The 72,089-nt window shown below is 41.6% G+C and overlaps 1 protein-coding gene across 1 annotated transcript; it reads left to right on the plus strand.

The window, feature by feature from the left end:
- The first annotated feature begins 22,571 nt into the window (after positions 1 to 22,571).
- On the plus strand, positions 22,572 to 45,058 carry OPRM1 (opioid receptor mu 1). The gene is made up of 2 exons (XM_040350897.1): positions 22,572 to 23,019; positions 41,172 to 45,058. The coding sequence occupies exons 1-2, from the start codon at positions 22,599 to 22,601 to the stop codon at positions 41,696 to 41,698; spliced, it is 948 nt and encodes a 315-aa protein (XP_040206831.1). The 5' UTR covers positions 22,572 to 22,598; the 3' UTR covers positions 41,699 to 45,058.
- Positions 45,059 to 72,089: the final 27,031 nt, after the last annotated feature.

Raw genomic sequence — 72,089 nt, forward strand, 5'->3', positions numbered from 1 at the left:
GCACCATCATTTTTGGCGATATCCCAAGCGCATGGAATTTTAAGACATGGAATGTTTGGTATCTTTTTATGCAATGCAACCTTTTCTTTTAAATTTTTATTTCCAATATTTTTTATTGAATTTTTTTTTTTTCCAAACAACTTACAAGCATCTGATGAGATAGATATTACATAGGGCATTGGGTACAGCAAGGACAACTCCAAGTAATTCTTATATACATATAATCATAGAATGCTCAGTCGAGAGTTGGGACATGAGGTCGCCACTCGCCCCCCCCCCTCGCGATCCTTCTCGGTGGTCGCTCCAGGAAGTACAACCAGCAACTCGCCCTTCCCCCGCATGGAGATATGTCCCTTTTTGTGGTTATAATACTTATGACATTGGTACCTTACCCCATCTTGTGCATATGTGGTAGTTGGATGTAGGATGAGCACAGAGGACCAATGTGACTGGGCGTCTTAATGTACAAGTGCTATCCTTAGAAACATATTAAAACAAAATAGAAAAAACAAACTAAAACAAAACAAGATTCTCCCGCATTCAGGTCCAGGGTGACGTGTGCTTATAGACCATGACAGTATCAAGTGTTTCAGATTAACATCACAACGTATAACATTGTTCGGGTCCCTTTATATACATGCCCCTCCCTCAAACCAGTTCAACCATTCTTTCCAATCTCGGGATATTTTATCATAGTTACCCATGGCCGATGAGTGAAGTATTTCATATGTGCCGTGGGTATGTATGATATGTATAATTTCTGTGATCGTGGGCACTTCTGTGGATTTCCAGTGTCTCAGGATAGCGAGACGTGTCGCCAAGATAATGTTCGAAACTATGGTCCTAAACACTGTCGGTACACTGTATAGGTCTAGCGAAAGTAGCGCCATAGCCGGCGATAACGTGCGATGTGCACCCGTCACTACAGCTATCAATCTCTCAGTCTGTTGCCAGACTCGGTACAGTTTGGGACATGACCACAAAATGTGGCAAAGTGACCCCTTTTCGCCACAGGCCCTCCAACAAAGTGGTGAGGTTCCAGGAAAAATTCTCGACAGTCTATATGGGGTAAGGTACCATCTTAGTGTGATTTTTTGTTGCATTTCTCTTAGGTTGGTACTTCTCGTAGATGCGTAGGTAAGTTTAAATGATCTTTCCCATTCCCCGGCTGTGCACTCTATCCCCAGCTCTCTTTCCCAGGCTATCATATGTTGAGACTTCTCACACACTAATTTACCTTGTAGGGTGTTGTATACAATAGATATTCCTCCTGTCAAGCCCTGGCAATCCCTGTAGAACCTCAAGATCCTCCTCGGTATACCAGTAAGCAAATTCGGGGTGGTTCTCCATAGGTGGTCTATTTGCATATAGGCATATTGGTCGGAGGATGTGAGATTATGTTCTGTCTGGAGTCTGGCAAATGACTTAATGTGGGACCCTTCCACTATGTCCTCTACACACTGAAGCCCCCTATCTATCCAAGTTGAGACTTTTAAGCTAGGTATTAGAAGTCCCAGTGCCGACAATGGAAGTTCCACTGGCGATACATCTCCCTCCCCTTTTGCGTCTCTAGACAAATACATCCATGCTCTTACCGAGGCCTGTATGGGTGGGGCTAATTTCGTGGTGAGTGAACCTGCCTTAGGGGCTGTCAGTAGGAAGTTCAATAAGTTCTTCTGTGGGACCTGAGTCTCTTCTAAGTGTTTCCATATAGCCTCGGAGTCTGGCAAAAACCATTGTTTAAGTTGAGTCAGTAGTGCAGCAAAATAATAATCCTGAATGTGAACGTGGCCTATCCCCCCCCCTTTTCTGTGTTTGATTAACTTACTAAATGCACATCTCGCCCTCCCCCCCTGCCATAAGTAGTTGTTAATCAGGGATTGCATAGATTTAAAATAGGAATTTGGTATGACTATGGGGAGCGTGCGAAACAGATACAACACTTGTGGGAGGATCTGCATTTTGAAGGCAGCCAGTCTGCCCAGCCATGACAGTTCCGTTTTCGCTAAGGCCTTTAATTTGGTATTTAGTGTTTCGAGAAAGGGTGTAAAGTTGGACTTCAAAAGGTCTTTGGTGCTGGGGGTCAGGGTGATGCCTAAATAGGCAATGCCCTCTTTTTTCCATACAAAGGGAACCTTCTTTCTAAGATAGCCCTCTTCCTCTGGTGGGATGCCCAGGTTTAGAATAAATGATTTAGACTCGTTTACTTTATAGTATGAGACTGTGTTAAATGCTTTTAAAGCCTTGTGTACCGCAGGTAAGGAGGTTTCTGCTTTTGACAGCATCAGGATAACGTCATCAGCAAAAAGGCTGATGACATGCTCCTTCCCCCCCGCTGTGATGCCTGAGATATCAGGCTGGCTACGTAAATAGGAAGCGAGTGGCTCCATCAAAAGATTAAAAATCAATGGCGAGAGGGGGCACCCCTGCCTTGTCCCATTAGATATGGTAAACGGGGTAGACAGGGCTCCTGCTACATACACCTGTGCGGAGGGAAGGGTATACAAAGCCATTATTGCCGAGTAGATGAATCCCCTGAACCCAAACTTATCCAATACCCTGGAGAGGAATTGCCAATGAATCCTATCGAACGCCTTCTCTGCATCCAGTGCCAGGAGCAGAGAAGGCGTTCCCCCATCAACAGCCGCATGCATCACGTTGATCAGACGGCGGGTGGCATCTGATGTCTGCCGCCCCCTAGTAAATCCCGATTGGTCCCTATCGATTAATTTGGGCAATATGTCTACTAATCTGTTCGCAAGTATTTTGGCGTATATCTTTATATCGTTGTTAAGCAGCGATATTGGCCTAAAATTTTGAGGGGTATCTGGTTCTTTTCCGGGTTTTGGTAGCGCCACTATCATAGCCCTCAACATCTCTGGGTGAATAAGAGACTCGGCAGCCACTGAGTTAAAGAGTTTCTCCAGATGTGGAACTAAGATATCTTGAAAGAATGTGTAATATTCTCCCGTAAAGCCATCTGGCCCCGGAGATTTATTGATGGGGAGATTTTTGATGACATTGCCCACCTCTGTGTCTGTAATGGGGGAATTTAACTCATCTAAGTGTTCAGGAGTGAGTCTTGGAAGGTCCACTTGTCGCAGGAATGAATCTATCAATGAGATGTTCGGTTGGGGAGTATTAGGGTCATCTTTAAGATTATACAGCATGCTGTAGTATCGGCTAAAGGCATCTGCTATCTCCTGGGGGTGGTAAAGTTTAGTCTTCGTCACTGGGTGAATAATAAAATGGATTTGCGCCTTTCGTCTTTGGCCCTTAATTTTGTTAGCTAGCATTTTGCCTGCTCTGTTGCCGCTAGTATAATATTGTAGTTTCAGTCTCCTTGAAGACTTCTCAAAGTCCTCTTGGAACAACAGGCGAAGTTCAGTACGAAGTTGTGACAGTCGGGCTGTATTATTGGGGGTCATTCTACTTTTGTTTTGCCTCTCAAGAGCCTCTATTTCCGAGATCAAATCGGTCATATGTGCCTGCCTCAATCTCTTACTCCTTGCCCCCTGCTGGATCAATATCCCTCTTGCATATGCCTTGTGGGCATTCCAAAGCACCCCCGGATCAGACACCGATGGGCAATTTAATGTGAAAAATTCTCTCAATTGGCCCTCAATCCTGGACCTGGTCGGACCATCCTGGAACAGCCTAGGGTTCGCTCTCCAAATACGTGTGCCTCCCTTGTTAGTGTTCTTACCAATAGACAATGTGATCGAGGCATGGTCCGACCAAGTGATGGTGTTAATATGGGCATCTGTGCAATCAAACAATAAGCATTTATCTACTAAGAACAGATCGATTCTACTATACGTCCTATGGCAATTGGAAAAAAAAGAAAAGTCTCTCTCCTCCGCATTGAGACACCTCCAGGAGTCGAATAGTTCATGAGCCCTCAGGGAGTCTCCCAAGGATACAGGAGTACGTTTGTGAACTGCTGTGGAATCTACAGAGGGGTCCGGGGTGATGTTGAAATCTCCACACAGTAGAACCTTACCCTTCTCCACAGCCTTTAATTTCTTCATAACTTTATTAAAGAAACGAATCTGTCCATGGTTTGGTGCATAAATGTTCCCTATTGTGTAGGCAGTGGAGTCAATGTCACAGGTCAGGATCAAAAAACGACCCTGAGGGTCAGTCACCAGTGAGTGCAGCTTAAAAGCTACTGAATCCCTTATAGCTATCATCACTCCTTTCTTTTTCACATCCGCATTGGCATAAAAGTAGTGTTGGAATTGGGGATGACTGCATTTAGGGGGAGAGGTCTGGGTGAAGTGAGTCTCCTGGACGCACAAGACGTCACAATGCTGGTGTATGGCTTCCTTCCACAATGAGCGTCTTTTCGCCGGGTGGTTAAGGCCCTTGGCGTTGATTGACATAAATTTTAACGCCATTTGGATGTGTGGTATGGTGAGGTGGAATCAGGTGAACATTTCTTACTCACTGTCAGAAGATTGACCGTCTTTGTTGGTATAGGCTGTAGACACTTTTGAGGCCATCGTTTCTTCCTGTGTCCAAATGATATGGACTCGTAGAGACGTCGGTTGGATCCGAATGGGGAGAAAAACAAGAACATAAATACAAAAGAAAAAAAACAGTCAACATAGGCGAATAGCCCAACTGATGGAAATTGAACAAGAGTGTGGTTCATGGCCACTCAGATAAACTAGGGTAGGAAAGTCCGAGCTGTAAGTAAAGTACGGACCGCACGGACTTCTCCCTTAGCAGGAGGATATAAAACAAGTCATGCCCATCCAAGCTATTTATGGGTGCGAGCATTCCTCGAAATTCACTTTGTGCCAATCCTGAGGCTGTGCAGAGCGTCCTGGGTTTACTGGGTCCTGAGTTTGAGGGTCAGGTGTAATCCCCCATGTTTTAAGGAAAGTCAGGCCCCTGGTCATGGAGTCAATCACATAGTCCGTACCTTCTTTAGTGACAATCAATTTCGTCGGGAAGCCCCACTTGTAGCTAAGGTTGTGGTTCCTGAGTGCTTTCGTTATTGTGTTTAAATTCCTGCGTTTTTGCAGCGTGAATTGCGACAAATCCGCATAGAATTGTAGACTGTCGTATGGTGCAGGGATTTTCCCTTTTGCCCTTGATGCTGCCATCAACTTTTCCTTGGTGGAGTAAAAATGAAATCTCATAATAACATCCCGGGGAATGTTCTCTGACAAGTATGAGGGTTTGGGTAGACGGTGGATTCTATCTATATTAAAGTCCAGTTCCTTCATGTCAGGGAGGGTGGCAGTCAGAAGTTGGGAGATATATTGGCGCAGATCAGCTTGTTGCACTGTTTCAGGGATCCCCCTTATCTTAACGTTGTTCCTCCTGCTTCTGTCTTCTAAATCTGCCATTTTCGTTTTAAGTGCTTCCAGTTCATCCTCCCTCATTAGCATCCACCAAGTCATTTATTGTGTCAGCAAACTCCCCCATTTTAACTTCCACATGCGTCACTCTTTCTGTAACTGATCCCAGTTCTCTGCTAAATTTATGGAGGCATGACACCATGCCCTGTTGCCCAATTTTGCCCTGTTGATCAGCATAACTTTAATACCTCCTGATTAGCTAATTGAAATGCACCCACCCCCTATCTCTGTCAGTATAAATGTAAGCATCCTTTAGGGGGAAGCATTAGCAGGGGGCTCATAGCGTCTGGGGCTCATTCTTCAAGTGGGGCGTTTCTATAAGTGGAATCACTTCGGCTCTGCACTTCAGCGATTGTACAAGGCGGGGAAGTATTAAATGACTTGTCTTTTATAATACAGGTATCACTTCTTTTTTTTTTTTTTTGGGAGGTTTTACTTTTCCTCCCCTTTCTAAAATGCACTGTCTACCACTGCTTCTGACAGCTGTGTCTTCTATCCTTAAACTGTCTTCCCTTCACCCCTCTCCGCCACCCCACACCTTGTATATATCACCCTCACTTCTGTCCTCTTCTTATTACTGCACTCACCAACTCATGCTAATTCTAAAACCAAATGCCCAATGCTCCAAATCGCTGGGGCATGTCCCCTCATATAAATCACATTCTCACATTACCTCCCTCACCCTTCTACTTCTCCTATCCTCTGGTGATGTCTCCCCAAACCCTGGCCCTCCATCTAACTGTGCTCAACGCACCCATTGCCCTACACCCTCTGGATGCAGTCGCAATCCACACAATCTAATTCCCATTTCCCTTCTTCCCAAGACCAGACTCCCTTTCTCTTGCGCCCTTTGGAATGCTCGCTCCATCTGTAACAAACTCACCCCCCTCCATGATCTCTTTATCGCTAACTCATTTAATCTTCTCGCCATTACTGAAACCTGGCTTCATGAATCCGACACCGCGTCTTCTGCTGCTCTATCTCACGGTGGTCTTCTTTGGACTCACTCCCCCAGACCCAGTGGACGCAAAGGAGGGGGTGTTGGAATCCTATTGGCCCCACATAGCACCTTTTAGGTGCTTCAGCCACCTCCCTCTATGTCACTCTCCTCATTTGAGGCGCATTGCATTCGTCTCTTCTCCCCAGTTTCTCTAAGGATAGCTGTCATCTACCGCCCCCCCGGTCCAGTATCCTCCTTTCTTGATGATTTCTCTGCCTGGCTACCCTACTTTCTCTCTTCTGAAATCCCCACAATCATTCTTGGCGACTTCAACATCCCTACTAATGCTAACACTCCTGCAACTTCCAAACTTCTCAGTCTAACCTCCTCTTTTGACCTGAAGCAATGGATACATGCTCCTACTCACTCTGAAGGCAATACTCTTGACCTTGTCTTTTCCCACCTATGCACTCTATGCAACCTCTCCAATTATCCTTACCCCCTCTCTGATCACTACCTTATTAATTTTACTCTCTCACTCTCCTCCACATCCTCTCCCCCCAAATGCCTAACAGTTACTCGTAGAAACCTGGACCATATCAACCCTTCTCTTCTATACTCTGAGACTGACCACCTCTATGACAAAATTGCACCCCTGTCCTGCACCGACCTAGCCACTTCAGTCTACAACACTTCACTTCTAGCATCACTGGACAGACTGGCCCCTCTCACTACACGCAGAATAAGGCCCCCGTCCCCTTCAACCCTGGCAAACAAATGATACTAGAAGTCTGAAAAAACATAGCCGTGCTCTCGAGCGCCTGTGGCGCAAGACTAAGTCCCAGGAAGACTTCGCCCAGTATAAATCTGCCCTCCAAATATACAATTCTAGCCTCTTCACTGCCAAGCAGACCTATTTTATCACCCTTATTAAAAACTTATCATCCCGTCCCCGTCAACTCTTCTCTACCTTCAACTCTCTCCTTCATCCTCCATTGCCTCCACCCACTAACTCACTCACCGCCCAGGAGATCGCCAATCACTTCAAGCGGAAGATTGATACAATTCGCAACGAGATCTCTACTGTTCAGATACCCTCCACGCCTCACGCCTCATGCCTACAGGTACAGTCATTACTTCCCTCTTTCAACCCCACCACTATAGACGAGGTCGCTAAATTACTTGCTAACGTCCATCTTACCACCTGTGCTCTGGATCCTGTTCCCTCGCAAATGCTACGTTCGCCCTCTGGCTCGATTCTGCACTCTCTAACCCACGTCTTCAATCTCTCCCTCTCTTCTGGCATCTTCCCTAACTCTTTGAAACATGCACTAGTCAGCCCCATACTTAAAAAGCCCTGACTGGACCCGTCCAATCTTGACAACCTACGCCCCATCTCCTTGCTCCCCTTTTTATCAAAACTCCTTGAACGTCTAGTCTACAACCAACTGAGCGTCCACCTTGCTAAAAATAATCTCCATGATCCCCTTCAGTCTGGATTTCGTCCTCAACATTCCACAGAAACTGCTCTCCTAAAACTAACAAACAATATACTAACAGCCAAAACTAAGGGACACTATTCTGTGCTCCTACTCCTGAACCTCTCTGCCGCCTTCGATACGGTTGACCACCCACTCCTCCTCAAAAAACTCCACAATTTTGGTCTACGTGACTGTACTCTTCGCTGGTTCTCCACCTACTTATCCAACCGCACCTTCAGCGTTGCTTACAACTCTACTTCCTCCTCTCCTCTTCCATTCTCTGTTGGGGTCCCCCAAGGTTCTGTTCTTGGACCTCTCCTATTTTCTATCTACACCTCCTCCCTGGGTCAGCTGATAGCCTCCCACGGCTTCCAATACCATCTTTACGCTGATGACACTCAAATCTATTTCTCTACCCCTCAACTCACTTCTTCATTCTCCTCACGTATCACTAATTTACTATCGGATATATCAGTTTGGATGTCAAACCACTTCCTCAAACTCAACCTATCCAAAACGGAACTTATAATTTTTCCTCCCCCACGTGCCTCTTCCCCTGATCTCTCTGTCAAAATTAATGGTACAACTATCTGCCCATCCCCACATGTCAAGGTCCTAGGAGTAGTCCTGGACTCTGAACTCTCCTTTAAGCCTCACGTTCAATCACTGTCCAAATCTTGCCGCCTCAACCTTCGCAACATCTCCAAAATACGCCCATTTTTAACCAATGACACCACAAAACTCTTAATTCACTCCCTGGTCATCTCTCGCCTCGATTACTGCAACTCCCTCCTCATTGGCTTACCGCTGCATACTCTATCCCCCCTTCAGTCTATCATGAACACTGCTGCCAGACTAATCCACCTTACCAACCGCTCTGTCTCTGCTACTCCTCTCTGTCAATCCCTCCACTGGCTTCCGCTCATCCAACGAATTAAATTCAAAATACTAACAATTACCTACAAAGCCATCCACAACACTGCCCCCAGCTACATCACTGACCTAGTTTCTAAATACCAACCTGTACGTTCTCTTCGTTCTTCTCAAGACCTCCTACTCTCTAGCTCTCTCATCACCTGCTCCCATGCTCGTCTCCAGGACTTTTCTAGAGCCTCTCCATGCCTATGGAACTCCTTACCCCAATCTATCCATCTATCTCCTTCTCTATCAGCTTTTAGAGGATCCCTGAAAACCCTTCTCTTCAGAGAAGCCTACCCTTCCCACACATAACTGTTTTTTCATTTGAGTCCATCTGATCATCCCTCACAGCTAACTACCCTTTGTTCCACTTGACCCTCCCTTCTAGATTGTAAGCTCTAACGAGCAGGGCCCTCTGATCCCTCCTGTATTGATTGTATTGTGACTGTACTGTCTTCCCTGATGTAAAGCGCTGCGCAAACTGTTGGCGCTATATAAATCCTGTATAATAATAATAATAATAATGTCAGTGTGTAATGAGCTTCTCAGGGAGGCCAGCATCTCCTTCAGGACCGTGTCCATTACAGGCTGATTGGCTGTGGGGAAGGCATCAATGGAGTCAGGGAGTTCCCTCGTGTCCTCCCTAGATTCCTCCCCAGAAATAGATAAAGCGCTCACCTCTTCATCCGTGGCATCCACTCTGAACCTGGACTTCTCTGGGCTTCCCGAAGAGGGTGTAGGTGGAGGAGATGTGGATGACCGAGGAGGATTGCTCCTTTTGTTATTATTCCTGCCGGCCGTGTGTGCCTGCGAGCGCGGGCCCGCCGTCGGCGTGGAAGTCGCTCCGGCGCCATGTTGCTTGGCCTCGAGGGGATAAAACTCCGTTAGTTTTTGGGGACGGTTCCCCGTTTTTTTTGGCTTGGTCATGTTCGCTCTGTCCGGAGCCTGTTCTGCTACAGTTCCGCCGTACAGGGTGATGATTTGGCCGCTCGGATGGGCTGATAATAGCCGTTGTCAGCCTGCTATCTCCGGAGCTCCGCTCTCAAGCGTCCATTGCGGTCCCCGGCTAGCTCCGCCCCCTCTTTCTTTTAAATTTTAACCCAAAAAATGGGTATTATATGGTGTGGTTTTGCACTAAAACGTATTTTATTATATTCTTTCTGGAAAAGTTGAATTTAATCTCCTTAGCGGTGATCCCGAGCGTGACTCGGGGTGTTTTTTCTATGCTACTATCGGTAACCCCGAGTCGCGCTCGGGGTAGCTGTGCAGAGCCTGCAGCAGCGCGGCTTACCTTCTCGCAGTGTCCACAGGCAGGGAGTTATTTACCTTGTCCCTGGATCCAGCGATGCATCCCCGCTGTGTGAACGAGCGCGTCCTCGCTCGATTCACAGTGTCCCTGTGTGCCGCCGATCTCCGTTCCCTGCGACGTTACGACGCACGGGGGCGGAGAACAGCGCCAAATTAAAAAAAGTAAACAAACACATTACATACAGTATACTGTAATCTTATAGATTACAGTACTGTATGTAAAAAATACACACACCCCTTGTCCCTAGTGGTCTGCCCAGTGCCCTACATGCACTTTTATATAATAAAAACTGTTCTTCCTGCCTGGAAACTGGAGATTGTCCATAGCAACCAGTTTTAGACCATCTAGAAAACAGCGATAGTAAATTATAATCACTTGCAGAATTGAGCGATAGTAATTTGTGGGAAAATTCGTCATAAAAAAATAAAAGTAATGACAGCGACAATTCTGCAACTGAGCAAATTTCAGTAATTTTGTTTTGATTACATTATTGAATCATATTTATTATAATTATATTATTATTTGTTATAATTATTTATTATATTATAATTTATAATTTTGTTTTTAAAAAAATGTCATACCCGGGATGCCTACTAGACTCTTGTTTGGACAGATTTAAGTGAATTATTCCTAAGAATTACAGGCCTACAGTATAAAACGCCAAATTTCCTTGCTAAATAATTGTACCGATTTTGGTACAAAATTCCAGACATAATCATACCGCCAGGGAGGTTAATAAACAATTGTGCAAATATCACGTAAAACCAAAATGTGCAACTTTCAACTTTTTTATTCTACATGGTCTCTGCTTTTAGAAAATATATAAATTTCTGGGGGTAATATTATTTCCAGAAATTAAGGTTTTTACATGTGACAAGTAAAAAAAATGCTCTGGAGCTGAACTGGTTAAATAAATGTTAACAAGTGAAAATACATTTTTTTCGAGCTTGCCACAGCTACTTCGTTGCATGTTATAATTTCTATTACTTCTCTATAATAAACATGAAAGCACAGTTTTACCCAGTTGCAGTCAATGACTGATTGAAGTATGAAGTTAATCAAAGCTCTAATAAGACCATGACATGTCAGATGCTTCAACCAAAGGTAGTCGTGACATCTCTTGACATGACCTTGTGTATCAATCTTCCAATTTGTACAGTGCAAGCATGTGCGTTATCCTGGGTTTTGACAGTTTATTATGTACTATATATATATATATATATATATATATATATATACATACACAGTATTTATATGTATATATATATGTATATACACATATGTATATATATATTGTCAGGCTCAGGGATGTAAACAGGCTTCTGGGAGACAATTCATTAACTTTAAATCCAGTTTATTTTTCACCAAACATATTTTATAGGGCTGTGGAAATTAAAGATTAATTCCTCGATTAATCAGTCATTTTTTTGATCGATCAAAATTCTTTTGATCAGTACTAGTGGTGCAACGAATCGTAAATGATCCCTGATCCGAACGGGTCACCATATGCGGATCGGCACACCACGTGATCCGCGGAGCTCCGCTGCTGCCTCGGTCATAGGAAAGGCTGCGGCTTCGGCCTAGCTCCCGGAGCGGTGGCCATTTTGGTCATCACCCGGCCTCAACTGCTCGTGTTTGGCCAGCTTCTCTGGTAAGACTAAACAAGCACTAATCTTCCTATACAGTGGGGAAGATGTGGGCCATATTACAGTGTGGAGATGTCTGTGGATATTACAGTGGGGGAGATGTCTGTGGATATTACAGTGGGGAGATGTCTGTGGATATTACAGTGGGGGATGTTGTGGATATGGATATTACAGTGGGGGAGATGTCTGTGGATATTACAGTGGGGGAGATTGTGGATATTACAGTGGGGGAGATGTCTGTGCATATTACAGTGTGGGAGATGTCTGTGCATATTACAGTGGGGGAGATTTTGGATATTACAGTGGAGGTGATTGTGGATCTTACCGTGGGGATGATTGTGCATATTACAGTGGGGGAGATTGTCTGTCGATATTACAGTGGGGAGATGTCTGTGGATATTACAGTGGGGGAGATGTCTGTGGATATTACAGTAGGGACTATATATGGCCTGATTCAAAAAATGTATGTGCGTTATAATTAATCGAAATTAGTCGATTAATCGATTAAAAGAAATTGATTAATCGAACACAAAATTTTTAATCAGTAACAGCCTTAATATTTTATAACTATATATATAAATAGATATAGATAGATAGATAGATAGATAGATAGATAGATAGATAGATAGATAGATAGATAGATAGATAGATAGATATGGTATATCAAGGTATTGGATGAATTATGCATCAGGGGCCATCCAGCAAAGATACTCCCACCCACGTTTTTTCCATGGGAAGCATTGCTAGTCTGTGATAGGTCACACCACAGCTGCAGCGTGTCTCTGGTCCCCATTAGCTGGCATAGTTCTTCAAAAGTATACAAAAGTATAAGAATTCAGATCTCTATACAGATAAACCCTGTAACATACAAGTCTCACTGACCCACCACTACACAAAATAAGCACAAATAGAAAAAGCATTTTAATTTAAAATAAATACTGCAAAAATAGATATATTTTTAGTAACAAGTCATTTAACTACCAGCCGCCGCAAGTTGTACTGCAGCAGGTTGGTTCTATTGTTTCTCTTCACTCCCTACCTGAAATTAATTGTATGTTTGTATATTTGAACATTGCTTGTTTTTCAGCTATACTCCCCTCGTATGCTAATGCATATACGCATATGGTTAAGCATCATCCATACTGTGCATTTATACAGTATATTTGGTTGTGTTTCATAGAATATTTCTTTGCCAGTTATAGAGATAACATCTCTATTAATGTTTCAAGGATATTTGAATGATTGTGTGTCAGGTTTACAATTCAATCATAAATATACAGTAGTACAAAATGTACTTTAGAAATTCACAAAAATTGATTGATTCAAAGTGTACAGTATATCAACCGAAGAACATAAATTGTATATATTGAAGCTTACCAGTCCCATATACCTTTTGTTTGTTTTCACCTACTGATCCTGCTAGTAACACACCTCCTGTCTTAAGGTGACAATCCTCCTTCACTGTATTGTATCTATGGAGGAGCACCATTATGGAATTACAGAAGAACTTCCCTTCGCCTTAGCAACACAGCATGGAGGATGGTGTTCTGTATGTAGCGCCCTGCTCCTGTTGATCAGGCGCTGCTTTAAATTTAGTGGGGTCTGAGCTGTTATTTGGCTCAGACAAGAGTGATTAAGGGCAATTTAGCCACTGTTCTAGCTGTGACTGTGCTGGGAGTATCCACCATTATTCGCCTGGGAGTGTCATTACCACCCCAGGCCAAGGGTGGCAGCATCAAGGTCAAGTTGCATTGGGTGTCCCCCTCGGCAGCGAAACAGTGGGAGTGGTTGCTCGCTGTGCATGGCGAGGTACTAAAGGGACAGACGCCATTAGGACGAGGTCGTCGGTCTGACGTCCCACGCGCCTTGTGGCCCACCTGGCCTGAGGTGCGTGTCCTGAATCCTGGTTCCGGTCTGGCTGGGGCCTGCTTTGCAAAGGTGATCCTGTGCTGTCCGTCCTGCGGAAGGAAGCCACATGATGAAGGAAGCCAGGGGAGGACCTATCCTGGAAGGGGCCATGCAAGAGTCTGGTACCGCACACCGAGAGGCTGGACAGTGTCACCCGTCGGACCTAAAAGTTCTACCAAAGCTAAGCTGGAGAGATCCAGGTGCTGAATCCTGTGGCAGAGGATTCTAGACCAAAGTGTCTCCTCATAAAGGAAGGTCTGTGGCAGAGACTGTACTTTACTTTGTGTGCCATCTTGGCTGCTAGGCCAGTGAGAGGGACCTACCCGGGTGAGCAATACCCACTCTGGCTAGAGTGGTGACGAGAACTGTTTGCTGGAAGTAGGAGTGTTTCCCTATTTGTGATTATGCACCTGAATCTACCTTTTCCACCCTTCATCCTTCTTTTCTAAAGTTCTGCAAAATAAATCCCAGAAAAAGAAGTGCATTGTGTGGACATTGAAATTCTTCAGACTCTCCTTTCACCCTGGACAGCGAGAATACAGAGGTAACGTGACACCCACAAATAACCAGCAGCTCCTCCGGGGGGTAATGCTACATGTACTGTAGTTCTTAAGGGTTTAATTGATTGTAACGGCTCCTATTTTGTTTCCTAAAATAAACAAGATGGTATACAGTACTTAGGTGCTCTGTGCAATGGTATTGCACAGAGCAGCCCCTTATCACTTCTTTTGTGATCCTCTGCTGTTTCTGTCTGCTCCTGTACTTCTCCATGTGCCCCCATAGCAAGTCATTTTCTTTGGATGCACACGTGTGGGCATGCTCCAAAACCATCCATACACACACACACACACACGTGGCTCTGCCATTCCACCTGCTCCCTTCCGGCAGGATTTGACTGACAACAGCTACAGATGGGCACAGAACTGGATTGAGAGAGGGCTCAGGTAAGTATTTAGGGAGATGGGGAAGGAACAGGTAGTGGGACATTTTTGTACCTTGATGCAGAGAATGCATTCATCCCAAAAATTATTAGGCTTTATAACCACTTAGGAAGGGTTGCTATCACAGTTTTTGATTTCAGTGCAGTATAAGAAGAGAGCACAGAAAGTAAGAAGCTCCCTGCATTGCTGGCAGGATCGACTGGTATTTTTTGCCCTTATTTAATAGGTAAAACAAAATGAGTTCAATGGTATATTTAATAGTCCAAAAGAGAGCAAATAGGATTTATTGATGGGGTTTATTTGCACTTTAACTTGGATTACCTGTCATTATGTAAGTGTATGGTTACATCGGTGGTGGGACATCCTGTACCTGTTGTGTATTTACAGAGTTTAAGATGCTTTTGCGATCATTCACAATGTATTGCAGGTGCATTTAATCTGCAGCTGACCTCCTTCTGACCTACACTTTAAATGATGCTTATGCTGCTTTTGCATTCTTATAGAAATATATGGGGAAAGAAACAGTGCTTAAGTAAACCAAATCCATGCATGCAGGCCCAAAATCCATTTACAACATTTAGGGAGGGAAAGTAAGGAGAGGTGGGTTGTTGGGCACACTGATCAGTTTTACTGCCAAAAGTGCAACCTGACACTCTTTTTAAAATCCATAGAGTACATACTAAATATATAATACACGAGTAATGTTCAGCAAAAGATCAGTCATTTCTAAATAAGCACTTAATATTTCACAGATTTTTCATGTTATGTTTTACAGATTTTTTTTTCAATTCATTGGAATAACTATTTCAACTTGAAACATTTTGTAACAAGAGGAATACTTGTTTTCTGATTTGTATAAAGTGATCATGGAACAACTAAGGAAGGACAGTTAGAAAAAAACTATGTAAAACAAAACCTTTTTATGTAAGTTAATTTTGAAGAACTTAAAAAAAAAAATGTACCATAGTTCGTTACATAGTTAGTCAGGCTGAAAAAAGACACAAGTCCATCCAGTTCAACCATAAAAAAAAAAAAAAAAATGATAATAATAACATACAATCCCATATACCCAACTCCACACCCACAGTTGATACAGAGGAAGGCAAAAAACCCCAACAAACAGGCGCGGTGCGTCTATAGAGGGCGCTGGAGCGCCGCCCCCTCTGGCTCTCGCACCGCCACTGATTACAATAACATAGATTCATGCATTGCATGAATCTATGATATTGTTGTCGGCCGCTGGTCTATTCAGATGGCTGGACCTTGAGCGCCAGCCACCTGAATAACGGCAGCTGGTTGGCTGTGCGGAAGTGCCTATCAGAGCCAGCGGCTTTCCGAGTACAGCCCTCAGCCTTCCGGATGCTTATCCAGGGGATGTACGGAGGGTGCGTTCCTTGGATAAGACTGACAGGCGTCTCAGCCAATCAGGTTCACCGGTTCTGGTTATCGGTAACCTGATTGGCTGAAGCGTCATCGAGGGCCGGAGAAGACATTGAGGGACGTGGAAGGAGGATGGCTGACTTCCAGAAAGGTAAGTGGCGGGGGGGAAGGGGCATTTTACAGGGCACAGCGGCTACAATAGGCACAGTGGTGACAATGGGCACAGTGGTGACAATTGGCACAGTGTCGACAATTGGCACAGTGGGAACAATGGGCACAGTGGCGATAATTTAAGAGCACAGTGACATCAATGGGCACAGTGGCGACAATGGGCACAGTGTCGACAATTAAAGGGCACAGTGGTGACAATTGGCACAGTGGCGACAATTGATGGCCACAGTGGCTGCGTTTGATGGCATGGCACAGTAGTGACAATTGATGGCACAGTGGCTGCGTTTGATGGCATGGCACAGTGGCTTTTTTTGATGGCATGGCATAGTGACTGCATTTGATGGCATGGAACAGTGGTGACAATTGATGGCACAGTGGCTGCGTTTGATGGCATGGCACAGTGGCTGCGTTTGATGGCATGGCACAGTGGTGCGAATTGATGGCACATTGGCTGCGTTTGATGGCATTGCACAGTGACTGCATTTAATGGCATGGCACAGTGGTGACAATTGATGGCACAGTGGCTGCATTTGATGGGCACATTGAGGCTGCATTTTTTTTTTCGTTTGCGCCCCCCCAAAAATGTTGAGCACCAGCCGCCACTGCCAGCAAAGCATGATCCAATTTGCTACAGCAGGGGAAAACATTCCTTCATGATCCCCCGAGAGGCAATCGGATATTCCCTGGATCAACTTTACCTATAAATGTTAGTACCCAGTTATATTATGTACATTTAGGAAAGAATCCAGGCCTTTCTTAAAGGAATTTACTGAGCTGGCCAGAACCACCTCTTCAGGGAGTCTATTCCACATTTTCACAGCTCTTACTGTGAAGAAACCTTTCCGTATTTGGAGGTTAAATATCTTTTCCTCTAGACGTAAAGAGTGCCCCCTTGTCCTTTGTGTTGATCGTAAAGTGAATAACTCAACACCAAGTTCACTATATGGACCCCTTATATATTTGTACATGTTGATCATATCCCCCCTTAATCTCCTCTTCTCAAGAGGGAACAAATTCAGTTCCTCTAATCTTTCCTCATAGCTGAGCTCCTCCATGCCTCTTATAAGTTTGGTTGCCCTTCTCTGCACTTTCTCCAATTTCCCGATATCCTTTTTAAGAACTGGTACCCAAAACTGAACTGCATATTCCAGATGAGTTCTTACTAATGATTTGTACAGGGGCAAAATTATATATCTCTCTCTGGAGTCCATACCTCTCTTAATACAAGAAAGGGCTTTGCTCGCTTTGGAAACAACAGCTGGGCATTGCATGCCATTATTGAGCTTATGATCTACCAAAACCCCCAGATCCTTTCTCCACTAGCATTGAAATTAAAGAATAAAGTATGGACTCTACACAACATTCAGCATTACTGTGGCAAGCATTTGATGATGCACAATTTCACTGCATTTTTCACTTAAAATGATCTTTGAGTATTGCAATTCAGGTATGGTTTTCTCAAGTTAACTCTTGATTTAGATTAAGCGTTATTATATCCAAAAACAAAAACAAAAAAATATTGCAGCTTGAACATGGTGGCTGCAAACATTTGCTTTTTTACCTTTATTTTGACCTGTTGATTTTGACAATAATGGCGCGTACACACGATCGGATATTCCGACAACAAAGCCATGGATTTTTTTTCTGATGGAATGTTGGCTCAAACTTGGGTGGCATACACACGATAACACAAATGTTGTCGGAAATTCTGAATGTCAAGAATGCGGTGATGTACAAAACGTACGACGAGCCGAGAAAAATGAAGTTCAATAGGCATGGCAGCTCTTCTGCTTGATTCCGAGCATGCATTGATTTGTGTGCGTCAGAATTGCATACACACTATCGGAATTTCTGACAAGAACTTTTGTTGTCGGAAAAATGTTGTTGGAGATTCCAATCGTGTGTATGCGGCATTAGTCTGTTCTTTTTTAACTTCCGTTATCAGACCAAGCTGTCCAGCAAAAGTGTCAGTTAGGGTGTTGAGACAAACCATTTAAAACTGGCAAGGCTGCTTAGAATGTTCAGCTTTTGTTCATATGTAATAAATAAACTGTTGCTGTAACTGCTGAAAAAGTGTTAGCTGGCACAAAAGAATCTAAAAAAAAGGAATATTTATTTTATGTTCATGTTTTACCACATACGTTTAACAGAATAAAATATTTTCACCAGTGAATAGAAACATTTTACAGTCTGTAGCAAGTATGATGTGATCTATATTTTAAAATGTTCTGTATAGAATGCAACTAAAACGGGTGGTGATGGATTACAAAAAGTTAACTTTTTCTTTCAAATGTCCATAATATGTTTGTGATCATACTGTGTGAGCTTAATATCTGATTTTTGATACAGAGAAGTCAAAATAATAACAGCATGATGGCACAGGTGGAAGATCACTAGGGGCAAAGCAGCAAACAGTAGGACATGCCTCATAATAGAATATCAGGTCTCAAAAGGACCACCTAAAGATGTAAAACTTGACAGGTACTAAATTAGCTTGAATATAAAATTACACGACAGCTGCTCATCTAGAGCTGTTAGCAGGGGCAGCCCCCTGCCCCCCCCCAGCCACATTATTCCCATAAATTCTCACTGTGAACAGCAGTTTCAGCACATGATTAAATCTTTAACAGCTGCTGCTTGACTATGACTCCATCTTCTGTTGCACCTCCGCCTTGCAACACAAAAAAAGCAGTGTACATTATGTAAGAGATAAGGATTGAAATCAGAATACCTGATCCCCTTCTATTAGCACCTGCAGCAACCTTAATAGAAACCATCCTACACAAGCAGGCACACACTAGGAACTGCAGGAAATTACGCTTCTGAGCTGACATTGTGGGCTGGGTATGAGAAAGGAAGAAGCATGTGGCATGGCAGTGGGCCACCATTTTTTCTAAGTAAGTTAGCCAGAAGAGAATAAAAAATGTCAATATGTACCAAAAATTAACAAACTATATCATGGGATACAGTCGGAATAGTATAATTTATTTGTGGGTCAGTCACTCACTTTGGGATTTTTGCAGCCATCATCTTTGGTAAGTGAATTGGAAAAGCCTAAAGTAATCTCATTAATTTACTGACTGATTAAAAATGAACAGATTATGTCCTGGGGCACAGTAAGAATGGTATAATTTAGTTGGGACCCTAGGATTCAGTCACTCACTTCCGAATTCGTAAGTTTTAGATTTGGGCAGCCACCTTCTTAGCAAAATAACTAGAAAAATCCCAAAGTAATCCAAATAATTGACTGATGCCTTTGGTCTGATATGGACTGTAAGGGGGACCTCTACAGAAAAATTAAAAAAGGGTGTGATCCCCTCAAAAACCACACCAGACTCTAATCCAAGATGCCCTCTGGCAGGCCAGTAAAGGTGGGGGTCCACACTCAACCTGAACTAAACCAGGCCACATATGCTCTCAAGATTGATTTGATAAGGACAATGGCCTCTTCCACAAAAACATGGTTTAGTGGTTGTTCAGCAAAGTGGATCCACATTAATCATGATACCTGCTGACCTGCCAAAAGTAAGAAACTCAATGACCGCTGAGACACATTTTGTCTCAACCCCTTCTCTCGTGCCAAATGACAGCTGTTATAAACAAAGGGGCAGGGTCTCCTACCTAACATCATTGACCATTTTTGAATATGACCATGTTTAGTCAATGACATTATTGGATCCAAACCACCAAGGTTTGGTTTGACCAAACTCATCCCTAGTACTGTTGTGGTACCTTTCCAAAGGCATAAAGTCTGCTTTAGCCCTGTGCACAGTGTTTGCGCAATTCAGGGAAAATAGCTTTTTTTTTTTTTTTTTTTTTAAAGTGTATTTTGTGCGTGTACTCGAGAGAGGAGCCGGACTGCAGGAGTTGGGAGTAGGCAGGCCTCCCCCAGAGGCAATCTGCCACCTTTCTCCATGCCCCAGGTGGCAATGGCGGGTGTGTGAGGGGGTCCTCCCACACAGCCCACCCTACCTGCTTGGGTTTATTCAAACAAAATAATACACTAGGTACTCACATTGTTGTGATAAAAACAGGCATATAAAAACAGGGCGTTCGCCAACGTCACCTCCGGTACCTCTTGGTGGACTCTATGTAATACTCTTACGCGTATTCGTCACTTCTCATAACTTCTTCAGGAGAAGAAGTTACGAGTACCTAGTGTACTCCAATATTATTCTACATAAAAGAGAAAAGATTCGACATAGAGAGAAAAGATTTGACATTATAGAGACATGAAGAAGAGTCGACATAGAGAGAAAAGATTCGACATAGAGAGGAAAGATTCGACATAGAGAGAAAAGATTCAACATTATAGAGACATGAAGATTCAACAAAGTAGCTAAAAACATACGATCGCAACGAGCTGACATTTATGATAAAATGCTCTGCCCATAGGCTATAGAAGGATTCTAATGTTGGTTTACTAGTAATAATAATTAAGAAATATAATTATTATTAGTCTTACAACATTATAATTCTACTATAGCTTGTAGGCGGAACATTCGACCGGAAATGTACGTACAGTTTCGCTGCTCCGTCATATCTTTTTTTTTTTTTAAAAGATTCCGTCAAATCTTCTTAGAACATCTGCCTTCAATGACAGATTCAACCTTAATTTATTTGGATTTTCGAACGAAAACATTTTTTAACGAAAAACGAAATGTATAAAAACGAATTTCGGGAGTAACTAAATAAATTATTTTTTTGGGCGAAAACGAAATTCCGAAACAAAATATTTCAGTGTGCACATGTCTAGTCCCTTTTAAAGAAACTTAGCCTTCCTAAAAAAAAATATATAAATGCTGATTTTGTTGAAGGTGAAGATCTCACTGATGTCAACTTCATATTATTTGAGAATGTTCTCACTTTTTGCTATATAATTTTGTATGCCCATAACTGTCCATCTGCTGCATATGCAAACCTTTTGGCAGTATATAAATGACGTCTTACACTTGCACTGACTTTTTGTATTTTTTCTAAATAGAAGAGAATTTTTTCTAAATAGAAAATTGTAAATATACAGACTAAGGTATTTGTTTGGACATGATCTTCCTGAATGTCTTACTTTGCTGAATACTGAGAGGGATATCAACTAAATATTAGTTTACAATAAGATCCTTACTACATGTGCTGTTCCTGCTTCACTAAGACTAAAGAGACTTGATTTATATCTATATAACATATATCAAAATCTCGAAGACTGCTTAATAAAACAATTTCAGCTCTCAGCTACTGGTCATCATCATTATACTTAGTGACACTTAATTGAGCAAGTACTGGTTTTCCCCATCATACTAAGCAACATGTGTTTGACAAAGAATTGTGCATGTAATTTTCCTGTCATCTCTTTGTTGGCTGTTGTTCACGGAGCACATAGTGTAGAAATCAAATGGGAATATTTCTCTGATTATAACTGAACAATTGTTTCATAGCTTCTACATAACTAGTAGCAATATGATATTAGTAGTGCCATTCTTGTTACATGTATGTGCTCTTTCGCCTTTACTTTCACTAGAGAGACATGGCTAAAGTCTAGTGAAACTGATGTTAACATCTTGACAATTGCTTCATACAATAATTTCTGTGCTGTATCATCTGTCATTATCCTCATCTACTTTTTGACACTTGACTGACCAATTGCGGTGTATGAAATTTTAACATAATCTGTTTCTTTACTATTATATACTGTACATCTTGGAGTTGGATGTAGTTCTCTGAGCACAAAAATTTAGACACCAGGATCATTTTCCCCGATTATGAATATAATACAAAATTCACATTAATGTTTCAGAAATAGAGGCAGTGTTTTTGTATGTAGACTGTAGCTCTGACATGTTCTCATGTTTGCAAGGTGGTCCCTCAAACCTAACTTTCTTCAGTGGGCCCCAGATACCCAATCCACTTCTTTTTGTTAGTATACTAATTCCTTACATGCATAGAAGTAGAGGCAATACTAGATATCAAGCTACTACAGTATACACTATATATACAATATACAACGGTATTGTCTGTTGGTGACTCCTACACAATTGTTTGCAATAATAATGGAAAATAGATCTGAAAAAAAAGACTAGCTCGAAAGTCAATGTCTTCTTCCATATAAATATATATTAGAACAGTCCCACTATTGTGTACAGATTTCTCAGAAATCTGGAGTCTGATCTAGGAGATGCAAGTGGATGGAATTGCAGGTAAAATCTGTAAATTACAGAAAGGAACCCTATGGTGTTAATATATAGACAGGTCAAAGGTTTTCAGTTTTCCTAAAAATGCCTTTACACAACATACTTTTGAGGCACCAGAAAAAACAATAATGATGTCATAAGTAACCATTTCTTATACTTTAAAGTGTCTCAATATGTCCGATTTAACAAGAGAAATTGAATTGCAAATTCGATACAGTATTAGAAGAAATCATAGTCTATTTCTGAAAACCAAAACTTGGAAGAAAGTTATTGGTTAGAACATATATATGCAAGTAGATGACAGTGCAGAAAAAACTAAAGTACATAACATCAAATACTTTCTGCATATGATTGCCGATAATCTCTTAATAATTCTAAATGTAAAATTACCTTTTTATCTTATGTTACATTCTAGGTACACCAAAATGAAGACGGCCACCAATATCTACATTTTCAATCTTGCCCTAGCAGATGCCCTTGCAACAAGTACCCTGCCATTTCAAAGTGTGAACTATCTCATGGGTACATGGCCTTTTGGAAATATTGTGTGTAAAATTGTTATATCGATAGACTACTATAATATGTTCACAAGTATTTTTACCCTAACTACAATGAGTGTTGACCGATACATAGCAGTCTGCCATCCAGTGAAAGCTCTAGATTTTAGAACACCACGAAATGCCAAAATTGTCAACGTCTGTAACTGGATTCTGTCTTCGGCAATTGGTTTACCTGTAATGTTTATGGCAACAACAAAACATGACAGAGGTGAGTACAAACTGTGTTTTGTGACATGTCTTGTCAATTACAACTTGATTTTTTTAAAGAATAATAAGCTTTTTTTACTGTCAGGGTCAGCAGGAGATTACTGCTTCAGATTGGTGGCATAAGATAATACTAGCGTTGGGGCTAGGGGCACAGATAACAGTGCCTGTTTTCTCCTTCTGATGGTGGGGATGAATGAATTGGGCTACAGGGTCCTCAATAATGCCTAGTTGGTGGTAGCAGCAAAGAGACAGTTACCATAGGGTTAACAAATGAAACTGAATAGGCCAGATATTAAGTAAGTATCAACATACAGATTCGCCAAATATACCAAAAAGTTGATTTTAAAACAGGAGGTGAACCCAGACAAATTAATAAGCAAACAGAAGCAACTAAAATATGTGGAAGTACAAAGAGTTACACGAAATCAGACAGCTAAAACTGGATTTGAAGTAGTACAGGAGTGGCAAATCACCACAAATGCAGAGTTGTCGCAGATTGGGACAAGCCATAAAACATTAACAGAAGCAAACAGTCACGTCCAGCGCTTTGAGGTCCTCTGTGTTTGGATACAAAATGAACGACAGCAATTCCAAATGCTAGGCAGATATAGCGCTCCTCAGATGGGGTGATCCAAAGTAAAGCTACACAAACAAACAGTCAAGAAGGTGCACGCACCTAGTGCATTACTAAAAGCATTTATTAGCGATAAAAAACTGATACGAATACTCATAAATTAGCAACTGGTAAAAGCCAATGAACCACAAGATGCCATACAGTGCAGACGCATTTACTCCAATTACATCATAGGGGTGAATTTTGGGGGTGCACCCCTTCTTCAGAGCTAGGCCACCACATGTTTAGATAAAAATAATAACACAATAAAAGTCTTTATAAAAAATATATAAATTAACAAAATAAATATACACAAAATGTTGTTTTTAATTTTAGATAAGCAAAGGGTTAGGTCCTATATCAGGTTCTATGGCTGTTTTTGTAGTTATTGGGATTCCTTTCTCCGTCGATTGAGACAGGAGTTAAAGGGCCAGATCCACAGCCAGCCAGCGCAACGTAACTTTTTCCATTTAAGTTACACTGCCGCAAAGTTGCCAAGTTAGGTGCCGATCCACAAAGCACTTACCTGGAAATTTGCGGCGGTGTAACTTAAATCCATCCGGCGCAAGGTGGGCCAATTCAAATGGGCGAGTCCCATTTAAATTAGGCGCGCTAACAGACGTCGCTCCAATGTCATTTGCTTAGACGGTAACGTAAATGGCGTCCAGTGCCATTCACGGACGTCTTACGCAAACGACGTAGAGTTTGAATTTTCGACGGGGGAACGACGGCCATACTTAATAGGGCTTAGTCAAATAGGACTCAGCCCTATTTTTACACGGCGTAACTCGACGTAAACGACGTAGAATTAGCGCGACGGGCCCGTCGGAACGTTCGTGGATCGCCGTAAGTGTTCATTTGCATATTCTAGGCCGGCCGCAATGGCCTCGCCACCTAGCAGCCGGCCTAGAATTGCATCCTTAAGATCCGACAGTGTAATTCAATTACACATGTCGGATCTTCTGCCTATCTATGGTAAACTGATTCTGTGGATCAGTTTCATAGATAGAAACAGGGATACGACGGCGTATCAGTAGATACGCCGGCGTATCCCTTTTGTGGATTACCCCCAAAATCTCTCAAGTGTGGACAAGGGATCAGCTAAAAACAGGAAGAGGTTCTAAATTGTTCCCAGTTTTTCCAAGCCACTCCTAACAGTGTAGCACTATGCAGGAAGATAAAGTAATGAGCTATATTTAAAATGACTACTTCCTGTGTTTATTTGAGCCCTGTAAAATCCATTCTGGGTTCTGAATGTATAGAAAAGTATAGAAATATCCTATAGATCTTTAGGATCCAGTTTAAGTGCAGGCAATGTGTAGTAAAATAGCCATATGGCTAAACGTTTACGGACACCAGACTATCACACACATATAAGCTTGCTAGACACAGAGTGCTTTTTAAGATATAAAGCTGTGTTGTACCACACTCCCCTCCTCCCCACCCCCACACCCGTGTACAGATATAAAAGAAACAAAGTCTTCTGCAAAGTCTGTCTAGAAAATTTTCTGTTGCAATCTGGCTGCATTCAGTTAGCATTTATGAGGTCAGGTAATGATGTTGGTTGAGAGAAGAATCAAAATCAGCAATCCAATGGTCTTGATTAGGGTTGCAGTCAAGGATCATGCTCCTTCACACAAAAAGTATCTTTATGGACCATGTTTTGTGCACTGAGTCATACTGGCACAGAAAAGGACTTTTCCAAAACAAGGTTTTGCCACAAGGTTGGAAATACCGTATTTGCCGGCGTATAAGACGACCTTTTACACTTAAAAATATGGCTCAAAAAAAGGGGATCGTCTTATACGCCGGATGCAGACTGCGGGCGTCCATTTTTTAAAAGCCGCGCCTCCTCCTCGTGGTGTTCCGTGATAGGCAGAACACTCAGTTTCCCAGAAGAGCCTGTGTTTAGTGTTCCACCTATCACGGACATCGTCTCGGCAACGGACGAGAGGATGTCCGTGATAGGCGGAACACTGAACACAGGCTCTTCTGGGAAACTGAGTGTTCCGCCTATCACGGAACAGCACGAGGAGGAGGCGCGGCTTTTAAAAAATGGATGCCCGCAGTCTGACCCACTCTGCCAGGCATAAATGAATGAAGATCAGCGAATTGAGGTGAGGCAATGGCAATGTAAGGCAATGGCACAGTGAGGCAATGGCACAATGAGGTGAGGTGAGGCAATGGCACAGTGAGGCAATGGCACAGTGAGGTCAGGTGAGGCAATGGCACAGTGAGGTCAGGTGAGGCAATGGCACAGTGAGGTCAGGTGAGGCAATGGCACAGTGAGGTAAGGCAATGGCACAGTGAGGGGGGAAGGGGGGAATGTCTTATACGGCGAGTATATCCCAAAACCAACATTTTAGCCAGCAAATATGGTACCTGAACTTGTTTGGATAGTTGTCCAAATTCTTTTGCCCATGTAGTATATTATTTCACTAAACTTTATAGTTGGATTAAGAGTTTTAGATGTATCATATACAGTAATCATGTTTTTTTTTTTTTTTTTGTAAACTAAAGGAGAAAATAGTTAAGATAGAGCAAAATTATGGAGGTAATGATCACAAAACATAAAACTGAACCACTAACAAAGTGTACACTTTTCCTAGTTTTCATAAACCAATGTGTGGAATTTGAAAGTATAAATATATAATGTAAATAACATTACTGTGAAAGTGTTTTGGACATTGCTATAAATGAAGTGTATGGTAAATGTGGTAAATGGCTGAATGAGACACAGCAAACAGTTTTCTGACAGCAAATAAGCAGAATATTATGGTATGCCATCAATTACAGTGCACTAAGATTGATTTCAGTGCCCTCAATGTGCAATTTTACAGACACAAGTGGAGCTGTAACAGAAAATGAAATGAAATTTTGCAGAACATGCTGCCCAGTTAATTTCATAGATCATTCCTCTGGACGTGAATCACATATTTCAGACATAATCTAGTTACCGGTATTTCAAGAACAGAATATAATGGAACAATTTGCATATCTATAGCACATTTAGAACAGTCAATGTAGTTCGAGAAGTCTTCCAGATTGATACTTGTGTTGTAAAATGCTGATGTCTATAGCATGAAAATGCAAACTCTGAAAAATCATATTTAAAATATAAATTGCAGTTTTAGCTTACAGTTGCACAGTTTATTTTTCAGTAGATATTTTTTTAATTTGGTTTATGACAGTGGTATTTATTTTCACTAATGAATACATGTATTGTGACTAAAATTGCCAAATAGAAAAATGCATACTCTACTTCTACTAATTTATTTATATAAAATATTTATACTTTAGGAATTTACATTGTTTTTACTGTATTGGTGCTTATTTTATATTATTGGAAACCTACAGTATGCTCAGGCAAGAAGTTATGAAAAAAACATTTCTCAGTAAAGCAAGTACTTTCATGTCTCTACAAAGTCCCTATCTGTAAATACTGTCTAAATGAAAGTTAGAGCATAGGTACAATTAACCAGCAACCCACAATCAAAAGCTTAGTGCAGTACCAGTCATTTAACAGACCTGGATATTGCCATATGGGAATTAGAGGGTGACTCTGCTATATCCTTTAAAAATCTATGTTTGCAAAAGCTCTGCGGGGATTAGCATCAAGGTATACCAATATAAAGTGACCCTGTTGCCAAAATAACATTATAAACAAATGTGTAATCTGAACAGAAAATTGGAAATACCCCTCATGCTGCTCATTTGATGCACCTCTATTGCTTCCTGGAATGCTGTGTTCCCTGCAGTGCTCAGTGGTTCCTTCATCTGACCTCCACGTCACTACAGGACACTACAGTAGAGTAGAGCAATAAGAAAATCAAGGCATGTTCAGGGATATATGTATTTGTTCATTACTTGAAATTTGAGGTGGTGCTTTGATGAGATGGTATGGTTTGAAGAAGCATGCAAGCAACTGCAAAATGAAAATATATTAAATAATTCAAATTTATTTTAGACCATACAAAACATTTTTGCTTTAGATATACTTCAGTAAATTGAGCAGCCAGGAGATATTGTTTTCAGACCAAGATGAAGTAAGGCTGAGGCTTTTCAGAGACCACATCACATGAGTCAGTCAATATTCATCACTCCATGTCGTAGTTTTAGCCTTCTTTTCATGTGCATTTTAGATGTCAGCACTAGAAACTTAGTGATAGTCTGTGATGGTGAAGTTGAGATCAAGCTACAGAAAAAATAATAATTAAGGAAGTGGCTGCATCTTAAGCCGGGTAACAAGTCTCTTATTGATTTATCTCCAATTTTCTTTCTGCAGCAGGTAAACAGGTGTGTCTTTCACACCTGATGCCTTGAACCTAACATCACAGTGCTGCAGCAGAAGGCAAAAATAATTGGGCTAAATTCACAAAAGCTTTTAGCACATTGATTAATAATCCCTATTTTAGCAGAGTGACTGTAATGTTTAAATGCATGCATGTCATTGGGCTGTACATTTTTTTTTCTTAAGAAGGATCCTTGTCTGAATGTGTTAGATGAGTAAATTGAGCTTACAGTAAATAGCTAAAGTTGACCTTTGAAGAGGATAAATTCAAGAGTCCCTGGGACTTTAATCCTTATTGATACTGAGTAGTTAAGGGAAGGTTAACATTTTTCTAAAAATATTTCTGATTAGGCAGATTACATGCAACCAGGGATACCACTTAAACAAAAAATAGATTAAATCAAAAGAAAGAGCACCAGACCAAATTTGTATACTTCAAAATTGGAGTTACATGCCAACATAGCAGATATCTGATATGGGGTCTTAACTGCATGTCTGCTCTGTTTTCCTCCCTATCAGCAACCATCAGTATCTAATACCATGGTAGGATCAGGTTCCATTTGCCTACTTCATGGGCCAGCCCTATGGGAAAAATCTGAATTTAGCAGCCCTTAGCTTCCCACAACCGTCCTCACAGAGCTGTGGCCTACTGGAGACTGGAGCATTTCCTAAGCAGCCAGCCTCACCATCTCTCTCACAAAACAGAGCAAAGATCCAGAACCTTTGCATCTGGCTATGGTTATCCTCCTCTTTAACCACATGCCGACCAGCGCACGATGATATGCGTCGGCACAATGGTTCGGCAAATGGGCGTACAGGTAAGTACCCTTTAAATTGCGGCATTGTGGGTGCGACCATGGGACCCAAAGACTCAATGTCTGCTGGTGTCCCATGATCGGGTCACAGAGAGGCTGAACAGGGCGATGCCTTTGTAAACAAGGCATTTCCCTGTTCTGCCTAGTGACAGGACAGTGATTTACTGCTCCCTGTCATCGGGAGCAGTGAAAACTGTCATGTCACTGGTAGCCGATCCCCCCCCCACAGTTAGAATCACTCCCTGGGACACACTTAACCCCTTCAGCACCCCCTAGTGTTTAACCCCTTCACTGCCAGTGTCATTTACACAGTAATCGGTGCATTTTTATAGCACTGATTACTGATTACAATGACAATTGTTCCAATATAGCGTCAAAAGTGTCCGATGTGTCCTCCATAATGTCGCAGTCACAATAGAAATTGCAGATCTCTGCCATTACTAATAAAAAAATAATAACAATGCCATAAAACTATCCCCTATTTTGTAGACTCTATAACTTTTGCGCAAACCAATCAATATACGCTTATTACGATTTTTTTGCCAAATATATGTAGAAGAATACATATCAGCCTAAACTGAGGAAAAAAATTGTCTCTTTATATATTTTTTGGGCATATTTATTATAGCAAAAAGTAAAAAATATTGCTTTTTTATAAAATTGTCACCACAGATGTGATCAAATACCACCAAAAGAAAGCTCTATTTGAAGGAAAAAAAGGACGTCAATTTTGTTTGGGTGCAACGTCACACAACTGCGCAATTGTCAGTTAAAGCGACGCAGTGCCGAATTGCAGAAAAAGGGCCCTGTCATTGGATAGCCAAATCCTCCGGGGCTGCAGTGGTTAAGACTATATAAATGTTGTATTCCAACACAATTGATTAACCATATTGTAAATTCTGATATTAACTCAATCGCATGGTCTGACCATGCTGCCTTATCCCTACATATAGTCTCGGAGGCCCATTCTAGAACATGCCACTGGCAGTTAAATGAGATCCTTCTCAAACCCCCCGAGCATCAGGGTCAGCTCTACAGTATATGGCCCAGGTACCCTTGAGAGGGTGTCCACTCTATGGGAGATGCACAAGGCATTCATCAGGGGCCACTGCACTTCAAATGTGGTGACAGAGGCCCAAGGTTTGCACAGTATACACCAAAGCACTATATGAGGTGTGCAGGCCACAAGTTCAGCACCAGGGATTTAGGTTCAATGTTAAGAGAAATGTTTAAGTTTATTAATTAGTGCCTATAAATTCTGTAAGTCAAAATAACTCTGCAGTTCGCACCCAAAATGAAACAGGTACTATTTCGAATGAGGTCTATATAGTATATATAGACCTATATAGGTATATATACACACACACACACATACACACACCAAGAAAACCAAAGAAACCAGAAAGGGGCTTTAGATTGTATTGGTTGCATCTCATACATTAAAGAATAAATCTAAAAATTATTAAGTTAAAGATGAATATGAATGAAATTAAATGAATATGAAAAGCACAACACAAAAAGCAAAACACAGACTAAATATTTAGTTGAAATGTCCGGCATGGTCCTCTGATATCTAACAGAAGTGAAGACAACCAATTTGTTCAAATCTCTTTTTCCCAGTATACAGCACAATATACTGTATATATTTATATTATTATCATTTATTTATTTTAAACATCAATTTTAGTGAGTATCAATAAGAAAAAAGAGAAATTACAGAAAAGCGAAGTCACAGCTCCAAGGAGTAACAGAATTACAAACCATAATCATGAACTATCTATTGCTAGCAACTATTCGGATGAGGCATTAGACATTATCTAAAAAATCCAATTTGTTGTAACTGAAACAAAATACTCACATAGGCTGCTGAAATATAACTGACAGCAATTAATCTCAATAGTAGCTTCCTTAGGTTTTTGTGCACTATAAAATCAATCAGTAGAGCAAACGTAAGGAATACGAATTAAGAGAAGGAAAAGAAATACAAAAAACGAAAATAAAAGAGCAAAGTGGAATACTAGAAGCAGGAAAGTATTAGAAATTATCGGTTTAAGTACTGCGAGTGAGGCTTATTCATAACAATGTCAGTGTCAACTTAGAGACATCACAATGCCACGAGGGGCAGAGCGAAAGATCTAAGGCCTCTAGTTCATAGTCATACTTTGTCTATAAGGGTCATGTAGACCTGAGAGTATTTGACCAGGTCTCATGGAATGCCTTAGCATTGTCCCCGGCCTGAGCTATAGTTTCCTCCAACTCACATATTTCAGAGATTTTACGAAGCCACTCTTGGATCGTTGGGATACGGGAGGATTTCCAGAATAGTGGAATCAGAGCCTTGGCAGCGTTAAGAAGATGCCTAGTAAGCGACTGTTTGTACTTTTTGATGGTAAAATTTGTGATATGGAGGAGACAGCCCTTTGCATCCAAATCTAACTTTGTTTCCACGATATGATAAATCAATTTATTCACTCTGGTCCAAAAGGGTCGTATCACAGGGCATAGCCACTATATGTGGAGTAAAGAGCCCTTCTCCCCAAGGCATCGCCAACAGGTGTCTGGTGTTTGTGGGAACCAGGAGTGGTGTCTCACTGGTGTGGCATACCAACGTGTGAGTAACTTATACGCCGTCTCCTGGGTTCTGGTGCTGAGTGAGCATTTATGTGCAAACAGACAGACTACTTGCCATTGTTTTCCCGAAATAGAGACACCTAACTCTTCTGACCAGCGCTCCAGGAGTCCGTCTTCCCTAGTAGCTCCGCACTCCTGTATCCAGCTGTATGCATTCGATGTCGCCCTAGGGAAAGGCTCTCCCAACAGGCACACCGTCTCCAAGGCTGTCGGTTGTCTGTTAAAATTAGCCTTTCTGGATGTGTGATTAAGATAACTGCGCATTTGGAAATATGACCAAAGTGGCAATTTTGGTAGTTTGTTGTCCGTCTTGAGAATCTCAAAGTCTTTGAAACGATGGTTTTGGAAGCAGTGTGTGGCTAGCAGTGGTACGTCTACGTCGGAAGGGTGTAGAGTGTGGTTTCCCATACCCAGTGGAAAATCAGGATTGTCCTGTAGGGGGGTAATTGGACTGAGATGAGATAAGAAGTTAGGAAGTGTTGTTAAATTGTGAAAGATTGACAATGTGGTGCCAATAAGAGGGTGTAAATTCAGTGTTTTCGGGTAACTGCTCCAAGGAGTCCAGGGTGTAAACCGAATTGGGGCGGAACCTAACACTTCCTCCAATCTCACCCAATCTTTGAGCATATGGTGACAGTGCCAGTCGATAATTCTAGTGACATGTGAGGCAAGGTAATAATGTTTGAAATTAGGAATTCCCATTCCCCCCTTAATCTTAGACTGGGTTAGTAAAGCAAATCTGACCCTGGGGTTCTTATGCGCCCATATGAATTTCATTTGAGCCATGTGGAGAGTTTTAAAAACGCTCTGGGGTATTTTGATAGGCAAATTCCTAAATAGGTAGAATACTCTCGGCAAGATAGTCATCATACATATAGCCACTCTCCCAAACCACGAAAAGTGACGCGGGTGCCAGGCTGAGAGATCTGCAGCAATAGTTTCCATCAGCGGTTTAAAATTTTGGTCATAAATCTGAGAGAGTTTAGGCATTAACCAGATCCCCAAGTATTTAAGTGCAGAATCTATCCATTTAAAGGGGCATTTAGATTTTATGTCATCAATATCCTCTGCTGAAACAGACAGGTTCATAGCTTCCGATTTGGAATAATTTACCTTTAAATTGGATATAGACCCGTACAGGGAGAATTCTTTCATTAAGGCGGGTAGCGTAGCGTGTGGTTTGGTAACAAAAAACAATAAATCGTCAGCATAAGCCGCCACTTTATATTCCTATCCCGTTACCTTGAATCCCTGTATTGTGTCATTTGCCATTATATGTCTAATGAATGGCTCTAGTGTCAAAATGAACAAAAGGGGTGAAAGGGGGCAGCCTTGCCGTGTCCCATTACTAATTCTAACCGTATCTGACAAGGAGCCATTAATTTTGAGTTGTGCGGTAGGGTTCTTGTATAGGGATGATATCCATGACATCATGGGACCCAGGCCTACGTGGCAACAGGTCTCCAGCATGAAATTCCATGCCACTCTATCGAAGGCCTTCTCCGCGTCGGTCGACAGGAGAAGGCCCTCTATATTCCGCACCTGAGTAGCATGTATTAAATTGAGTGCTTTAATAACGCTATCTCTCGTCTCCCTGCCTGGCATGAATCCAGCCTGCTCAGGCCCTATCAGGTTGTGGAGCAAGGGCTTCAGCCTGTTAGCTATAATTTTTGCCATTAGTTTTACATCTAGGTTTAGCAAAGAGATCGGCCTGTAGCTGGCACAATCAGCTGGATCTTTGTTTGGCTTGGGGAGTACTGTGATATGTGCTGAGAGAAAAGTTTGTGGGACTTCCCTGGGGTCAGACAGAGAATTAAAGGCCATCACCATTGGCTTGAGTAGATGGTCTGAGAAGGTTTTATAGTAAGTATATAGCTGTGAAGCCATCTGGACCTGGGCATTTCCCGGCTTTAAGGTCTTTGATAGCATGTTGGAGTTCAATGGCTTCAAAGGGCCTCTCTAGCAGGGCCGTGTCCTCTGCCGGTAAAGTGGAAAGGTTGGAATTCTTAAGATAGTTCAGAATAGTCTGTTGCAGATCACTCTGGGCATGACCCGGTATCAAGCGATCCGATAAGTTGTACAAATAAGTGTAATAGTCATGGAAATGATGAGCTATTTGTTTCGTCGTTAGATCTAGTTTCCCTGTCTTCGACCTAATACCTAATATGTTTCGCTTTGTTCTGGCGCCCTTCAAAGCTCTCGTCAGAAATTTGCCCGCTTTATCTCCTGACAAGTAATATATTTTTTTCCGAAAAAATAAGAACCTCTTATTTTTTGTGTCCACTATCTGTTTAAGTGCTTTCCGAGTCTCAAGCAGGTCTGCTGCAGATTGTACTGACAAGGATTGTTTATGTAATGTCTCAAGTGTACTGATTTTTTTGGCTAGGGTCTTGATTTCTTTCTCCCTTTCCCTCTTGCGGTGGGCGCCCATTCTTATGAGTTCACCCCGTATGGTACATTTATGGGCCTCCCAAAGTGTCATTGGGTCAATCCCTGGGGTGTGATTACATAGAAAATATTCCTTAACCACCATATAATGTCCTGGGCTTTGTGGTACTTTGTGGGGCTATATCTGAATGATGCCTAAAGCTACAGGCATCATTCAGATATCAGCATTTTCAGCCGGCGATTCCCTACACCATAGGAATGATCACAGTGGCTGTTCCGCCGCTTGATCATTCCTATGGGCGGCGAAAGGGGACATCCCCCCCTCCCGCCGCCCTCAGGTGCTTCTACCAACTTACCTGTGCGATTGGTGAGTCGGTGACAGGAACCGCCGGCCCCCGGAAGCAGATCACAGAGAATTCCGGCTGACCAGATGGTCGCCGAAGTCTCTATGATCGTCGGAGGCCGGCCGCGATGTTATGACATCACGCCCGGCCTCTGCATTAAAAAAAACGTCGCCGCTTCGGCTGTCAAGCGGTGATCGTTTTATTTAAAAAAAATTTGCCTTCCCAGCCTAGCGGTGAGATGTGGGGTCTTATTGACCCCATATCTCACTGTAAATAGGCCCTGTCATGCATATTCCTATTACAAGGGATGTTTACATTCCTTGTAATAGGAATAAAAGTAATCAATTTTTTTTTTAAAGTGTCAAAATGTAAAAAAAAGAAGTCAAATTAACAATAATAATATATATTTTTTTTAAGTGCCCCTGTCCCCGTGTGCTTGCGGGGACAGGGGCAGAAGCGAACGTATACGTAAGACCAGCCCACATATGAAAATGGTGTTCAAACCACACATGTGAGGTATCGTCGCAAATTCTAGCCCTAGACCTCCTCTGTAACTCAAAACATGTAACCAGTAAAAAAAATTAAAGCGTCGCCTATGGATATTTTTAGGTACCGAAGTTTGGCATCATTCCACGAGCGTGTGCAATTTTGAAGCGTGACATGTTAGGTATCTATTTACTTGGCATAACTTCATCTTTCAGATTATGCAAAAAAATTGGGCTAACTTTACTGTTTTTTCTTTTAAAAGCACAAAACTTTTTTTTTTTTTAAACACGTTTGAAAAATTGATGCGCAAATACTGTGCGAGATAAAAAGTTGCAATGATCGCCATTGTATTCTCTAGGGTCTCTGCTAAAAAAAATTATATAGTGTTTGGGGGTTCTATGTAATTTTCTAGCAAAAAATAGCAAAAAAGATGATCTTTACATGTAGAAAGAAAGGGGCAGATCCACATAGAAATAGATGTGCGAAGCGTATCAGAGATACGCTACGCCACCGTACCTTACCTGGCGTAATTTCAAATCCCCAAAGAATTTGCGCCGTAAGTTACGGCGGCGTAGTGTATCTCTGAGGCGGAATTCAAATTGGCGATTAGGGGGCGTGTTTCATTTAAATTAAGCGCGTCCCCGCGCCGAATGAACTACGCATGCTCCGTTTCGAAATTTCCTGCCGTGCATTGCGCTAAATGACGTCACTAGGACGTCATTTTTTTAACTTAGATGTGAGTTACGTCCATCCCGATTCACGGACGACTTACGCAAAATAAAAAAAATAATAAAAAAAAAATCAAATTAAAAGCGGGAACGACGGCCATTCTTAACATAGCACGCCGGAAAAAGCCGACTACAGACGACGTAAGAAAATGCGACGGCCGCGCGTACGTTCGTGGATCAACGGAAAAAGCTAATTTGCATACCCGACGCGGAAAACGGCGAGAACTCCACCCACCGGGCGCGAAGTATTGCATCTACGATCCGAAGGCGTACGAAGCCGTACGCCTATCGGATCGAACCCAGATGCCGTCGTATCTTGGTTTGAGGATTCAAACTAAAGATACGACGCGGGTAATTTGAAAGTACGCTGGCGTATCAGTAGATACGCCGGCGTACTCGCTCTGAGGATCTGGCCCAGAGTCTCAGAATCGGCCCGGGCCTGAAGTGGTTAAGTGACAAGGTAATTTGTGGAAGTAGGTTTGGGTCCGTCAATAAGGAAGGGTTAAGTCTCCAGGTGTTGGATTTAGGAGGTGGTGCTTGTTAAGTCTAGGCTCAAGGACGTCGGGGCATCATCTGAGGTGGTCTGGATCCCTATGTGTGCACCTGTTAAAATGTCTAGGTCTCTTTGGGTGACAAAAATATAGTCTATCCTCGAGTACCTCTGGTGTGGGACGGAAAAGAAAGTAAAGTCTATGCCTTGCGGGTGGGTGAACCGCCATGTGTCAACTAGTTGAAGGGAGTTTCTTGATTTGTTTAACCCCTTCCATACAGGGCATTTTCACCCCCTTGCTGCCCAGACCAATTTTTAGTTTTCAGTGCTGTTGCACTTTGAATGACAATTGCGTGGTCATGCAACACTGTACCCAAACTAAATCTTTATGTTTTTTCCCCCCACAAATAGAGCTTTTAAAAAGAAAAAGCACAATATTTTAACTTTTTTATTTAATAAATATCACAATTTAAAAAAAAAAAAAAAAAAAATTTTCCTCAGTTTAGCCGATACGTATTCTTCTTACATATTTTTGGTAAAAAAAACGCAATAATCGTATATTGATTGGGTTTGCGCAAAAGTTATAGTGTCTACAAAATAGGTGATAGATTTATGGCATTTTATTTTATTATTTTTTTTACTAGTATTGGCGGCAATTTGCGATTTTTTACTGTGACCGTGACTTTTCAGCGAACACATCGGACACTTTTGACACGTTTTTGGGACCATTCACATTTATACAGCGATTAATGCTATAAATATGCATTGATTACTGTGTAAATGTGACTGGCAGGGAAGGGGTTAACCACTAGGGGGCGTTGAAGGGGTTAATATGTTCCCTAAGGTGTGTTCTAACTGTAGAAGGGAGGGGACTCTCGAAGGGAGGAGACCGATGTGCATTCCTCTGTACTGGGAACACACATTGGTCTCCTCACCGCTGACAGGAGGTGGATCTGTGTATTTACACACACAGATCCACACTCCTGCCGTGATTACCGACAATCGCGGGCACCCAGTGGCAATCGGGTCACGAGCGCTGCCTAAATCGGCGGGAATACAGGACGTCATATGACTTCAACTCCGGATCGGCGAGGGGTTCCTGCCGTCGTCATTTCACAATGACGCGGTAATGGAAGTGGTTAAGTATGTTGTAAGTAATGTACGTTTTGCCCGTTGACGTGTCAGTTAGGGGTTTTAGTGGAACATTAAAATCTCCACCCAGAATGAGACATCCTGTGCTGAAGATTTTAAGTTAGTTTATCATGCGTTTACAGAAGGTCAGGTGAGATCTATTAGGAAAGTAAACGTTCGCCAACGTAATAGGAATCCCACAATAGGTCCCTTGCAGGAAAAGGTATCTGTCCCCGGGGTCTCTCAGTCAGTGAGATCAAAGGATGCATCTCTACTTATAAGTATGGTCACACCCTTGGATTTGGTTAAGTCATTTGTCACATGAAAGGCCTGTGTGAAGAAGGTGTCAGTTATCTTAGGGACTTGTGTCTTGAAATGAGTTTCCTGTAAGAAAACAAACTTCGGCCTACCCTTTTTAAGTTCTTTTAGGAGTGCCAAGCACTTTTCAGGGATATTCAAATCCCTGACATTGTGCGATCCAACCGTGGGGGTTCTGGCCCAGAGAAGAGTAGGCCATGGTGCGGACTCAAAGAGAGCTGGTGTAACGTTATCTGCAAGTAGAACTGAAACTGCTGTTAGATTATTCTGATTATATTATACAATATGCTGTTAACTGTACTTTCCTTAAGCAAAGATATAAAAGGCTGATATAAGATAAGGAAGAAACGTAGAAAGGTAGAGAGAGAAATAAACTTAAAAAAAAAAAAAGACAGCACACAACTATAAAAGACAATGAGTGATACTGTAATCCCCTGGGCACTAAACCGCGACCAAGGATAACAAGTTAGTGTTCCCTACAGGTAAAATGTCCCGGTAAGGATCACTTTTTGGGGGTCAGGGATAGCAGCTAACCCCAAACGATTCCAATTGTTGTTGAAAAAAAATACTCTTAATTATATGGTACATGCACCAAGACAGACCGCAGCCTTCAATGCGAAGTAAGATATCAAATTTGGTCCATACTGCACCTTAAGTTGTTATGTAGTAATATAGAGCAGTATCAGTGACAAACAGAAAAAATAAAAACTGCTAGGCATTCCCGTAACCAAAAAAAGGGAACAACAGAAATAGCTTAAACTGAAGCATATGTAAGGAGAGTGATGCACCCGTGTCGTCGCCCAAAACATAAATACATGGTTCGGCGACAACGGGACATATCTCCATCCTCCGCTAGGTGGTGGTGAAAACCCAGTGAAACCCCAGATCAAGGTTACATGACCCATCCATCTGTAACATTAAGAGTGTGACACATCATAGACAATGAATTCAGTACCCCATTTGAGTATAGCATTAAGGTTGCATTTCTGTTTAAAATTACTGCTGCATGCAAATATTCATGTCTGACCATACCTAATACAGTAACCTGTTGGGAAAGAAAAGAGAAAAAACACAGAAAAAAAAGGGGGGAGGGAGAGGAAGGGGAGGGTAATGAGTTCTAAGCTTAGGTTTGCATCCTGAGTGTAGCACGATATGTGTTGTAGAAACAAATTCTCTGCCAGCTCCAGAGGATTGAACAGTCTGGTTCATGGTGTAGGAATAGTTTCAGCGGTGTATCTCCTGCTAGCTGGTGTGACCGAATCGAATTAAGGTGTGGAGTATCTCCCAAAGTGTTACACATAGATGTCAGCTGAAAATGCTGTAGATCATCGGGTAAATATATAAACAGTTTTTTCCTGCGCATTTTACAAAAATCAAGTCTCTGAGGCTGCAATATGAAGGTAAAAGGATTCAGAGGGTAAAGGAGTCTCGATGTGTATGCCACTTACATTTCCGGATGGGTCATTGAGATCACAGCTCACAGCTCACTGACTCAAGCCTCTTCGGGGCCTCTGGAGGAGTGTGGTCTGTTATTCGGCGTTCCTGCTTGTGAGCCGCCTGAGCAAGAGGATTTCATCTTTTTGGATTGACGTTTATCTGGTGAATGGAATGGAGAGCCTGGTTGAGGTTTCTCAAGGGGAGGCAGACTGAAATCTTGGTACAATATTATTTTATTATTATTTTCATAAGGTATTACAAGGGTTTTACCCTATACACAACAAATACATTTATGTGGAGACTGTCTGCATAAACTAATATAATACTTTACATCTTCTTACATATCCTCAATACATATCTTTTTCATACAGTCTTATATAAAGAAAACTAAAAAAGGAAAGGAAAAAGAAAAAGGAAAAAAAAAGGGTTGAATAAAGAAAAAAGGAAAATAGGAGTGGGAAAAATTATAAAGGCTTTAATAATTAAGATCACTCCAATATGGCTAAACAGTGGTAGGGTTCCCTTTAACCCAGACTAGAAACTCAGCTGACTGTCTAAACTTGGACCAAACGGACCATGTTCGAGGGAACTGTTCTTCTCTCCCCACTTCCCGTGCCATCATACCTTCTAGATCTTTAGTAGAGTCCATTTCAATTGCCCATTCCCCCAGGGAAGGTACCGTTGTCGATTTCCAGTGTCGTGGGATAACTGCTCTGACTACAGCGAGGAAGTGTATAAGCACGTCCTCTTTTGCTGTCTTTAAGGATCCTGGAATCATGGTTAGGAGAGCCACCCTGGGTGATGCGTGGGTATTTATATCCACTAATTTTTCATATAGGTCAAAAATATGTTTCCAGAACCTTCTCACCGGGGGACACTCCCACCAGATATGGAACATATTTCCCTTTGACTTATGGCAACGCCAACAGATATCAGATATATCCTGGTTAATTTGATGCATAATAGACAGGCACCTGTACCATCTACTCATCAATTTATATGCCTTCTCTTGCGTTCTTGTAGCTATCGACCCCTTATGGGTCAAAATTAACGCTTTTTTTGCCATTCCGATAAGGTTGCAGGCTCTTGGAACTCTTTTTCCCATTTCCGTGTATACGGAGGGGGCTCTGAATGATTTGATAATAGAAGAATAGAATATATTACAGAGATTGAGTGTAATATAGGTTCTTCTTGCAAAAGCAAAGATTTGAATGCAGACTGAATTCTTGATACCACTCTGGAAGGTTCCCCTGACCCAGTTGAAGTGCTTGACAGAATTCCATGAGATCATCTGGTGTTCTCAGAGAGTGTTGTTTCCCATTGAAACTAACCATGAGGGCGAAGGGGAAGCGCCAGGTATAGCGGATGTCTTTCTCTCTTAACTTCTCCAGCAATGGTCTTAATGCTCTGCGGTTTCTTAGGGTAATCTGAGAAAGGTCATGAAATAACATAATTGTCTCACCGTTAAAGATGATCTGCTCGTTTTTGCGTGCCTTTCTCATGATATCTTCCTTCAGCGTGAAGCATTGCAAACAACAAATGATGTCCCTGGGCGGCATGTTATCCGGCCCCCTGGCTCTGAGTGCCCTGTGCGTTCTCACTAACTCAATGGCCCTGTCTTCAGGCCTCTCCTATAGTAATTAAGGCAAATTTAGCCAACAAACATGTACAGTATGTCCATGAAGCATATATCAAGGCTATACAGCTTATATGTCAAATTTGTTCGGCATTTCTTAAAATGTATTTTATTGCCTCAGATGTTTTGTCATGTGTATGCTTGATAGGACAAATGCTGTAAATCCATGTGCAGTCACCCTCCTGTAATTCTTTCCAAACTCCTTTACCACTGTATATCTTGCGGGATGATGGACAAGTATACCAGACCATATCAGAAGAATAAAATCCTGGCTGTCACATGCATACTCTTTACATGTTTCATTATGAGACACGGCTTCTTCAGCAGGATGTGTACATTTATCATGGCGAATAAACACTTCAGAGGGTTGTGTACATTTACCTGGGTACATGAACATATTAAATAAACAAATTATTTTTGATTTATTTTGAATATAGGAGGTGGAAACAAAATAATTCATAACCCTCCCTCCCCTTTTTGGTTTCTTAGGAAAAAAGAACCCCACAATCCCGAAAGTGTAAGTGTTTATATGTCACCACACCCCTATTATCCCTTTTTGGTTTCTTTGGTTCCCTTTATATTTAATATTCATTGGCATCAGAATTGTTAAGTACCATTATAATTTATGATATTATAGTGAATGCAGTACATAGGTGCATTGGTAAATTTTTTTGATCTAGATGCTTAATAATATTTAAAAAACAATAACTTTTGTTAATGCAATAAAACAACAAAAACACTTCTATTGGCCACTTATGTATTTTGCCATAGTTATATAATATATTATATAATAATTTATTTAAAATATATTTATTAATATTTATATATTTTTTAATTTTCTTTAGGATCTACTGATTGTGCTCTTATCTTTCCCCATCCATCGTGGTACTGGGACAACCTTCTAAAAATCTGTGTCTTTATCTTTGCATTTATAATGCCTGTCCTTATCATCACCGTATGTTATGGAATGATGATCTTACGACTCAAGAGTGTCCGTATGCTGTCTGGCTCCAAAGAAAAGGATAGAAACCTCAGAAGAATCACCAGGATGGTGCTGGTTGTAGTGGCAGTGTTCATAGTCTGCTGGACTCCTATCCACATTTATGTGATAATTAAAGCTTTGATCAATATCCCACCTTCTCTCTTTCAGACAGTGACCTGGCATGTGTGCATTGCTCTAGGTTACACAAATAGCTGCCTTAATCCAGTCCTTTATGCTTTTTTGGATGAAAACTTTAAGCGGTGTTTCAGAGAATTTTGCATTCCAACAACTTCAACCATCGAGCAGCAAAACTCAACCCGTTTGCGTCACAATACCCGTGACCATGTGTCCACCGCCAACACAGTGGATAGGACTAACCATCAGGTATGACTAGCCGTGGAGATGTCATCTCTGGATTCAGGTGTTCCTGCGGGAGATGACATGACTTCAGAAGTTACACAGATAACTACAGGGCTTTAATTCACTGATGACTTTAGACGTCTAAGGTCTATGATTGTATTTATGTAGGGTCTATATGGTATCCAAGCACTTTTTAATAAAGGTTTGTCACTGCCCACAGTTGATATTTTCTCTGGCACAGCAACACTTGTATGTTGTATTGAATATATATATATGATTGTGTTACAAACGTAATTAACTCAATAGCATACAGGGTGACATGATTAACATAAAAAAATGTATGTCATAATAGAGATCAAACAGTTGTATGGATTTTTTTTATAAACAGAGAAAGGCTTGCAGAACTACAAATCTTGAGGATACATGGTTTAATTTATTCATCTTCTACAAGTCTATCTTTGGACAACAGTAAGTATCAAATATAACCTCTGATTAATCATTGTATAATTAAAATACTTTACTTTTCAAGGAGAAGTAATCTATCACGTACACAAATAAGTAAATATTAGTGTGTTTTAATTAACAAGTAATTTGAAAGTATATAAAAATTACCAAAATAAACAGCCATACTGATAAAACAAGCAAAAAATAGGACAACGCTTATTTTTTAACTACAGGTACTGTTTTGCCCAGAGAGCCTAAATAATTACTAAACCCAACAGCCAATAAATTAATAAAGAATGCTGCTTAAAAGTACTTGGATGTGTAGCTGCATTTTTCAAAACATTTTAGTAAATAAATAAAATACCTGTTGATTTTTTTAGAAATGCAGTAACCAAGGTTATATTCCTTCTGATACTAATTCTATCACCCTTGATCTAATGGAGATGAAGTGAGGATGATAGGTTTGATTTCCAGCCTAGATGGCAACTTTGGTTTCCTCCATAGATACAGTGTGATAAGGTGTGATCATAGTCAGCTAGGGATAGGAAGTGTTTTATTCTCAATTTTACCAGGTACAAATTAAAACAAAAAAAACAAAAAAAGTAAACTAGTGTAGTCACCACATCTAAGTTTGTGGAATCAATAATAGCAATGCGGCTTCAAACTTGCCTCTTTCCCTATATGTTGATCTTTCATCAGGTGTACACCCAAGAGCTCATTCCTGCTCAGCTGTTCCACTTGTCAAATAAAAATGAATGGGCTGCACACTGATGCCGTCCACTATGGAAAACTAGCTTTAATATAATAAGTAATCACAATACATATCTTGCATTCCACCTCCAGCTCCAATATGTTTCAATACACAAAGGGCTTAATAGTGGATTAAGATGTCTCCATTTCGACTTTACAAATGCCAAATCTAAGGAGTTTTAGATTTGGGGTTTAGATATGCTTTAAAGAGTAACCTATCAAATTAACACCTGAAAGCCATAACCTAAAAAAAACTAAACAATAAAATACAATTGTTTTATATCAGCATTTTGTCTAGGGAAGCCTAGAAAGTTATTTCACTTAATCACAAAATAAGTGGTTTTCAAAAATGAATTATTTGTACAATTCACTTCAGACTTGACTATTTAAATATAAAAGTAATTTCATTATCTTAGTTAATATTCTGTATGGTTTGGTCATTCTAAAAGTGCTGTTGCTAAATCAATAGTTTAAAATAAACTGTTCAAAAGAAGGAAATTTGTCACTTTAATTTTCTTGATGAAATGTCTTTAGTAGAGTATATTTTGTCCACACAATATATGTGTTTTCTATAAATTGAAAATGTCACCATAAACATATTTTCACATCTTTAAAAGCCTGTAGCAATATGAGAACCAACCTTGTCAGCTCATATTTTGTATGTGACTGGAAATTCAGCCATTTATAAAAAATATTGACTATGTCACCTTAAAAAGAAATCTTCTAGCAGGTATAAAATACAATACAAATAGAATACAGGTATATGCCTGCAAAAGCTCTTATTATCCTTTGCTACAGCCAAGTGCCCTGGTGTTCTAAACAGGCAAAGCTGCAGCACTTCCTGGTAGTGACACAATTTGCCCACCCCTTCCTTCCACACACATCTTCTTATTGGCTAATACGGCTAATCTCATGGTGGTGGGCCAATAGGAATGTTTTGCCTGTTTAGAACTGTGACTGCAGGCATTTGCAGGCACCTCTAGTTGCCTATGCTATCTACCTACTAGCAGTTTTTCTTTCTTTTTTTTAATAAAAGACAGAGTCTCTTTAACAATAAAATAATGTTATCAGTTGTAATTATTATATTTCATTGTACCACATGTGCTTATGATTATGGTGTAATGCTTTGCAATTTTTATCAAGCTCAAATGTTAGCATATCATGAGCACAATACATAACGGTTAAGTACAAGATTAGTTAATGTCAATAAAAAGTACAGTTTGACATCCATAATACTGTGCTTTATTGAATTTTGAATTGGTGCAGTTGCACAAAAGAAACATGCTGTGTATTGCCTTATTATATAGAACAACTTATTTATTGTACATTGTAAATATGACCAGATGTATTTTCTCATTGAAAAATCTGTATAATTGAAATTAAAGTATGTTCATTATTCTTTGGAATTAAAAATGTCTAGGTATTATGTTTAAAAATGCTTAAAGGGAAATAGCATATGTTATATTATATTTTTGCCAAATTTACACTAATGCTATCTACTGTTATAGTAAATTTATGCTATACAGAGCTAAATCATTATTTATTATATGTAAAACAAAACTACACAGTCTGTAAGTAGGATAGGCAGGAAAATATGTAAAATAATATATATTTGATTTATTAACAGCTCTAACATAACATGGCTTTAAAGAAAGTAGAAAAAACAGTTTGCATTATTCATGGCAAATATTCATTGATTAATTTTGATTGCTGATACCTTTCTCTTTGGCTGCTATGAGTTAATATACTTTGGCATTGTCAGTGTTTCTTTCACTGCCTTATTCTAAGCCTTGGATAAGTAGAAGCCATATTAGGGTGCCCAAATCTTACCAAGCATAAACTGCATTAACCACTTGCCTACTGGGACATGCCAATTTTCAGCTTTCAGCACTGGAACACTTTGAATGACAATTTGACAGTCATGCTACACTGTAACCATGTAAAACGTTTTAATTTTCTTCACAGAAATAGAGCTTTCTTTTAGTGGTATTTAATCACTTACTATTTACTAAAAACGTAACCTTTGGGTTAACTAGTTACCGACCGCTAGCCAAGTTGACAAGTTGGCTCCCCTGCGTGAATCGCCGTTATTATACATTGGGCATATACAAATGGCGATTTGTGGGAGCGCGGGAGCCGACTAGTGGGTTCGGCGGACTCTATGTCCACTGGCCACTCGCAATCGCTTCAGAAACAGGCAGAATGGGCATCTGTCAGTGTAAACAAACAGATCCCTGTTCTGTCAGGGGAGTAGACAAATAGGAACAACGATATCTCTCCTCCTCCAGTAACCCCTGTATGGAGTAATCAGTGGCTATTTTTAGCTGTGATCGCTGTATAAATGGTCCCAAAATAGTGTCAAAAGTGTCCGATCTTTCTGCCGCAATGTCACAGTCCTGCTAAAAATTGCAGATCACTGCCATTACTAGTAAAAAAATGCCATAAATCGATCCCATAGTTTGTAGACATTATCATTTTCAGTTCAATATATGCTTATTGCAATTTTTTACCAAAAATATGTAGCAGAATACATATTGTCCTAAACTGAGATAGAAATGTTTTTTTTTTTATTATTTTATTTTTGGATATTTATTAAAGCAAAAAGTTAAAAATATTGGGGCAGATCCACAGAGATCTGCACCCGCGCAGCGTATCAGAGATACGCTATGCCGCCGTACCTTACCTGGCTTTAGTTCCAATCCAGGAAGATTTTGCGCCGTAAGTTACAGCGGCGTAGTCTATCTCTGGCAGCGGAATTGCATTGCGCTAAATGACGTCGCTAGGACGTAATTTTTTTTAACATAGACGTGAGTACATTCCGATTCATGGACGACTTACGCAAAGAAAAAATTTTAAAAATGTCAAATGAAACGCGGGAACGACGGCCATACTTAACATGGCAAGTCTAACTATACGCCGCAAAAAAAAAACAGCTTTAACTATGTGCCGGAAAAAAGCCGACTAGAGACGACGTAAGAGAATGCGACGGCCGCGCGTACGTTCGTGGATCGTCGGAAATAGCTAATTTGCATACCCGACGCGGAAAACGACGCAAACTCCACCCAGCAGACGCCAAAGTATTGCATCTACGATCCGAGGGCGTACGAAGACGCCTGTCGGATCTAACCCAGATGCCGTCGTATCTTGGTTTGAGGATTCAAACTAAAGATACGACGCGGGTCATTTGAAAGTACGCCGGCGTATCAGTAGATACGCCGGCGTACTCTCTCTGTGGATCTGCCCCATTGTTTTTTTTTTCCAAATTGTCGCTTTTTTTGAGTTATACTGCAAAAAATGAAAATCACAGAGGTGATCAATTACCACCAAAAGAACGCTCTATTTGTGGGGGAAAAAACGTCAATTTTGTTTGGGTGCAACGTCGCACAACCGCGCAATTGTCAGTTAAAGCAAAGCAGTGCCGAATCACAAAAAAATGGCCCTTTCATTGGACAAAAGATGGTTTGGTCATTAAGGGGGCAAATTCTTCCGATCTTTAAGTGGTTAAAGGTGTTTTATAAATGAATAAAAGCTAACCATTGTAAGCACCTTTGGCAGCATTACATGATTTGTCTCAATCCCCTATTACTGGACAGTTTGGGATGTTAAAGGAAGTAAAAAAAATAACAGATTTACTTCCTGGATCACCAAAGTAAAAATAAAGGGGAAAAAAGGCTAAACATGAAAATGAATGCGGCCAGTACATTTTAGAAGTGGTATGGTGCAACATATAAAAGATTTGCTTTTTGGTTTAGATATTCGTTAAACTGTTTGATACAGGTCTTTTAGTTTTAGAATGATCAGGAATTTCATATATTAAATTACCCCAATTTTATATAAAAAAATTTGATGCTGTAACACTTATAGGTGAAAATGTGCTTACATTTTAGTTGGCACAGCTACTGTAGTATAAAAAGAAAAGCAAGCAACTTATGTGGCATACAAGATGATCACAACTGTAGGTAAAAAAAGACATGGGGCTAGAAGTATGATATAAAAAGGTTTTTACAGATAGTGTTCCAATAAGTTGAATCTTCTGTTTGGCTGTTATTTGTGTAAGTGTTAATGGATCTTGCACTCAGACATAAGGATGTTGTACTAAAGGGAACATTAAGGGAGAGAAGTCTAATAAATGCTTTATCAAATAACTGCCAAAATATAGAAACACTGGAAAAAATCTTATTCAGTGAAGCAGCTTTACAATCAAGACTACTGAATGAATACTGCAGAAGTTCACATTTTAAAAAAGGGCATTTTAGTGCAACAAATGTAAAGCCATGTTTATCCAAAATGACATTGTTGAATATATATTTTTCACCAGAAATAAACAAAAGACAATTGTACACATATGCTGGATTTCTAAAGTACAAAATACTGTAGTTTTGCCATATTTATTATGAAATTGTAATATGAAATAAAAATAGTATTAATAGTATACTGTATATTTAGACAAACTTTCATAGAAATACAGAATTTTATAACAAAATCCCATTACACAGTTGCTAAAACTCTCAGTACTGCTTACATGTTGATGTAATATACTGTATATATAATTACAACCAATGTTTGCTTAAGAAACATTTAAAAACGGTAAGAAATATGGATGAAAAATCATTTTTAACTTAGTCTTCTAAGAAAAAACAATGATAACGTATTAACAATACGTTTATTGATAAGGACAATGATTGGGAAATAGAAGGGTTCCTTTAATATGTGCTCGATGTTTATCTAAAGCCTTTTTTTTTTTTCATTTTGGGTAGATGAGGGTATATGCTGCTGTCAGTTTTTTTTAAACAGAGAAATTGTCCTTTACTTCCTGACCTAAAGACTCAAAAGGAAGTGAAGAGAAATATTTTTTTCAATGTGATGGAAATCGACTTTTAGTCATGAGAACAAATATCTCCACTAGAAAATGTTCCCTTTATTCTGGTTCTTGTAGGAACTCAAGTTTGTGGATCCTAAATTTTACTTCCCATGCCATTGGTGATCAGGACAAATTAGGGATTTAGGAATTTCCCTAATAGGAACACAGATTGTGATGCAAACCTGAAAGAAGTTCTAGCCCATCAGCGCTCAGTTCTAGCCCATCTAAATAAAAAAAAAGTTTTGTCTTTAACTATACTTTAATTCAAATTAAGAAAAGGTGCAAAAACTACCCCCACTGAGAAAATCAAAAGTACCGTATATACTCGAGTATAAGCCAAGTTTTTCAGCACATTTTTTTTTGTGCTGAAAATCCCCTTCTCGGCTTATACTCAAGTCTGTGTCTGCAGCTAAGCGGCGCCTCCTTCTCCAGGCTGAACACTGACTCACACTGGCAATCATTGACGTTCTATTTCCCCGTCCCTCCTCTCTTGAATGGTATGAGAGAGCACACACAGCTGATCTCACTGCTCCCCCTTCCCCCCCCCTCTCCTGTGTGCTCCGCGGTCAGTCAAGTGTGAAGCTAACAAGCTCACATTTCCCGCGGAGCACACAGGAGAGGGGAGGGGGAGAAGGGGGAGCAGTTAGATCAGCTGTGTGTCCTCTCTCATACTGTGCAATAGAGGATGGAAAGGTACTGGTGGACACTAATAGAAAGTACTGATGGACACTGAGAGAAGGTACTGATGGACACTGAGCGAAGGTACTGATGGGCACTGATAGAAGGTACTGATGAGCACTGAGAAAAGGTACTGATGAGCACTGAGAGAAGGTACTGATGGACACTGATAGGAGGCACTGATGGTCACTGATGGGAGACACTGATGGTCACTGATAAAAGGCATTGATGGTCACTGATAGAAGGTACAGATGGTCACTGATAGAAGGCACTTATGGTCACTGATAGAATGTACTGTTGGGCACTGATAGGAGGCACTGATGGGCACTGATAGAAGGCACTGATGGGCACTGATAGGAGGCACTGATAGGAGGCACAGTGAGATGGACACAGTGAGGCTGAGGCATGCAAATGGGCACAATGAAGCTGCAAATGGGCATTGTTGACCCTCTTTTCCACTTACAGTAGCTGCTGCATTCTCACCCTAGGCTTATACTCCAGTCAATGAATGTTTCCATTTTTTGGGGTAAAAGTAGGTGCCTCGGCTTATATTCGGGTCGGCTTATACTCGATTATTAACAGTACTTAGTTTTCTAGAGCACAATTTACTTGTCAAACAAACACAGGGGCTTATATCCTTTTATATTATAAATTGCATTATAAAATACTTTAGCTATAAAAGTAAATATGTTTTTTTTTTTTTATGCAAAGTAAATACACGCAGTCAATAAAAAATGTTTCGGTATACTGACACATGGAACTAATTTACTAATGTAATTCGTTGTGAATAGTGGTAGACTTTGTCAACAATGGCCCCCATAGGGTAATTTTTTTTCCTCCTACATTACCGAGATAGAACCAACACTTATTTATATACAAAGCAGCATTTGTGATCCTCTAAACTCACTTGTGGTCCATAATATGTCACTGGGTTTCAACCCCTTTACTTTCAGTTCAAATGGTATTAAAAAAATTGGAGACTCATTCTGTATTGTTCAGTGTTGGTCAGGCACAGAGTAAAGGAAATGCTTACTTATAATATTTAAACCGGAAGCATGTTTAGGGCATCATAAAGAATGTCTACAGCTTCTCACCTGCCCTAGAAGTGAACAATGTCCAGGTCTTATGTGACAGTGGAGTTGATTCCAGTACCTGCCTAACCCACATCTTGCATAAATTTTCCCCTAAATCTCAAATGGTCCTTACTCTTAGCCACAGCTACATAGTCAGCATACATGGAATGTCTGCCCCTGGTTGCATGGGTTATAGCTCACCAATGCCAGGTGCATATTGGTCATTTGCACTAAAGTAATGAAAGTTATCTCAATATTTACATTATGATGGTGATGATTTATAGTTTATATTAAATATATTTTTGTTATGCATGACAGATATAGAAAACACCAATTAATGAATTAATGTAGTTATGTTCTCATTATCAAATACATCTATTGTATGTGAATTTGTCTATGTATCACCTTCCTGTATTCTCCTTGTAAGGCTTAGAGTGGAAAGAGCAGGACAAAGAGACATTCAGGCTCTGCTGCAATCCACACTGCTGTTGGTCTAAAATAAGTAAAATAAGCTAAATGGAGAAGAGTGTATAGGGATGACCTTATTACTGAAATGATGTTCCTTCATTGTCACATCTACAAGCTGTGTTAGTGACCGAGATATATTGCTTAACTGTAGTGGAGAAGGGAAAGGTTACTGACCTGGCAATACTGTCTGGAAAATATGCATGGATAACCATACTTGCTGAACAGAACAACAAATTGATTGACAGGTGAAACAGTTTGCATATACAGTATGTATGCCAGTTATGTATATACAGATGCTGCAGCAGTATAATGAGCAGGTGTCTACATTTTGTGCAAAGTTAATCTATTTAATAGTCCAAACTATTTTGGTTGTCTATAAGTTCTTACCACACATTTCTTCATCTCAATAATCATTTATTAAAAAAAGTATAATTATCTTTATGTTTTAAGCAATACATTTTCAATAACAACAGGTTTGCATGTGTGATACATTTAAAAAATGTTTGCAACATTAAAAATGTGTATAAAATGTATATATACTGTACAGTGTATATTTTTGTTTTGCCTTTAAACTTCTAATTAGCTACTATTAACAATAAGTAATAAAAAAAAAATAAGTATGGTCTCTTCATTTATAAAAATGTCCGATATTAAATTCCAAGGGAAGCAGACAACGGCTATTAATTGTCAGGCATATGTGCAGTATATTCAAATGCACATCTTTTTGATTATTGTATTTGATTTTGTAAATTGATTGTTCATGACTTTTGAATGAAAAATACTGCTATTTTCTTTTACGGAAAGTATATATGTAATCCAAGACAAATACCTAAATTGTAAATAATGTTTTATGTCTATCAAAAATGAAGTAAAGTAAGTCTATTTAAAATATAAAGCTATTTATAAAAGCAATGGGATATATTCAGCCTGAGGTCTAGGGCCCCACAGTACTGTGTATTACAACATATTATAGTGTGTATAGAACAAAAGTGCATGTAATAGCTTTAACAGGTTGGTACATCATATGTGCATCTTGTAAGACATTCATTAATATTTCATGATTATGATATAACCATTAAAAAATTTATGTTTAAAGCGTCCATGCAGGCCATGTAAATCACTGTATATATAGTAACTGTACGAATCACTACTGTGTTGTGAAGCGCTGAATAAACTATTCCTAATCATTAAGGTGTAGTGATTTTGGTGTCTTCAGTTTTTTAAGAACCATTTTTTCCTTTTCTTTGCTGTTCTGTTTGTGCTTAAACGTGTTGGTTCATGTATTTGGGCATCAAATAAATGTGTTAGACATATTTTTAGAATTTTTCTGGAAACTACATATATATATATACATGTAACATACATACAGTATATGTTTTTTAATTTAATTCGACACAGGAAAAAATGCAATCAAATTATGATTTCCTGGACCTCATAGCAAATCTTTAAAGCTAATTGACATGGACAGACTGTCAATTACAAATCATATTGCATCGTTAAATCACCAGTGGCTATGTTGTCCTATACCTCATGGATTTTTATGCAAGTGTCTGTATAAAGAAGAAATTTATTTTTGTTTTTTCATACAGTGAATGAGTGACTTGTATAGTAGCAACACATTTGACTTATATGTTATAACTGGATGTCATATAAAGAAAATAAACTGCTTTTAGATCAGTTTATTGCACATCTGTATTTACAAACCAGTGGTCTTTTTACTCACATTTTTTAATAAGAATTGTATTTTATTTTTTATTTAACCACTTCAATACTGGGCTTTAAAACCCACCTCCATACCGGGCCTATTCTGGCATTTCTCTCCTACATGTACAAATCATCATTCTTTTGCTAGAAAATTACTCAGAACCCCCAAACATTATATATTTTTTTAGCAGACAACCTAGGCAATAAAATGGCGGTCATTGCAACTTTTTATCTTGCACGGTATTTGCGCAATCATTTTTCAAACACTTTTTTTTGGAAAAAAAATGGTTTCATGAATTAAAAAATAACAAAACAGTAAAGAAAGAAAAAGGGGGGTTTAGAGCTGCGCCATAGCACCCGGACTCAGTGTGATCAATAGTCCATACGTAGTATTGGTTCTCTGCAGGGACTGGTTTGATGGAAAAAAAGTCTATGATGCTTCCAAAATAGGCATAAGTCTGCTACACATGGAGTAATTCAATCACCACCGTGATAACACAGTACACTTCACTCTTCCGTGAGAGCCCACCACCAGTTGATACAAGCAGCTTACCAGATAGGCTGCATAAAACAGCAGTCGGCTATAACCCAGCCGCGGCCTTTGGGGAGAGATCTTGCTCCCTGGGTCAGAATTCACACCTTAGTTCAGCAGACTTGACAGCACGCCACCATACAATCAAGCATAAAAATGGCAAACATAGCGTAATTCCGCAAAGGACTTTTAATTAAAATAGACAGTAAAAGATTTACTCACATTTTCAAAAAAAAGCGAGCATTTAAAAGCATTTTTGTTGCTGGCCGGAAAACACATGAATGGAGCCCTTCCTCCTGAGCGCGATGACGTCACTGCACATCCTCCCAGACGCGTTTCGTCATTGGACGTTGTCAATGGGATAGGGCGTTGCAGTGAATCATCCTATATATAGGCTCAAACCTTGCCATGAGGTGTAAGCAAGATACTGAAGACGCCATCTTAGTTGAGGGCAAACTGCCAGTACTCAACCATCGTTCATATCGGAATCGAAATCATACTAAAAAACAGCGGAACTCATACTGTACGGCGGACAAGCACTACCGCTCATACTGAGTATACATGTAGAGCAGAAAATTAATTCACAAAAAGGGGGGACTATATTTGGAAGAGACAGACGAAAAAAACATCCCGAGTCAGGTCATCAGCAGTGAAAGCCTTAACTTGGCTCAAGCCTCTCCAGGGTGACATCTAGTGGAATATTGGCAAACTCCACCAGAGGAATAATCTTTAAAAAAGGATAAATGGGGGAGCAGGATGACGTGCATGCGCACGTGAGGAGATGGCGCGCTCGCAGGTGGGGGGAGCAAACAGCTGGGAGACGGCCGGGGATGAGGACGGACCGCGCCAAGTGAAGGTGGAGACGACAGCTTCCAGCCGTATGCCGCACGCCGCACGCCGCATACCGCACACCGCCTCCCGGAGGCTATCTCCTGGACAACATTGCGGCGTAGCGGTGGAATAGATCGTGGCACGGACCGGCCCAGCTTGTGCCGTCCCATGATACCGATCCGCTCTGGAGTGCACAGCGGCTAGAGGGCTGGAGATGGACGGGAGAAGAGGGGAGCGGACCATGCGGCGGGAGGTTTGAAACAAGACGGAGCACTTGGAGGACGGTAGAGTACATCAACCCTCACCCATCACCACGGGAGATAAGGTTGGCTGTTAATTTTCTGCTTTCCCCAAAAGTATCTAAAGGAAGTAAGATATGTGGAGGTAATGTAAAAGTAACCCCCAAAAGAGAGAGGACAAGGAGGCTGTGAAAATGAGATCAAAATGATGTTGATGCTGTAAAAGTGGGGGTTAAAGGTCTGGCTTCATTCAGAGACATAGCTCTATCTACCTATATTGAGAGTAAGGACATGTAAAGATATTGCTAAGGTTCTCTCAGGAGGTGGCAAAACTAATCATAAGCACTAGCTGATAAATCTTTTTACTTGAATCTGAATGTACTAGAGCAAACGGGACCGTTTTACCCAATAGATTTGGAGCACGGTGAGATATAGTGCGGCAGGGGGGAGTGACACAGCGGCTCAAGGGAGGGGAAAGGTTTTTCTGTGTCGTCCCCTCTCTCGCACAAGAGGAAAAGTGAAGGACCCCTAAGGGAAGAGGGTCAAGCGTTTGCATGGTCAATGAGGTAAAATACAGCGTGGGACTGGGCTTTGCGTAGCTGCTATTTGTTTACCAGGAGAAGTAATGTCTGCACAAAATGTTCCCTGTACTAAAGGATAAACTGTAATTAATAACTTCCCATTTTACCATAAGAGACTGTCTTGTCTAAGGGATATTGCAAAAACTGGTGGAAAGGGGACTACATATTTTTCTTTTGAAGGGATACCCCCCCCATTGTATATAGAGGCATTTTACAAGGTACAGATAAGGGGACCCAAAGAAGCCGGACACCTATAGGAACGCCACACATACCCCATATCCCCGGCTGTACCACACTATGTTTGACCGGGCCAGGGTTCACAGCAGCTGAAGACCTATAAATGAAGGGGTGAGGTGGAGAGTGGAACATGCGGCAGGAAGTTCTGAAACTTGAACAGACCACACGAAGGGCCGGTAAAACTTTTTGTACCTGAATAAATCCATCGCCACAGGGGATAAGGTCGGATCTCTCTTCATAGTCCCCTATTCTCTCGGAAGTATCTCTCGTAAAGAGGGACTTATAGAACGTAGGTAGAAGAAACCCCTAGAGGGTCCTGATAAAACCACTGTTGGAGGAGTGGGGGGTATCTCTTTTTTTTTTCTTTGTTTTTCTTTTCTTTTTCTCCCGTCTCTTAGAGTATTATTAACCCTTCTCTGACCCAACAACCTCCTTTCACAGTGCACATATAGTGACTTGTAGAAATTGGATAAATATAGGACGAGATCCCAAATATCCAGAGGACTACCCCAAGTCTCCTGGGAGGAGGCGGATAATTATACATACAATAACGTCAGGGACAGTTTTCCCCTTGGGCGGAGGGAAACTTTAAGGCTTGACACCTATCACATCAGTCTCCACCCAGTATCTCGCCCCTCGCCATCTGAAAGGAAGGGGGGACTGGGTGGAAAATTGAGAGAGGATCAGGGGGATAGGAGGGAGGCAGTAGGAGGTCAAACTGGGGAAAAGAATCAGGAAAAGAGAGAACAATATGAGCAGAATGACGAGCAGATCTACAAGGGGGGGGCCCCCGACAACTCCGAGTAATATATCAACAACAAGCTCTATTAGACCTTTTATGACCAAAGGTGCTAGCCCACAAACACAAGGAGCCCAGGGAGGAACAAAACAGCAACAATCTAACAAAGATCCAAAGTCTGTAAATAAGAAACCCCAGGGAGGAAATTCAAGTGAAACATCAATAGAGACAAGAGAAGAAAGCAATACAGAATACGGGCCTGAAGGTAATGGGAACAAGGGACACCGATCAGACATGCAGTACCCCTTAAACGGAGAAATCGCAGAGATGCTGCGAAGGATGGAAACGGCGATCAAGGAGGAAATTAAAGGGGAAATACAGAACCTACGCACAGACCTAGGACACTTTATGTCCAGAATTGTAACAATAGAAGAATGAACAGAGACGGTAGAACAAGAAGTTAAAGGAATAAAAGACCAAATAGACCAGACACAACGACAGCAGAGACTTATCCTCTATAAAATAGAAGATCAAGAAAATAGAAACCGTAGACAAAACCTGAGGATAAGGTCAATCCCAGAGGAAAGGGGAGAAGATCTCAGGAAAATAATGCGGAAGATTTTCAACCCCCTCCTGGAAAAACCAATAGAAGACCCCATCAGGATTGAAAGGGTCCATAGAGTGGGGAACCCACAAAGAGCCAGTTCAGAGCGAACAAGAGATGTCATAGTCAGGTTCGGACTCTATGAGGACAAAGAAAAAGTGTGGAAGAAACTGAGGGGCCAACCCCCGATAGTCCTCGAGGGGATAGAGTTACAGATATTCTCGGATCTATCGGGTGAGACTCTGGCAAGGCGACGAGTACTGAAACCACTGTTAAAGCAGATGATAGATCTAAACATTAAATATACTTGGGGACATCCGGCATGTCTAATTGGTACAAAAGACGGAAGATCGACTATACTTAGATTCCCGGAGGACCTAGAAGAATTCTGTAAAAAAAATTGGATATCCAGATCCCTGACCTACCAGGATGGGAATAGAGGAGAGGGAGAAAGGGAGGGAGAAAGATGAGTGAATTTACAATGACCTACTTTCAGAGAATTTTGTTTTCTGTCTTTTTTCCTTCCCCCTTTTTTTTTTTCTTCCTGTGGTGATGCCCGGTGAGTTGGGGATTTACCCATCCCCCCTCTCCCCCGCTCTAGAATTAGAGCGGAGGGGAGGTAACCCCAGGACCCCACCTAGAGGAAACTGGACCAGACATGGAGGACGGTTCAGTGGCCAATAATTGGCCGAAAGGGGAGGGAGGGGGGAGGGAGTGGGGGGGAGGGGATGGGGGAGGAAGGGAGTGGGAGGGGAGGGAGGGAAGGGGGAGGATGGGACCTATTTCACCAAAATAATCAGAAAAAAGGAAAAGATCAAAGATGCCACAAATCAAATGTATATCTTATAATGTGAAAGGTCTCAATAGCCCAACCAAGAGACATAAGGTTCTCAAGGAATTTAAGGGATATAAAGCAGATATCTCCTTTTTACAGGAAACGCATATCACCCTAGGATCAAACATTAGATTACATGCACCAGACCTCCCCATTTGGTACTATGGGGATACCATCTCCAAAAGAGCTAGAGGGATAGCAATCGGAATCTCAAAAAGGATGCGGTTCGAATTAAACGATAGACTGACAGACCCAGAGGGGAGATTCCTTTTTCTGAGAGGAAGATTGGAGGGTTTGGAATGTACTCTAGTAAATGTTTATGCCCCGAATGTCTTACCTATAAAATTTCTTTTGGGAATACTAGGGAAACTAACAGATTTTAGGAGAGGAAGAGTAATCATGGGAGGAGACTTTAACCTATGCATCAACCCAAAAATAGATAAGACATCCCAGACATCGAGTGTTCGGTGCACACAGTTAAGAAAGCTTAGGGATGCTTTGTTTAGGAGTCAGTTGATAGACGCTTGGAGAGTCTTTAACCCTGACCAACGGGATTACACATTTTACTCCCCGGTCCATGGGACCTATTCAAGGATCGACCACATATTGGTAGATCACAGGACTTTAGATATAGTGGTGGAGACAAAAATAGAAACCATGACGATCTCCGATCATGCACCAGTAAGTATTATAATAGACATTCAGGAAATCAGAGACCTAAACAAAATTGGAGGCTAGATGAACACTTGTTGATAGAGGAGACCAGTTTAACAAGGGTAAAAAAGGAGCTGGAAGAGTATTTCACGTTAAACGAGATAGAGGAAGTCTCGGCGGCAACATTATGGGATGCCCATAAGCCAGTGATAAGAGGAACCTTGATCTCGGAAGGAGCAAGGAAAAAAAAAGAAAAAAATAGGAAAAAAGAAGAATTAATAAAAGAGATCTTCCTCTTAGAACAGGAACACAAAAAAATAGGGAAACAACGCGATCTGTATTTGAAACTGGTCAACAAACGAAACGAATTGAAGGATATTATGGAACAAGAAACCCGAAAGGAATTTAACTCAATTGCTAGGGAAAGATATATGTGGGGAAATAAAACTAATAAACATTTAGCAAGAATAGTACAGAAAAAGAAATCAAAAAACTATATAGAAAAAATCAAAAACGAAAAAGGAGAGATGATGCATACAACAAAGGAAATTGCGGAGACTTTCATGCTATTTTATGAGAGAATCTATTCGGTAGAACAAAAGAAGGGGCAGGAGGGAGAAAAAATAAATAAAACTGTACATTTTCTGAGGGAAGCTGGGCTGCCAAAAATAAACAGAAGCGAGGCATCAGTTATGGATAGACCAATATCGGAAAAAGAGATTAACATAGCATTAGCCGGTACAGCAACAGGTAAAAGTCCGGGGCCCGACGGTTTCACTATTTTGTATTACAAAAAATGTAGGGAGATCCTTCTACCAAAATTATGCCAATATTTTAACGGATTGGGTAAAGACTTTTGTTTGAGCCGGGAGGCCTCAGAGGCCATTATAACAGTTATTCACAAGGAGGGCAAAGACAAAGGAGATTGCTCAGGGTATCGACCAATATCTCTGTTAAACACAGATGTAAAACTGTTCGCAAAGGTCTTGGCCGAGAGAGTAAAACAAGAAATGGCAAAGATGGTACATCCAGACCAGACAGGGTTTATCCAGGGAAGAGAGGGGAAGGATAATGGAGTCAGAGCATTATTGATAATGCAAAAAATGAAAATGACCGGATCCCCCAGTCTACTCCTGTCGATAGATGCGGAAAAGGCATTCGACAGGGTAGACTGGGGATTCATGTTACGCACCCTGGAGGAAATGGGGTTTGGACAAAGGATGAGAGAGTGGATAACAACTCTTTATCAGGAACCAAGGGCAAAAGTAAAAATAAATGGTAGTTTATCTCAAGATCTGATATTGAAAAACGGTACTAGGCTGGGATGTCCCCTGTCCCCACTCCTATTTGTGCTCTCTTTGGAGCCACTATTGGCCAGGATACGCAAGTGCCCCGATATAAGAGGAATTAAAATAGGAGAGGACGAACACAAACTCTCGGCATTCGCAGATGATGTCCTCTTCTATTTGTCGGACCCTAAAACCTCAATTCCAAATTTATTAGACCTATGCACGCTATACGGAGAAATATCAAATTTTAAAATCAACGTGGCCAAAATCGAGATCTTAAGTATTAATGTTGACGGTCGAGAGGAAAGGGACTTAAAACTGAAATACCGATTTTCCTGGGTAAAAGCACTCAGGTACCTCGGTATTTTTCTAGTAAAATCAACCAAAAAAATGTATGTGAAAAATTTCATTCCCTTGCTAAATGAAATCAGGGAGGAAATTGGGAGGATAAAAAATAGACCATTATCCTGGATAGGACGAATAAACTTCTGTAAAATGGTAATTTTACCAAAGATTACCTATAAGTTCCAGATGATACCTATAAGTTTGCCTGGAATACTCTTCTCAGCTCTTAAAAAACAGATTATGAATTTCATTTGGAGAAACAAGAAACACAGAATATCCTTCCAGACCCTAAGACAACCTAAAATAAAGGGGGGACTAGCAGTACCAGACATTAAAACATACTACGAGGCGGTGATCTTGTCAAGGGTAGTGGAGTGGGCTAGGGCCAGCAAGGAAAAGAGGTGGGTCAACATTGAAAATGAAATGTCAAAGGCAAGCCTCAATAAGATTATATGGAACCCACCTCAATATAGGACACTTGATAAGAATACACATGAGATTACTAAAAATGCACTAAAAATTTGGGATACTATGTATAAAAAAATAGAAAAGGAATTTAATTCACCACTATTAGCACTAAAAAACAATGATTATTTTGCACCGGGCAAATCACAGATTGGAGGAAACTGGATAAAAAAAGACACGACCCAATTAAGGGACGTAATAAAAGATGGGCACATTGCAACACTACAAGAATTAAAAGAGAAACATTTTTTTTTTTTAGAAATTGACGAATAGAGACACCATCAGCTGGCCCACTTTATACAAAGATTGCCGCACCCACTGAGGTCAGGGGAGCAGCTATCCGATTTGGAATAACTATGTACATCAGAGAAGGTCAAGGGAACCATCTCAAAATTATATAAGATTCTGCTAAAGGTGGACGAGCGGATGGTCCCCCCTTTCGTCAAAAAATGGGAGAGGGAACTAGGATCAAAACGGGATAGGATCACAATAGAAAAAATGCTGACACTAGCTCATTCCTCGGCAGTAGATAGCCATACAGCCGAGATGAGCTATAAATGCCTGACTGGATGGTACATGACCCCGGATAAATTATCCAAATTTAACGACAAACAAACGGGAGAGTGTTGGAGGGGATGTAGGACCCCGGGAACCATGGCTCATCTGTGGTGGAAATGTCCTAAAGTAGAGGAATTCTGGAAAAAAAATTTGGGATGCATAGAAGAGATTACAAAAGGAAAAATTAAACTGGATCCTTGGGTAGTACTGTTCCATGGGGGAGAGGAAAAAATAAAAAATTATAAGAAAACCCTAGTCCCACATCTATTAAATGCCGCTAAAAGGATAATACCGAGAAAATGGCAGGAGGTAGAATGTCCCTCAATCTGGGAATGGATAGATTCCGTGGAAGAGACCTATAGAATGGAAGAAATGAGAGAAGGAGTAGAAGGCAATAACATAGCTCAAGATAAGAAGTGGGATAACTGGAGGGAATTTAAGAGATCCTGGAGTTATGTAGAAAAACTTAGGGCTGAGACCTAAAGACAAATTAAAATTAGATGAAGGCATCAGGAGGCATTTTGGATTGTCTACGGTGAGATAGGGGGGGGAGGGGGGCGGGGGAAGGGGGGGAGGGAGGAACTGGGATAAGGTGAAGGAACTGCAAAATTACTTTTTTTCTGGGACCATATATCTAAAAAAAAAAATATATATATATATATATAAAAATATATAATATACACATTTTTGTAAGAGAAAAAGCAACTCAAGAAAAATGACCACACTAATGATGCGAAACCCGATTAGAGGCGCTAAGGGCTGGCAAACGGAACATGAGCGTATAAACGCACACTCTATAAGGTTGAAGTCTGAAGTGAAAAAAAAAAAAAAAGGATAAATGAATAAATAACGTGTAGATAATGATAGCTCACTGGAGAATTGATAGCTGCCAAACCCAGGAGCTAAACTTGGTCCTAGCTAGACAAAAGTGTACAATTACATAATATTAGCGTAAAACAAAATTATATATATAATACAATTAAAAGCTCAATGGAGCTCGTATGGATAAAAAAAAATTAGAAAAAATTAAATCCATACTCATAATATATCTGAACAACTCAAATAAATAGTTATTCATGTGTGCTATGAAGTAATAAAACTTCACATAAATACATAGTGGATAAATTAAATAAAGTGCAGATCCACTATGCAGATTAATAGTGGATGGGCCTTTTGGTGGAGAACATTTTTTCCTTTTTTTGGGACTAGTGATAATCCATCCTAAAGGCTCTCCCCCAGGCGTCAACCGTAAGAATTACTACACATCATAGTGAGTTTACATAAAATATTCCATCTAGGGGGGGCGTGGCCGGGCCGTGAGGGAGAATGGATGCCTAACCGCTGAGCTCCTGTCACCTCAGGATAACTTTCTCCCCGTACAGCTCACCCAGCCAAAATTTACAATCGTTACCGACATGGGAACAGCCTCTAGGTCTTCGTCAGCATCTAGATCCCGTTCGCCCAGGCAAAACAGCAGCACAACTACTTTCTCATCCACGGAGAGGTCCCGCACTAACAGGGGAGAGATGGCAGCATCCCATCAGAGGATTACCTCAGGTACCTCACAGACACAGCAGAGGGGCTCTGATGACATTATACTAAGCCCGACACAGACTCCAACGTTAACCCCGAGGGGACCGGAGGCTTCAGGGATACAGGGTGTCGCAACACAAAGATCACTAACTATTGATGACTTAAAAAGTGTGGCAACTGATATTAAAGACGCCCTGGCAGCCGCCATTTCGGAATTGCGGTTAGACCTCCGCTCCCTCACAGACAGAGTATCGCAAACGGAGACTGTTATAGAAGACCATGAATCTGCCCTCAGGCGATGTACTAGGAAGGTGGATGATCACACCCTTCAAATGAGGGATATGAATAGACACATGGAGGACCTCGACAATAGAGGACGACGCCAGAACTTAAGGGTGCGGGGGTTACCCGAATCGGTTGAGGGGGACCTCATCTCTCAATCAGTGGTGGGCCTGTTTAATTTTATTCTTGACAGACCCCCTCAGACTGACATAGATCTCGTCAGAATTCATCGCGCATTGCGCCCTAAAGGTAAAGAAGCAGACCCCCCAAGGGATGTTATCTGTTGCCTAGCTGATTTTAGAATTAAAGAAGATATTCTAAGAAAAGCGCGGGGTAAGCAATTATCCTGTCAGGGAGCACCAATTCAACTTTTCCAAGATCTATCGGGCATCACATTAAAACACCGCAGAGATCTTTGACCCCTCTTGAATGTATTACGTGACAGAAACATAAGCTATAAATGGAAGTTTCCATTTTGCTTATCAGCATCTCATCAGGGTCGCACTGTTCTGTTGAAAGTTCCTGAGGATTTGCCACATTTCTGCGACACTTTGGGGATCCCCTTAATTGCTGTACCGGATTGGTACGCGATGTACCGTCAATCAGTTAACAGATGGCCACCTCAACGTACAGAACCAATGGAGACTCAGTCTACCAACTATCGTCGTCGGCGCTCCCCATCGGAATCTGAACTGCCACCTGACGACAGGGCACCCGGCTCTCAGAGCATAGGATCCACCAGACCAGCTGCTAGAAGAGCTCGAAGAGACCACTGAGACATTTCAGTCATCAAGCCCCGTTGGCGGTTTCCCCTGTTTATCTGTTCTTCGCAATGAAACTTTGACACAAGTTTTGAGAGGTATTCAAAAGTTAATGTATATAGCTCTCATCTAATTGGAATTGTGGGTTCGCTGTCAATGTCATTCTTGGGATAGAGATGAGGGCTGGTAAGGCTTCTGTTTGAGAATGAAAACTGGAATCCCACATCCCTTTTGGCTTACAGCTCATTGAAACCTATTGAATCAGATGACTTCACTCATACTTCTATAGTGGTGAAGACATTATATTATTCAGCTCTGCCATGTTAAACACTTACTGACAAGGCACAATTATATTTCATTACCCTGAGGGTTTCAAGGGTCCCTCATACATATGGTATAGGACCAAAGTACCTTGTATGCTAGGAGTGAATGACAGCATAAAATGAAAATTGTTAAACTATTGTGGTTTAGGAGGTTTTCTTCAAACACAGAATACTGTGTAACGGTGCTTGGTGACATGACTAGTACCAGATCTCCACCTGGAGTCTTTAGCACGGGGCTTCAGGTATTCCACATCTCTGGATGCTTTTATGCCTTGGAGGACCAATGCCATTTATCTATACACGATCCTTCCGGATTTAGCATATTAACTCTGGAATTCCATGATGAACCTAGGAAGAGCACTTAGGATATATTGCCTTACAAAACAGATGGTGGTTGTCCTACTAACGGATAAATCCATAGGACCACATGGATGCACTGCTAAACGAGCCTCTTTGAGTACAGACTTGGCAATGTCTAAGATTTTACCCTTCTTCATTCTCCTTATGGAAGATATTTGCAGTTTCTACACTTGGAATTACATCCTGGAAAACTTGGTCATTCATGAGTCAACTGAACGCGACCTCTCTTACTCCAATGTAACATTTTAGCCTCAACATTAATAGTTTGTGAGGATGTCTTTTCCATTAAGTTTTGATCTTGCTTTATAGATATGATTTAGTGGGGAGGGATGGCTTAGTTACCTCAAATGTTACCCCTATATGATATTGGCTCAAATAACATGGTGTATACGATATTAATTCTTCGGGTACCACTGGGAAGATGTGAGAGGGTTAGGATGCTTCCTATAGCTCCTATTGGGCAGGGAGTCATCATCTCTAACAAAGCCAAGGGGGGTGGAGATGCTGCCCTACCAGGGGGATTGGGTATTCTCACTTTGATAATAGGTGGGGGGCTCTTTCCCTTACTATACATTACTAGATCCATTGCTGGGGGGATTGAGTTCCATCCTCCCTAGCAATATCTATATTCCATGGGTTACGTTATTCGCCAATAGTTTTAAGATTGGCTGGTTTAGGTTAATTTATGCTAGGGGTTGTCCTGGGGTGGCATGGGTTATTCTAGTTATTAATAGTTTAGTGTTGATATTACTGATTATACTTTTCGAGTCAATACATTCTGCCTTCGGACTCGGTCCGGCTGACCCCCACACGGTGGGGCCTGGTTGCTTCTATACCCGCTGGTTGCGGTATACCTGATTTGGGTGCACCACACCCTTTGCCGTTCGGCCTTTTATTTGTTCGGTTGCTTACTGAATCCTGTACTATTATACAATCCTCCACTCCGCGGGTTCTGCAATATTACTCGCTTAATTAGACCTCTTTTCTCATCTTCCTCTACCTTTCCTTTCCACTCCTGCTTCTTTCTTACCCACACTCCTAACCAATAGGGAGAAGATGGTTGACAGAAATAACATAACCCTACGATTTCAATGTCCCCCTGAATCCCCTTCTTGACACATCCAATGGATCTTCCTGTTTGACTTACCGAGCCCTCCGGGCCATTAAAACCCAACTAGACTTGCTGACCTTACATAACACATGGCGTACACTCAATCCTACGACTAAAGACTACACTTATTATTCACCACTACATACTAAATACTCGAGAATTGATTTTTTTTTTGTAACACAGGAAGACCTGGTCCGACTCTCTGACACGTCAATTGAGCCTATGGTGCTTTCGGATCACCACCCAATCACGATGACGCTATCTTGGAGAGGTCATTCTCCGGGTAGACCAGTGTGGAGGATGGATGATTCCATTTTGCTTGACCCCAGCTGTGCAACTGAAATTTCGGAATGCATAGCCCATTACTTCACCGATAATTCCACAAATGAGGTAGCTCCGGCATCAGTTTGGGCAGCACACAAATGCGTCCTCCGGGGAAAAATTATCTCTATTATGGCCAGACGGCGCAGGCTCAGAACTGCCAGACTTAACAAGCTTTTATCTAAAATAAAGACTTTGGAAGCTGCTCACAAACGCTCTGTAGCGGCGGGTTCCCTAGAGGCCCTATTGGAGGCCAGAAAAGACCTTCAATCTGAACTCCACAAAAGGCTACAATACAAGTTTAACCTAACTCATAAACTTTACTACGAATTTGGCAATAAGTCTGGCAGGTTACTAGCACATGCACTACAAAAGAAAAAAGAAGCCAACACAATCCACTCCATCACCACCCCTACAGGAGAAATTCTCCATAGGTCAGACTTGATCGCTAAACAATTTACAGATTTTCTTTCTTCATTATGGGGGTTATCCTCAAAAGAGATACTCCGACTTAACTGCTGTTCAGTCTGTGTGTAACTTTGGAAACGATCCTCAAAAGGCTTTTTCCAAAGTTACACAGAAGATCCGGCATGTGTAATTGAATTACACTGCCTAATTTTAGGATGCAGTACCGCATCCGCCGCTGGGGGCATTTCGAGTCGAAATGCCGTTGCTAGTATGCAAATTAGCACTTAAGGCGATCCACAAAGCTTTCTAGCTTCCTTTTTGCGCCGTAAGTGTTATTTTGCAAGTGTAAAATTAGGGCTCGTTCTACAAAGTGTAAAGTTAGTCACACCTTGTAAAGGCCCATTCCAGCGACGGCATTTGGTATGCTTTCCCGAGGGAGAACTCCACGGCAATTTGTAAAAAACAAAACCGGCATGGGTTCCCCCCCAGGAGCATACCAGGCCCTTAGGTCTGGCATGGGTTGTAAGGAGACCCCCCCACGCCGAAAAATTGACGTAGGGGGTCCCCCTACAATCCATACCAGACCCGTATCCAAAGCACGCTACCCGGCCGGCCAGGAAGGGAGTGGGGACGAGCGAGCGCCCCCCCCCCCCTCCTGAGCCGTGCCAGGCCGCGTGCCCTCAACATGGGGGGGTTGGGTGCTCTGGGGCAGGGGGGCGCACTGCGGGCCCCCCCACCCCAGAGCACCCTGTCCCCATGTTGATGAGGACAGGACCTCTTCCCGACAACCCTTGCCATTGGTTGTCGGGGTCTGCGGGCGGAGGCTTATCGGAATCTGGGAGTCCCCTTTAATAAGGGGGCCCCCAGATACCGGCCCCCCACCCTAAGTGAATGGATATGGGGTACATCGTACCCCTATCCATTCACCTGTAGGCAAAAAGTAAAATGTAGTAAACACACAACACAAGGCTTTTTAAAATAGTTTATTATTCTGCTCCGGAGGCCCCCCCTGTCTTCGTTATTAGCTCAATTACCAGGGGGGGCTTCTTCTTCCGCTCTCCGGGGGTCTTCTCCGCTCTCCGGGGGTCTTCTCCGCTCTCCGGGGGTCTTCTCCGGACTCCGGGGGGCTTCTTCCATCTTCTCCCCTCTTCCGCTCTTGACTCGGCGAACCCCGGTTCTTCTTCAGCTCTCCGGTGCCTTCTTCTTCAGCGCTGGCTGCCTGCTATGTTTGTGTGTTAGCTCGATTTCAAACAGGCAGCCGGCGCGGTCTTCTGTGGCGTCATCTTCTCTTCTGGTCTTCTGTTCTTCCGATGTTGCCTCGTCGCCTGTTGTCGCTGTAATGATGGAAGCGCGCCTTGCATCCCATTTATATAGGCATCACCGTCCCATCATGCTCCGGTAGGTACCCACGTGGTGGGTGCCTACCCACGTGCACCCACCACGTGGGTACCTACCGGAGCATGATGGGACGGTGATGCCTATATAAATGTGATGCAAGGCGCGCTTCCATCATTACAGCGACAACAGGCAACGAGGCAACATCGGAAGAACAGAAGACCAGAAGAGAAGATGACGCCACAGAAGACCGCGCCGGCTGCCTGTTTGAAATCGAGCTAACACACAAACATAGCAGGCAGCCAGCGCTGAAGAAGAAGGCACCGGAGAGCTGAAGAAGAACCGGGGTTCGCCGAGTCAAGAGCGGAAGAGGGGAGAAGATGGAAGAAGCCCCCCGGAGTCCGGAGAAGACCCCCGGAGAGCGGAGAAGACCCCCGGAGAGCGGAGAAGACCCCCGGAGAGCGGAAGAAGAAGCCCCCCCTGGTAATTGAGCTAATAACGAAGACAGGGGGGGCCTCCGGAGCAGAATAATAAACTATTTTAAAAAGCCTTGTGTTGTGTGTTTACTACATTTTACTTTTTGCCTACAGGTGAATGGATAGGGGTACGATGTACCCCATATCCATTCACTTAGGGTGGGGGGCCGGTATCTGGGGGCCCCCTTATTAAAGGGGACTCCCAGATTCCGATAAGCCTCCGCCCGCAGACCCCGACAACCAATGGCAAGGGTTGTCGGGAAGAGGTCCTGTCCTCATCAACATGGGGACAGGGTGCTCTGGGGTGGGGGGGCCCGCAGTGCGCCCCCCTGCCCCAGAGCACCCAACCCCCCCATGTTGAGGGCACGCGGCCTGGCACGGCTCAGGAGGGGGGGGGGGCGCTCGCTCGTCCCCACTCCCTTCCTGGCCGGCCGGGTAGCGTGCTTTGGATACGGGTCTGGTATGGATTGTAGGGGGACCCCCTACGTCAATTTTTCGGCGTGGGGGGTCTCCTTACAACCCATGCCAGACCTAAGGGCCTGGTATGCTCCTGGGGGGGGAACCCATGCCGTTTTTTTCTTTGAAAATGGGCATGGAGTTCTCCCTCAGGAATGCATGCCGCTGTCATTTTTTTTATCCCCGACGCAACTTTAAGCCGTCGCGATCCTCAAAACTCGGCGTAACGTAACTTCGCGCATGCGCAGTACGGCCGGCGCGCATGCGCAGTACGGCCGGCGCGGGAGCGCGCCTCATTTAAATGGGACTCGCCCCATTTGAATAGGAACGCCTTGCGCCGGCGGAATTTTAGTTACACAGCCTGAAATTTCTAGATAAGTGCTTTGTGGATCAGGCACTTAGGTAGAAACTTTAAGGCAGTGTAACTTAAATTGGATTTTTTAAGTTACGTCAGGTTTTTGTGGATCTGGCCCTATATGACTTACCTTCTCAGTCTGGGTTAGGGATGCCGACGCCCCGGGAAAAACTTTTGGATGACTTTCTCTCTGGGTATGGTCTACCGGCTTCTCAGATTCCTGACCTGTCACATTTAGACGAGCCGGTGTCTATGGACGAAGCATTAAATGCTTTGAAACAGTTGAAGCCGGGAAAGAGTCCTGGCCCAGACGGTTTGACGTCAGGATATTACAAAACATATGCTACGCTACTACTCCCCCATTTCATTAAAGCTTTCAATGACATTCCTTTTTCCCTATCCACTGGATCTGACTTACTTGAAGCACACATAGCTTTGATCCCGAAGCCTGGGAAGGACCATACATTAGTTACTAATTACCGTCCCATTTCATTATTGAATGTGGACCTAAAACTCTTCGCTAAGATATTGGCCAATAGATTACTTCCCCTCCTTCAGACTTTTATATCCACTGATCAAGTTGGATTTGTTCCGGGTAGAGAGGCAAGGGACAATACAACAAAGGCAATAAATATTCATCGATGGTTGTCCACTTCCAAGATTAGGGGTTTCTTTTTGTCCCTTGACGCCGAGAAGGCGTTCGATAGAGTGGCCTGGGATTATATGGAAGCAGCGCTTTGTAAGCTTGGTCTACCGCATCGCTTTATGCGGATGGTTATGGCGCTGTATTCAACTCCCACGGCCCGGGTCAGAGTGAATGGCCGGCTATCGGACGCCTTCTCGGTGCATAATGGCACGAGACAGGGTTGCCCTCTCTCACCCCTCATTTTTATTCTAACTTTAGAACCCTTTTTGAGACGGCTGCGCGACAACCCGGATGTGCGGGGAGTTGATGTCAAAGGGAAACAATATAAGGTGGCTGCATACGCGGATGACGTCCTTCTATTTCTGACGAATCCTCTGATCTCCATTCCAAATTTACTCAAAGATTTCAAATTATTCCAAATACTCTCTAACTTTAAAATCAATTTTAGCAAATCAATCGCTTTGAACGTGTCGCTTCCTCAGGATGTCGTGACCCTTTGCAAACACAATTTCCCCTTTAAGTGGGACCCAAATGACATAACCTATCTAGGGATCAAATTGCCCACTAAGCTTTCTGATTTATATTTACGTAATTTCGTACCAGCCTTGCAGTCTATCAAGACCGATCTAGAGGCTTGGACTAAGGGAACAATCTCATGGTTCGGGAGGGCGGCGGTTTTAAAGATGAATGTCCTTCCCAGGCTTCTTTACCTTTTCCAAGCAATACCCATTAAACTCCCTGCCTCCTTTCTGGCCTCATTCAAACTCATTTGTAGACGTTTTCTTTGGGCTGGACGTCCAGCTCGATTGAATTGGGATAGAATGACCATGCCCAAGATGAGGGGTGGACTGGGAGTACCAGATCTCTCTAAATATCACAAAGCTTGCTTACTAACAAGAATAGTCGATTGGCATGTACATAAAGAAGAAAAGGATTGGGTTAAGTTGGAAGAGGCTTTCGTTGGTTTTAGGATTTCACATCTCCCATGGATAGACAAAAAATTTACTCCCAGGTCCTGTACTTCCCACCCTGTAATTGGCCCAACCCTTGCTTGCCTTAGAAAGACAAGTGGGGACTCACACATGGCATCTCACCCAGGTCCTATGACCCCACTCAATCTAAACCCCGGATTTTCAGAAGGTATTAATACTATAAATCTTGGGGGGTCCGAGACAGCCCCCACACTGAGAGCACATCAGTTTTTTGATAAGGGCAAACTTCTATCCCACTCAGCCATGGTTCGGAGATTTCCGGATTTCCAAATCCCACGTTTTAAATACTTTCACATTAGAAATTTTTTTCTAAACTCACAAACATCCGATCTATGGTGCAGGGATCTTTCACACCTTGAAAAGCTGTGCGAATCCTCTGCCCCTCAACGTCACCTTATTTCGGGGATCTATTTGTGGCTTACCCCTCAAGAGACCGCGATGTCCACTATCCATACGAAATGGGAGGCTGATCTTCAGGTATCATTGTCAGATGGTGACTGGAGCTCAATATGGAACCACATTCACAAGGGCTCTATTAATGTATCTGCCCAGGAAAATAGATACAAAATCTATTCCAGGTGGTACAGAACCCCAAGCAAATTACACAAATTTTACCCGACAGTGTCACCGACTTGTTGGAGGTGTGGTGGAGAAGTGGGTACTCTCCTACATATCTGGTGGAGCTGTTCGAAACTACAGCCCTTTTGGCAGGAGGTACATTCGCATATTGCCAAGATTACCTCCTATACACCTGACTTTACCCCAGGGCAGTATCTTCTTCATCACACCTCTCTGCCACAATCAATCTATCGGAAATCACTTGTATTACACTTAATCAATGCGGCTACTCAATGTATCCCGATACGGTGGAAGGACCCCATTCCGCCTACACTGTTGGATTGGCAGGTGAGGGTGGATAAAATAGAGATGATGGAAAGGTTGATTCATCAGGCTAATGACAACTCGGAAAAATTTAGACACATTTGGAGATGTTGGACATTATATAGGACCCCCACTACTCATAACTCAACATAGGTTCCCGCCTAATGATTCGAATTCCTTTTATAGCTAGATCTTTTTTCTTTTTCTCTGACCGAGGTCTTTCTGGTAAAAAAGCTATAGACATACTTTTTATCTTGCACTGCTCTGTCTTTCAACTCCTTTCATATTCTTTTAACCCCCTTGGTAGTGCACGAATGCATGCACCTGCGGAGTGTGAAATAAAATCATAATTTCATTGGGAGGATTTGAAGCCTCTGGGAAAGGAATTTCTTAATTATAGGTAGGCCCGAGGTTTCTATTACCTGGGACTCGTTTTTCAGCAGAAGGTTAAAAACATTTAGGTTTTTGACCAGATGTTTGCGTTATTGAACTTCTCCTTGTTCCTATCCCCCCTCTCCAGTATTCAGCTAATGTTTCTGAAGGGGGTATACGGGACGGGGAATTGCTCCTCATAGTCTCTGTTTATTTAGTTAAATGTCTGCAACTAGGATATATGTGTAAGGATAGAGCGATAAGAGCTATTTTATCATTTAAACGTTATATTCACTAGTTTACTTTATTAGGATGGGTATTAGATAAATGAGACCCTTATTGGTGTTCCTTCTTTATATGCAAATATACCTTCGGTACAGAAGACATGTGTTGGGGACGGGTTACGATCTGTTGTTCTTCATTTGGCCTTTGTACACATGTAAGGTTTATATGATATTCTTTGCCAACTTTATTTGTGTCATATTAACCACTTACTTATGTAATGCATATCTGAATGTATTGACATTAACTTTCAATAAAAACTTTTCTGGAAAAAAAAAAAAAAAAAATATTCCATCTAAATAAATACACCATCTGTACCCTCAAAACAAAACAAAACAAGACTCCTGGCGGACATAGGATCTAATCATTATTAATAAACACGTTGACATCTGTTTCGATGTTCAAACCGTATGGGGCATAAGTTATCAGGCGATATATCCAACTCATCTCCATTTTTGAGATGGATCTAACTAAATGACTTCCCCTCCAGTTGGGTTTAAATTTATCAATCCCCAGAAACAAAGTGTTTGATGGATTTTTATCATGTTTGAGCAGGTAATGTTTGGAGACAGAGTGATTTTTGAAGCCAGAAAGTATATTGGTTATATGTTCATTGACCCTGACTTTTAGGGCCCGTTTGGTGCGTCCCACATATTGCAGGCCACATGGGCACTGCAACAGGTAGACCACCCCTGTAGAGGCACATGTAATGCAAGGTTTTATAGTAGTAACCCGTTAGCTGTTCAAAAAATCCAAGACCTCCTGTAGGGGGATTTAGGACATTGACTGCTATTTGAGATCTCAGGGGTTGTGCCCCTCTAAAGATAACTCTCGGTTTCTCAGGAAGAACCTCTTTTAATACATTATCATTTAGCGCCAGATGCCAGTGTTTGTTAATAAGATGTTTTATATTCCTATGTTGGACCGAGTATGTCGTGATGAAAGGAACCCCTATTGGAAATTGTTCACCTTGTACTGGAACCTTCTCGACCAGGAGGTTTTCTCTGTTCATGTTTAGAACCTCATCTCTAGCCTCCTTCAAAGATTTTTCTGGGTACCCTTTCTCCAAAAATCTACACATCAAGACCTCGGCCTGACTCAGAAAGTTTCCAGTATCACTACAATCCCTCCTGAGTCTTAAGTACTGGCAAAACAGTAAAGTTAGCCCAATTTTTTTGTAAAATATGAAAGATGATGTTATGCCGAGTAAATAGATACCCAACATGTCATGCTTTAAAATTGTACACACTCATGGAATGGCGCCAAACTTCGTTACTTAAAAATCTTCATAGGCGACGCTTTGAATTTTTTTACAGGTTACCAGTTTAGAGTTACAGAGGAGGTCTAGTGCTACACACGCTCTAACGCACGCGGCGACACCTCACATGTGTGGTTTGAACGACGTTTACATATGTGGGCGGGACTTACGTGTGCGTTCGCTTCTGAGCGTGAGCTACCGGGGACAGGGGCGTTTTAAAAAAAAAACATATTTTTTTTTTTTTTACACTTAAAAATAAATAAATAAATTAGATCGTTTTTATTCCTATTACAAGGAATGTAAACATCCCTTGTAATAGGAATAGTGTGTGACAGGTCCTCTTTAAGGAGAGATGCGGGGTCAATAAGGGGTCAGGCTGGA

Source organism: Rana temporaria, chromosome 4 (assembly GCF_905171775.1).
Source record: "Rana temporaria chromosome 4, aRanTem1.1, whole genome shotgun sequence".
Lineage (NCBI taxonomy): Eukaryota > Metazoa > Chordata > Amphibia > Anura > Ranidae > Rana > Rana temporaria.

Bases quoted from the DNA above. Each gene is read 5' to 3' on its own strand.
- OPRM1 (XM_040350897.1), top strand. From the start codon at position 22,599: ATGATTGCCGATAATCTCTTAATAATTCTAAATGTAAAATTACCTTTT. The intron at 23,020-41,171 runs GTGAGTACAAAC...AATTTTCTTTAG, and splicing joins AACAACAAAACATGACAGAG to GATCTACTGATTGTGCTCTT.